General features: G+C 32.0%; 2 protein-coding genes across 2 annotated transcripts in view; both read right to left on the bottom strand.

Annotated features, from left to right (window-relative positions):
- The window catches only part of LOC127710443 (pre-mRNA-processing factor 19-like), a 17,393-nt gene extending 287 nt beyond the window's left edge, over window positions 1–17,106 (bottom strand). Inside the window, exons 1-17 of the mRNA XM_052216285.1 lie at window positions 17,080–17,106; window positions 15,516–15,665; window positions 14,500–14,576; window positions 14,065–14,122; window positions 13,427–13,510; window positions 13,010–13,077; window positions 12,382–12,459; window positions 11,077–11,118; window positions 10,234–10,308; window positions 9,186–9,261; window positions 8,337–8,446; window positions 6,350–6,505; window positions 5,181–5,250; window positions 4,657–4,812; window positions 4,258–4,358; window positions 3,450–3,511; window positions 1–2,778 (exon numbers count right to left, since the gene is read on the bottom strand). The exon at window positions 1–2,778 is cut by the window's left edge and continues 287 nt beyond it. Coding sequence (XP_052072245.1) covers window positions 2,634–2,778; window positions 3,450–3,511; window positions 4,258–4,358; window positions 4,657–4,812; window positions 5,181–5,250; window positions 6,350–6,505; window positions 8,337–8,446; window positions 9,186–9,261; window positions 10,234–10,308; window positions 11,077–11,118; window positions 12,382–12,459; window positions 13,010–13,077; window positions 13,427–13,510; window positions 14,065–14,122; window positions 14,500–14,576; window positions 15,516–15,665; window positions 17,080–17,098 — 1,527 coding nt within the window. The 5' untranslated portion in view covers window positions 17,099–17,106 and the 3' untranslated portion in view covers window positions 1–2,633. The remainder of the gene's footprint in view (window positions 2,779–3,449; window positions 3,512–4,257; window positions 4,359–4,656; window positions 4,813–5,180; window positions 5,251–6,349; window positions 6,506–8,336; window positions 8,447–9,185; window positions 9,262–10,233; window positions 10,309–11,076; window positions 11,119–12,381; window positions 12,460–13,009; window positions 13,078–13,426; window positions 13,511–14,064; window positions 14,123–14,499; window positions 14,577–15,515; window positions 15,666–17,079) is intronic.
- Window positions 17,107–39,164: 22,058 nt separating this feature from the next.
- On the bottom strand, window positions 39,165–52,406 carry LOC127710449 (nicotinate-nucleotide pyrophosphorylase [carboxylating]-like). Its single transcript, XM_052216304.1, has 4 exons — window positions 52,243–52,406; window positions 51,127–51,717; window positions 41,497–41,628; window positions 39,165–39,408 (listed from the first exon to the last, which is right to left on the bottom strand). Exons 2-4 carry the CDS (start codon window positions 51,703–51,705, stop codon window positions 39,175–39,177), a joined length of 945 nt encoding a protein of 314 aa, XP_052072264.1. The 5' UTR covers window positions 51,706–51,717; window positions 52,243–52,406; the 3' UTR covers window positions 39,165–39,174.
- Window positions 52,407–72,089: the final 19,683 nt, after the last annotated feature.

Here is a 72,089-nt window from a genome sequence, read left to right as displayed (position 1 = left end):
CCTGGATATATCTTTGTTCAGGTAAATAATTATATCATGTCCTAATCAAATTTCTTGTATGTGTTCAATTCTATTTTTCCATTATCTGAGAGCTGTTTAAAAATGTCTGCTAATCAAATTGCTCTTATGTAACAAAAGTTAATCTAACATAGAGTCAACTGATTCAAGCCTTATGCTCTGAGCAATATTGATTTTAATAATGATTTATAAAATACATCTTGATAAATAAAGCTTATTGAATTTACCAACTGCAATAAATGCTGGTTAACACTTGAATATTTATGCTGTAATATTCACATGAAAAAGTAATTTCTAGGCAAACATCCATCCATTAAAAACAACCATCACAGTACATGGGTTTATCTTGATTACAAAGCTGTCTATAACAGAATTACATATTAAAATGGATTCTTCCTTCTTTACATAGTACAACTGTTATATATCATGAAAATATTTGGTGATATTAGACATATTTCTTCTGTAGCAACTACAAGACACAAGTATACAAAATAAACATACAATAAAGTCTATCTCATCATACATATTTTTACCACTTCCATTCACACAAATGATGTTGATAACAAAGGTCAAACAAAATTAAAGATCAAATGCTCTAACGCCCATCTATGTGTATGAAAAAATTATGACCAAGTGGGACAATAATACTCTATTTCAATTTTGCCTGGCCTCATGAAGAATGAAATGATTACTACATGTAATGTATTACACCAAAAATGTTGCCATTAATGTATATATTACATGAATAAACCAAAAGGCTTGTTTACATGTGAAAAATAAAATATGACCATCTTAAACAATTTTCTGTAGGTTTTTCTGTTTTACAGATATATTTTTATGTGTACATTAAACACATTGAGAACACTTCGAGAGTTGACTATAGTCAACTCTTTTCTCAATTCAATATGAACAAAAGGAGATTAGGATGAAATATCTACAAAATAACAACCTGATATTACAATTAAACCAAATAAGACAATGAGGCTACCTTATGATCTCTTATGATAAGACAAGCATACAGACTATTCCAATAAATGATTGTGGGAGGGCAAGAAGGGACTTCCAAGCTCCCCAAACGACCAACATAATGTGGATTCAATATTATTCATTAGATACCAATTTTCATTGATTGTGTGGGTGAAGGTTTACCATGAATTTAAATGTTCAACAAAGTACAAACTTTCTATAGACTTGTATGCAGACTTTTGTAAAACTATGAAATAAAATACCCACGAAAGTGCCTTTTTTTGGCTTAATCCACGAAAATGGGTACCCACAAAAATATGTGAATCCTTAGTCTTTTCTTTGTGTAATTTTACATACATTGAATGGACATACAACTAAAGATTACCTAGGAAACAAATTTCCTTCCTACCCTCTCATATCTATTTTAATGGAGTAGTCCCGAGTGTGTAGTATTGAATGATCTTTTTATGACTTTGATTATTAAATGACACATTTATTAATCAACTATTTGTAAGTCCTCATCCATTAAAGAAGCTTGAAAGCAGAAATTCAAACTATTTTTTATGTTTTTTTTTCAATAAAAAAGCTTTACAGCAAAAATTATCATAACAATGAGGGCTTTTCAAGAATTAATTGAATTTAGGTGTCGGAAAGCACTTTAATTAAAATTTGATAGAGGGTGGTTATTTTAGACAGATAGCCTTAACAATTATATGAATAATCAATTAAAATTTTATGCATGGCGGGGTTAAAATAAAAATGCCTTCCGACCCCCATACATTTATTTCTGAAATAGCTCTTAATAAAATTCCCTAGTTCAAAAGTAAAATTTATCATTTAAGTGATCATATGAATGAGTTATTGGAACACTTGATTTGATTGTGCTTTGCTGTTTGCTCTGTTTAGGAAACTTTGTTGCAATAACCGTAGCAAATTAGTAACTTTTAGTGTAACTAAACTATGTTTCCTATAAACGGTTATAACAGCTATTACAGGACTGACTACATGAGAAAATCAAGTCATTAACCTTCAATAATAAAGGACTAAAAAATTGTTCCATCAAACTCTTAGTCTCCCCTCTGCTATCAGTGTAAAAGTGTAATATTGATTTCAAAATGTCAAATTGTCAGTAAAATATCAACAACAATAAAATTATTTCCAAAATTTTGTCTTTTGATCATGAAAAACGTTCTGTCCAAGTCTCATAAAATGCAGTGATGGTTTGACAATGTTACTGATGTCTAAACAAAATCTTTAACCAAAGACATCCCTGTGGAATGTAGGATCGCTTTGTCTTACTTCCACAACAATATGTCACCGGCTCAACAAAAATGATAAGTCACATATCATGAAATGCATCATTGCTGAAAATTACTATCAATTACTGTACAACTGTTTAAAATTTGCAAAAATATTTTACTTTTGAATGTAAAATAAACATAAGCATCTAAATGGACATACTAAATATGTCATCTATATAAAAAAAAAAGTTAAACAAAACAGTAAATTAGACTGCAGGATATTTGTTCACATTATGCAATCATGACGTTCTAGAGAACTAAGTTCAACCTCTACCTTATATAAACCAAATTATATGTGATGATGATAATAACAAACATTATGATTTCATTCAGAGATTGTTCCTGGTTTTAGCTCATCCCAAAGAATTTGACAGATCTATCCATACTGACTGAAGAAACGAATGTTGAGTTGTGACCAAATCTGACACCGGTTGCCATGGCAGTGTGATCGTTGAATACTCCTAATTCCTGCCACTGTTTACATAAATACACTCTGTAAATATACAAAAATAAAATATAAAACAGCCATAATGATTCTGAGCTTTAAAGGTTTCTGTCTTCACATTTTTTATGTTTTATTTTACTTCATATCAAACATCCATTAATTATCAGATTTTGTTGAACTTTACTGGTATTTTGAATAAACATTTTTTTTATTTAACCTTATTTTCCTTTATTCAAAGGTGCGCTTGCCCTCTTGGTCATACAAACACAATCTTATATAGTATTAAGATGTATTAATATACCTGTATGTGCATTCTTTCTTCTCTTATATTCCACAAGAGAGAAAAGATAAAAAAAAAAAAATTTATAGAATTGATTGCCTTTGGTATGTTTAAGAGGTATAAAGGTGATTCGGAGTTTCTTTCGAATTATAAACCTCATAATCATTTTCACCATCAACATTGATAAATAGACTTATCATAGATACCAGGCTTAACATTTTGTATGCCAAACACGTGTTTTGTCTATAAATGACTCATTAGTGATGCTCAAATCAAATGAGTTAAAAAGGCCAAATAGATTACATATTGGACTCGCCAAAAAATGGACCTATAATTTAATGTATTAATACATAAAAATAAACAAGAGTATTATTTTGCTTATTAACAATATTGAATGATTAACGACTATGAAGAAGTTATCCAACTATAAAGTGTTTACCTAATGTCTGATCCTGCTACAGCCAGGTAAGTTCCACTTTGATCAAAACATAACGACCTCACCTGTAAAATAATGTAAAGATAAGTATCTACCGTAATATGAGTGACTAACTTCAACTAATACATAAACTTTATAACTTCTACCACCTAGGGGTTTTCATGGTCACCTCAAGTGATGGGGGTCACAGGTTCAAACCAAAGACTTGGAAATTTGTTTTTGCTGCTTCCCTGCTTAGCATTTTTGCTGTCATCACTAAGACAAAATTTCTATTTGAAGTGGTAAGGATGGGGTATGCAGATATAGGAGGGTGTGGAGGGTATACAGATATACAGGAACATTTAGCAGATTTAACACATTTTTTTGAGATCTCATTGTATTGTTCATATGAGGAATCAATATCATTTTTTTCTCTCCAAATTATTTATTACCATAAAGTGCACTTTTAAAATTCAATCAGATGCTAAAGTGCCCTTTTCCAAACTTTGTTCACATGCTTTGGTGTCCTTTTTTCAATTTCAGTTCACATGCTGGAGTGCCATATTAGCAACCTGTCGTTTTCCTGACTGCAACACCAATACAGTTCTTTCATTTTCTATTAATGTAATGTCTGTTTAACATTTAAATACAACTAATCTATTTGAGTGTATAAGAAATGAGCTGTCAAATTGACAGCAAACCAGGTTTACTGTATTTGGAAGGTAACCATTTTGAACTTGAGAGGGCAGCTAGTAACAAAATACTTTAAGTGCTTGTACACACAGCTATTACAGATCTTAATAAATGTTTTATCCATTTTGGAATAACCTACTTCATATTTATCATCCAATGTTAATGTCTTGAAATTCTTCAGTTTTCTTAAATCCCACAGTTTGACAACAGAATCTTCAGCAGATGTGGCCAAATAGTAACCTGTGGAAAAAAATTACTTGTTAAGAACTAAGAATTTTATAAACCATTTCAATTATTATTGAGTTAGTTTGTATGATAATATTACAACGCTTTAAGAATTATCACTTGAAAACTTTAAGATGTGAACATAATGTCAGAAAACATAAATATCTCAGTACATATTCCATTTGTATTGACTGTGAAATTTCTGCAACTACATATCCTTTAAAAACATTTAATTTTGCTTCATGCTGGATAAAAAAAAAGTTTTCCATAAACACAATACTAAATAAGAAAAAAGACAGAATTGAAAACTTACCATTTTCAGAGAATGCTATACTTGTAATTGGACCTTGATGGCCAGGGAAGTTAGCCACATTAGCTCGTTCTTTTAAATCCCAAATTTTGATCATTGAGTCCTCTGTTCCAGTTCCAAAAATCAAACCATCAGGATGGAACTGTGCACATGTCAAAGCTATCAATAAAAGTATTCAAGTAAATATAAATCAAAACGATTTAAAATAATGCAGAAACTGAGCAGATGTCAAAGCTACAGAAGTAATATAAAGCAAAACAATATAAAATAATGCAGAACAATTGGAAAAAATCCAATAAAAAAATCAATCTTATAATCAGCATACAAATGGACAAAGTAAACTACAATTAAACTTGACAACATTGTATATCAGAACAAAACTGTGCATACAATTTCACAAATGGCTATCATGGTGAAATGAAATCAATATTTTTAACAATAATTTAACCTCCAAACTAAAGCTAAAAGCTGCAGAATTATTATATTTTCTTACAATGTACTTAAACTTCTAAATAAGGATAACATACCATGCTGAGATTGTGGATCATTCACCTTTGTCAACACTCTACCAGTTCTCAAATCAGAAAATGCCCAGTGCTGAAATTATTATATAAATATTACTCAATAAATATACAAACAACTAAACTACAACTGTGAGAGAACTCACAATAGAATGCTTCTGCCCCACAATTGGATTAGTTTATTGAAGTAAAATAAGATTATCTCCCCTTTAATATGGTCCACAGGGATTATTTTCCTCTAAGCACATCCTTGTGTTGTGTTCTACAACTCTGTTAAGTTTCATCAATACCTATTTGGCCAATTAGGAGGAAGTGCGCTTTTAAGACACATAGACAGACAGATGGACCAACATCCAGAATGATTCCTATATATTCTCTACCCCTAAAAAGATATTATCAGCGGGATATGTAGACCTAATTTAAGTTCACAGATACTTTCAAATCATTTAACAGACAAGTTTTTAGAAATTAATTTATGAAAAGTTTGTTTTCCAATTCTTTCTCAAATAATTACTTCAAAAATTGAAGATGATTGTATAAAGAGTGAAGATAGATTGTAGGATGTTTAAAAATAAAGCCTTTTTTATTTTTGCCACTACCAGGACAAATAAACATAATTTGATTTGTGTGTTGTTTTTGTTGTTTTTATTGTTTTCATGTAACTGTGTAAAAAATGTGCTGATTATTTAGTGGTGTGATAGCCTTTCTTCAACATTTCTACAAAAATCTACTTTCAGCAGTATAAATGGTAGTAATTTTAGTATGTAGTTAACCAATGGTTCAACTTTTATTCTTTTTCTTGAATTTAGCATGTTGTAGTTTTATAATAACTAATACTCAAATGTTCATAAAGCACAATAAATGTAAATCTAAAATACAGATGCATACCCAGGCTTCAAGGGAAAATATTGTGAATATGAAACCTTGAAATAGCTAAAATTATGAAAAAAAAGAAAATTTATGTGAACACAGTTTAAATATGACAGCTATTCAAGCAAGTTACTTGATTATTGTTGTTATCATCTGAAAATTCTGGAGTGTCTAAATTTGATCATTATCCTTAAAATTGACCGAAAAAACAAGGGTGCACATACATATTTATGAGTGGGACATATAATTCAAAATGATTCAGAAATATATAAGAGCTGAAATAGCCTCCATATATATGTACTTACTGTATCTGTAGATGAACTGAGAAGATAATCTCCTGTAGCGTGTAAACTGATTCCTGTGACTGGGGCATCATGGGCTCTGATAATCTGAGCACATTGAGCTGTCTGTACTCCCCATACTCTGATTGTACAATCTGGTGAGGCTGTAAATACTAACTCCTACAAAATATTAACAAATTAAAGGTTATTAAGGGCGAGGTAAAAAGTAGTGACCATCAATTTAAAATAATAAATAGTTCATCTAACATCTGAATATAATGTTCTTTACTTGTCTGGTTTTGTTTCTTTTGTGCAATGAAATAACCTATACACAAACTCACTGAGTATGTCTATTGAAAGGAATCTTTAATTAGAAATAAGAAGATGTGGTATGAGTGCCAATGAGACAACTCTCCATCCAAGTCACAATGTTTAATAGGTCAAAGTAAGGCCTTCAACACAGAGCCTTGGCTCACACCGAACAGCAAGCTATAAAGGGCCCCAAAATGACTAGTGTAAAACAATTCAAACAGGAAAACCAACGGTCTAATCTATATAAAAAACGAGAAACACTTATGCACCACATCAACAAACAACAACCACTGAACAACAGGCTCCTGACTTAGGACAGGTGCATATAAATGCAGCAGGTTAAGTCTACTCTCAACAATGTGTGTTTTTCCTGTTACTGTAGACTTACAAAGCACATAATTTCATAAAACCAATTTTCATATGCTGCCTTTGAATAATGAAGTCCTAGGTTTTCAGTCATAAAACTATACTCAGTACTCCGAAAAACAAAATTTGTGCTGGAAACACCAAATCCAGTATTTTAAATGGTCTATTGCCGAATCTGATTATCAATGGTACTAAAGTTTTATGACTGTAAGCCCTGAACTCATTATATACTGCTATAAAATTCATGCAGATATTTTTGTTTCCTTGAAAGTCTATATAAAGACAATTAGATACAGTAGCAAAATAAATATCACACTATTTTTTTCTAGTTCTCATTACAAAGGGGTGATAAAGAGTTATATACCGTTAAAAGGCTTGTATAGTCCGCCTTTTTATTCTCCAAAATTGAACCTGCCAGACAGGGGTGCAGACTATAGAGTACAAAAAGCAAGAAATAAGAGAAAAAATTCGATTTCGCTAGGTAGTTTGTTTACCTTCTGCCATGTTTGTTATTGATATTGTAGAGGGCGCTCTTATCATTTTCAAAACTAATAATTTTACCTAATCAATATTAATAAGTTATTTTTATTCAATATCATATTAATACTGATAAATTTAAAAATTAAATGCTTCATTACAAATTTCTCATTTCTTTTCACTGCATTGCTTAAAATAAACTGGAGTCTGCTTGAATGAAACAGAACTAAAAGTATAAAAGTCTACCGTAAACCAGCTTACGATGTATAAACTACAAAATGTAATCGGTTATTATTTGTTCGGTTTTGGTGTTTCATACCAACAGTTATGTGTTGTATTAGCTTAAGACCCTTCAAACATTAATGTAATAGATATATTAAACATTTTTTTACACAATGATAGAACTGTTTTACTTTCAAAGTCCTATTATAGTGATATCTATTAAGAACGGATTTCGACTCTCACAGTTTTAATTTTCTTTTACACGTGCTATTCAAACTTCCGGTTTAAACATACACAAGTTTCTAAATTGTTTTTTTTGTGTGATTTTGACTTATTTTAACAATTGTGAAGTGTTCTAGAATCATTTACAAGCAGTTACAACTTCTGTTTGATGATGGAAAACAGGTTTTTCCATGAAAATACCGCAAACTACCACACACGATTTGAAATGACCGGAGTTTCATTAGACATTTTCTAACAGTTACAAAAAGTTTTTTTACCTGAAATATCGTGGGGAGAAGGGGATGTGGACAATGTACCAGTGCGAACTATACAAGCTCGATTATGGTATATCCCAAACCCTTTTCCTGAAACTGTGATAGTAAATATATAAGAATGATTTTTCTGCACCTACCTCATCAGGGTGATATATAACACTGGTGACCTTTTTAGAATGACCTTTCAATATGGCCATGACTTGTTCTGTATCTTTGTTAAACACTACTGCATTCTTATCATTACCACCTAAAATTATATATTTAAACAAACTAAAATTTTTAAGCCCTACATCCTTTTCCTCTACAAAAGACTCACCAGTGGTCTTGAATCAAAAAGTTAAAAAGGCCAAATAAAATATGAAGTTGAAGTAATCACAGTGCTGTATATCAAGAACAATAGTGTTATTAATCTGCAAAAAACTGAAATCAACATAAACACGTATCCAAAATAATATCTGATTGTATCAAAATATGTATTTAATAATCTGGTCTCCTGATTTTATATTGATTCATTTTTTAGACAAATGTACATAAATTAACATAATATGTATTATAAAGAAAACATGATTTTAAGGCAAGTAAATGAAAGCTTTTATTGCATATGTGAAAATCTTTTGTTAAATGTCAGTATTTTTATCTAACTTCTACAAATAAATCTAAAAAAATACCATGAGACATCAATTTTGTTGTCCTTAAAGAAAAAAATTAGTAAGGGGTTCTGCAGTACCCTGTGTCTCGTCTGTGATTGCTGCTGTCAGTGTTGAAGAGTAATGTTGACTTAAAAAGTGAGCCCAATTATCAGTTAAATACAGAATTTAAAAAAAATATCAAACTAAGTCCATTTATCAGTAAAATACGGAAAAATGAAAATAAATATTTTCATGATTTTGCTCCGACAGAATCTACGATCGCTATGTCTCACTTTCGTGAAATAAACAAAAATGTGGTGATATGATGAGAGATACAAATAAAATGGCAGTCCTTACCAGTAACAATCTTTGCTGTATCTTTAAGACAAATGTCTAATGATAATATTCCTGGAACACTGGCACTGTGTAAACCCTATAATTATAATTATTTCATTACTTTTTTCATAAAGTTTGTGTATATTTTAACTAAATTTCATTCTTTCAGGATTAAACTTCTACTTACGAATTATCAATATGATCTATCAATGTTTTGTATTCTTGTATAGAATGAAAAGTTAACCTTTCTAAAAAGAAGTCTCACAACTAACTTACAGCACTAAGGTTTGTATCACATTACAGTCACTTGATTTTCATTGTTTTTGTAACAATGACTTGCATCCCAATTTTTAGATCTAAATTGAACTTGTTAAATAATGCTCTGGTAGATGGTCAATAGTCCTCCGTTTCACATTTTTTCTTTCATTGACTTATTGCAATGAGTTCAACAGTAGAGACAAAAATTCCCTTGATTTTTCAATCATTATCTAAGGGGTTGCATTGAAACATGCATGGGACCTAGGAAGGCAATTTGAAAAATGGCACTTTTACTATGAAGTTTCGTAAAATATTATGTCCTAGAATGGTAAGTTTATATGCACTACTATTTTTTCAAAGGTCAAAACATAGGGCTGTGTGGCATATTTTCGATATTTATATGCCTCAAACTTCTAACAGTTTAAACTTATACTAAAATTCTGTACTACCCCACCCTTCACTTTGGGTCTTCCTCAGAACTCAATTTGGCAACTATCCATGTGTTAACATTCTCAAATGGTGTCTCTACGAGATAAAGCATAAAGATCATATCTGGGAACAAGTAGGTAAACAAAACAAAATATCTATAAATATTAAATGTCTTCCCAAAAGAGGCGTGGTTTTTGAAACAGCTGTATTTACAAAGGGCTATAGGTAGTTTCTCTATTTTCAAAGTGCCTTCCCTGATTATCTTTTATATTTTAATGGAACAGCCATAAAGAAATACTAATGGATAAAATTTTATGAATGTATCCATTTACTGTCTGAAGTTGTATAACTATGATTATATAAAACATGTACATATACATACTGTATGTGATGCTAGTTGTCTGTACTGTTTTATATCTTCTACTGTAGCTAATCCTTCTGGTACTGTTTTACCTCTCTGTAAAAAGAACATTTAACAATATCCTTTTGTTTCTTAGTTCTAATTTCTTTGTAAATTGTTATGGAGCAAGCAAGTGCTTTGTTTTATACATACTTACAAATATTTCTTAATTTTCTAAACAAGCTCTGGATGTATTTTTCAATCACTGAATTATATAGCATACTTGAAAATACTGTAATATTTAGATAATGATTTACAGTGGAGAATTAAAAGTGTTGAGGTTTCATGGTTGTACTTGAGGCTCATTTCCAGATGTGTAACTTCAGTTGACAAAGAATAAATTGTTTTCAATATACTAGGAATCTCTAACAACAAATCTCTCTCCTGTTTAACTGCCTCATTTTTTAGAAGACGGACTACTAATAGACTACTTTCGATTTATGTCCTTCACCGGAAAAGTTCGTCAATTATGCGTGTCTTTGTAAAGTCATTTACCAGATAGAGGGGATCGCCTGTATCCCTGCACTATCAAAGTTCATCAAGCCTCTTCGTGATCGTCATTATGCAGGATGAACTAGAAATATTGTTTGTTCCGTAGGTACTTAATTACAATTCCCTAATGACAGCAGTGCTGATTATCAATAATAAGAATTTAATTTGCAGAATAATTCGTGCAATACAGCATTATATTTTTCAACCACTCGCTCAACATGGGAAGGAAGTGACGATGCCCCTAAACGCACGAATGATGTTCACTAAAACCAAAGTTTTTGACGAAAATGCAACAAACTCGAAAGTTGTCTATTGAGTGTTATCATCATTTACCTTCTTTCTTTCAGCTGTCAGTAAAGTGGCTTTGTCTTGTAACTGAAAAAAAATACATTTTTCGTTACAATTTTATACATTTGGTACATAAACCTAACAATGAAAATCATAATTATCAAAGATTTCCTGATAAACGTTAAGTATATACTACAGGCCTGGAAATAAAGGTTACTCATAAGATGTTTTGTTTACCAGATTGAATCACAGTGAAAAATGTATTGAACTCCTGTCATTCCATTGTACGGGTTATTCCAGTTAAATGGATGTGGGAGGGTACAAAAGGAAGTATTATTTTTTAACCTGGGTCATGTATGTTTGTAACATGAAACTGAATTATCTTTAGACAGACAAGGTGGTAAACTATATGCAAAAAACAACTTTATTTGTACAATTTCTCTTTTCTCTCTCATTTTATTTTTATTCTTTTAATCATGTTAATGAGCTTCAATTTCTAGTCACTTTTTATTTTTTGCAGTTGCACCCAACAACAGTGGGCTGTCAAAACCTGTCCTCCCAAATATGAATATTTGTTTATTGCATTTAAAACCTTTAAGGGGCATTAGCTGTTAGATATAAAAAAAATTAAATATGATTTTTTTGTTCAATCATTAATGAAAGTGAAATAGCAAAATAATAATTGGCTTTTAGCAGCCAGTTTAGTTCAATTTTGTCAAAATAAGCTGAGAAACATCGCTAATGAATTATTCACTTGCATTGAATCAGTATTCATGTGACCTTCAATTTAGCCCATTAGCTAGAGATTGGTTATGCATGTATTAGCTGTCTTCAGCCATTAAAAGGAAAAGAATGTCAACATTGAAAGTGTAACAAAGGTGAACCATTTCGTTGACTAATTCGATCCACAAAAAAATCATTCTTCAACAGGTAAAAACGATGATTAACTTATTCTTTTAACCTATAACATGAAATCAAACAGACCTAGAAAAGTCCAATTGCATGAGGTCGCTATCTATTTATATGACCATCAAATTTTCGGAGGTCATCTCGATGGTGAAAAAGATGGCGTCTAGACTAAAATTCACATGAAATGCTGATATATATTATCAAGTCTATGCATTGTTAATGGTTTATTTCAGACTTATTGTCATTTGGATATACGTTTTAGTTAGTTATAAATCAAATATGAGAATTTTAGTTATATCAGTGAACATGAATTTGACAGCTAATGCCCCTTTAATCACTTTTTCAAGGAATATTTTTTTGTCTGCAAGCTTAATGATAAAAGAAAGAAATATGCCATGTCCAACCTAAAGAGGGTAGTAAACATAACAGAATAATAAATACCTTCTGTAAAACTTCATCACTCATGCCTGCTTCCTCCATAGGCTCTGCTGCTTCTGGTCCAGCTTCGGCACCAATAGACTGAAAAATAGCAACTAACGTCTAAATTTGAAAAATATCGACAACTTTGAAAGAAGTTCTGTTGTCTCTATCTAATACAATAGCTAAATCGTATCTATTTCATATTTATTAAATAAATTCATCAGTGCATTACAATTTATTATTTTTTTATGACAGCTGTTGAAGGAATATTGCACAAATGGAACAGCTTGACTCATATAGTTCTACCTGAGGTTAGTAATTACTTTAAAAAGATAAAAAAAAAAAAAAGAATAATTTACAAGAAAACAGGTATATACTTGTGTATGTAATAATATTGATTTTTAATTATTACCTACAATTCTAAAGACAGATTTTCATAAATGCTCATTTAAGTACAAGGTCCATATTCTTGCTTCCCATATATTAATTTTTAGGGAAAACTACTGCTTTTAGATATCTTTTATAAATTGTATTTATATGTTTTTTTAACATACATTAAGAAAAAAAAAATAAAAAGCAAATTAATGCTTTTAAAATATCAAGAACAGATTCCAATTTGTTGAATTTCTCTCTCTCTATATATACATACAGGTTGGGGTGCTGGTGCTGCATAACTTCCAGGGGTAATGCCTGCCTGGGGTTTCAGTGTGGCCAAAGCTGAAAATACAATTATTTAGTTTAAAGATCTTGTAGGGATCTAAATTAGAGGTATAAAAAATAAGATGTGGTATGATTGCCAATGAGACACCTCTCCACAAGAGGTAGTATAGTTGTCAGTAGTCTAACAAATTACTAATTACCTATCACTTTTCTAATGGTCTTTATTTTGCTATAGCAGTTAATTTAATTCCACATCGATCGTCAAGTTAGCTGCCTTTGTAATTAAAAATAAACCATCTAAATTAGAAATATTTCATGCAACTACATATAAACATTTTTTATCAATACTTTTAAATATAATTTCAACCATTAAATCTTTTCTTAATATAAACTTGCACCAATTTACCTTCTCTGGCAGCTGTTACTTCCTTGGTTAGACGAGCAATCACACGACATGCAGCATCGTGTTGATACAAAGCATGAGATAATTCTGAAATCAAAATATTCAAAGAAATTAAATGTCTTAAATCTTGTTTTTTCTTTCAATTATTAAATTAAGGAGCTGTGTTATGATTGCCACTGAGACAACTACCCAACAGAGACCAAAGGACGAGGATGTAATTAAACAACTACAGGTCTATAGCCTTTTACAATGAGCAAAACCATTCTGCATAATAAGCAATAAAAGGCCCCAACATGACAAAATGTGAAACAATTCGAAAGACTCTAAAATATATACAAATAAAATCTTGATTCTCATTTTCTATCGTAATGCTTTAAATTTAGACATGGTCTGAACTTGTATTGTTCGTGCAGATCTAGATCTGTGAATTAATTTTTCTGAACACATTTTCACTCCCTGATGTGTAAATTATAAGCAGTGGAACAAGTTTAAACTCTACTTTTTGCATGCTGCAGAGTATATAATTTTTAAAGAGGATCCTGTAATTGAAATTGTAATTTAATATTGGAAAGTTGGAAAATTGTGGTTTTAAATCAAGATTTTGCCATAAACCTTTAATTTGAGATAACCAAGATATATACCTTGTCGTGCAGTCTGTAGCTGCTGTCTGAGTGTAAAACTATGTAACATTTGAGCATCCTACAATAAAATTACAAATAATTATATAATAATAATAATATTCTGTAGATATTCCATTTGTACAATGAATTATCTCCATACATTCCCTATTAAAAATAAAAGACATTACTTTTCATTCAAAAATAAATATTTAACAGGCTTTATATCTCAAAACCATTCAAACAGACCTATTATTAATTCCCTTTAAACTGGTGTATTGTAAATAGCCTCGTGATTTTTTTTTAAATCTAGACATTGCTATTTTGAATATCTGCAGCAAAATGTCCTTAAATTCACTACAAAGCTTCAGAAAGTTATTAAAGCCATATACATGTATAACCAGACTAAATATCTGAATGTGCGATAATATATGCAATTTAAACAGATAAACTTCATACCCATTCATCTTGTAAAACCTTCAATATGGCTGGGATACTAGTGGCAGAAGCAGGTCTTGGTTTTACTAGAGGGTTGGCTAAAAGTAACAAAATACACATGCAATCTATTTAACTTTTATTAACATTATAATCACAAAAACTTACACTTTATTATAAACTTATAAACATGATACATGTACATTGTAAATATGATTATTCTATGTAATTGACAATACTGTTAATTTTTAAAGAGAACCTAAAACTTCCAATGTAATTTACTCATTTATGAAATACAATTCTACAGAGGTCAGCAAATAAACATTCTTTGTGAGGCAAAAAAAAAAATATATGTCTGTTTAAGGTTACATCATCAAAAAAATAGGGTAGGTAGGTCGGCAATTCCATTTCATTTTGTCTTTTGCAACATGATTTTGAGTCGTATGGTCCATCTTGCTGTTGTCTGAGTTCACCTATATGTTAAATGATTAGATTATTTCCGTTGGTTATTGGTAGGGGAAAATGGCAGCAAAGTGTTTATTTCATCCCACAAGTAGTGATTTTCCTTTAAACAGCAGTGATATTCACGATTGTGAACATTGGGATGTATCAGGCAATTGCTTAAATTAATTGGCAACTCTAACTTTGCTTTTGACACGAGTTCAGTTAATTTTTCACTTCATGACGAAGTGGACACTTATTCCCTTGACTAATACAAATGACTTGCATGAAATTTTCTAAATATTACATGTAAACTGTCACTGCTGTACATGTATGAAGTTTTCAAGTGTTAATATTTTAAGAATTAAGAACTGCTTGTCCTTGGAAGCTGTTGACTTCTGTTCAAAGGGTTTGTGCACCTTAATAGTTATGTTTTAACTATATTATGTTTTTTGGGGCTTTTAATAATCTTTTCCCGCCATGTGTTACATGTATGTCTTTTTTTATGCCCTCATTTTTGTACCAAAGTAATGAGTACACACATGAATCTTGTAAGTGTATTTTCCTAACTAAATGTGCTACTTAATTACAAAATGTACCTTTAATTTCTATTAGGGTTTCTACAGCTACAGATTCTCCATTCATTGGATCAACCCCATTCTCTTTTATATATTTCTCTATCAGTCGTTTCTCATAGACATGTCCTGATACAGGGGAGATAACTGGTTGTTCAGGAACTTCATTACTGACTAAAAGAAAATTTTTACTTACATTAACATTAAGCAAACAAGTTGATCAGGATTCTCAATGATATATACTAATCTATTTTAAAACGTAATGCTATTCTACCGGTGTTTTTTGTTTGTTTGGGTCTACAAAAATTCTACTACATGTTTGTTTGGGTCTACAAAAATTCTACTACATGTACATGTAGGTCAGAAAAAACTTTTTCACATGGATTTCAGTAAGAGTTATGAATATTTTGCAGCTTGGCATTTGATCATTACTTGTAACATTGAATATATTTCCTTTTGATTACAAGAAATTGAATTGGTTGGAAGAAGAGAGTTGAAAATCTAGATGAAAAATTACAGGTTAAAAACATTGTCATAAAATCAAATGAAATCTATTCACTTCTAAAGTGAGCTAGGTGAAAAACAGGAATTTTAATGTCTGTTTGACAGGTCTACCTTTGGTTAAAGGAATGTTTATAACAACTTGACCTGTTTTGAGGCATATTATTGAGGCACAGAAAATTTCCACAAGTTAATGTATTAAAGCACTCAAATAAAGTTTACTACATGTAGGCTTAACCCATTTTCTAACATGTTTTGCATTTATTTTGTTTTAACATATATTTTTTCAATTACCAATATAATTATATACTTAGAAATTATTTATCGCATTCCTGCCATGCCTTCAAACTTTTCTAGATCCACATGTTTTCTGTACACCAGTAAATTTTCCAGTGTCTCAATATTGAGTAAATTTTGGGGTGTAACACATGACCATAGTTTATATGGTAAATATACACACTGACACATCAAGATCTTTTTTCTTTAATCAGTTTATATATTTTTCCATGAATCCAGAAATCATGGTAGATTACTTAATTATCAATTGTTTATCAATAAAGACTAAAGTATCAGAGGTGAATGACATTGTTTTCTTTTAAGACATGCCTATAAGAACGAAAATGTAAACCTTTATTTTCAATGCAAAAGATTACATTTTCGTTCTTATCAGCATGGCATTATGAAACAATATCATTCAATAATGACAATATTTCAATTGTCATGTTTATTTATGCAGCCGAACTAGAAAAACTAAAGCAATACACTATTTTGTATTCAAGTTGACATTTGTTGTTCAACAAATTCCTTAGAGCCCTAATAATTGCTGTTATCACATCAGCAAAATGCTCAAACAGCTCATAAACGATTTGAATTATTTTTGTATATTATCCTTCAATTCTCATGCCTGTTTAGCCGGCATGGCATGCATGTTGTTGTAACGTGTGTATTTTGAAAAGAAATGAAATTAAACTTCATTGTCGACATTAATTGGGATTGAGTTAACTTGTACGGGTTACTGAAATGCAGTGGACGGAAAAGGGATTAGAAATATATGAGAAAACATTAGATTTTTCTTTTTCTTTCTTACTTGCACAGCAAAGCGCCATTTTGAATCTGTCACGTGATGAAATTATAAAATCAGATCTATAGTCGGAAATTATTTCGGATAATTTTGGTCAGTCAGGTGTGTCCTTAATACTAAGCAACCGTAAAGGTAGTTTCTTAATGTGAAAAATACATAAATCTGACTTAAATTCAAATACACACATACAAATTTTAATTCCTTGATTTAGAATCTTTTTGTTCTAATTTCTGATAATCTAGAGATATATCATCTTACCCTCTAAGCACAGGGACTCGGTTACTGAGCGGCAGATTAAGAAAATAATAATCAATGCCAAAGAAATTAGAATTACATTTCAATTACATTGATTTTCAAATGTAATTAATAACATCACAATTACATTGATTTTTCAAATGTAATTAAGTACATTACAATTACATTGCCAATGTAATTTTAAAATTACATTTCAATTACTTTTATCCAAAGACATGTAAAGGTCATATCATAAAGAATAAAATCATAAAAATGACAACAGGCTAGAATAGAATGAAACTTATATATATATATATACGTGCACTTTTTAACAGTGAAAACATTTGAACAAGATTTGTTTAAAAAAAATAGTTTTTAAATTTCTTACGTCATTGTTACATTTTTTTTAAAATGTCCTGTACCAAGTCAGGAATATGGCAGCTGTTATCAAATAGTTCGTTTCTATGTGTGTTGGCGTTTGTTTTTGTAGTATTTCGGTGTTCCTGTTGTTCATTTGTTTTCCTCTCATAGTTGATGTGTTTCCCTCGGTTTTGGTTTGTAACCCGGATTTAATTGTTTTCTCTCAGTCGATTTATGACTTTTGAACACCGGTATACTACTGGTGCCTTTATTTACATTTAATCACCATTAGATTTTCAATGCTGATTATTTGATTGCGTTTCTTATTTTTTATAGGAAAACAATTTATAAAGATGTATATATATACATATAGATCCAGATTTATATATTCTTAAAAAAAAATTCTGAAAATTTCAAGTTTCTACTCAAAATGTTGTTTTGAATTTTAAAGGTTTTCTATGTACCTCATGTTAAATTTGAAGTAACTTTAAAGCTTCCATTTATTACAGAAGAGTAATGGTAGCATTTTCCAGACTTGTCTTTTGACTTTTTTAAATTCAAATACACCCATACAAATTTTAATTCCTTGATTTAGAATCTTTTTTGTTCTAGTTTCTGATAATCTAGAGATATATCATCTTATCCTCTAAGCACAGGGACTCGGTTAGCAGATTAAAAAAAATAGTAATCAATGTTTTTTATTTTTTTATTTTTTTTTGGTATTTCCTGTTTATTTGGATTTTTTTGTTTTTTGTTTTTTTTTTGTTATACAAATAGACAGGAAATACTAAAAAAAAATAGGAAAAAAACATTGATTATATTTTTTTTTAATCTGCTAATCTAGTCCCTGTGCCTCTAAGGTATCAGATCCATGTAGAACGGTATACATGGTTTATGTCAGATCCGAAAAAATATTCAAAGAAGTATTCTCATTCTGCCTTACTTATGAAGAAGTGAAATGATTTATTCCCCAAAATACAACGCAATGATTGAACAACAAAAGTATTATTACTGACCAGTACGACCGTTAGCAATATGTCTGAGTATTAAGCCCAAAAGATTTACTTGAAGGACAATTCCTATGTTTACAATTGTTACATTAGTAGATAATGGCGTGTTAACGTAAAAAGCTCCGTATAAAATGGGACTATTATTGTTAGTATAACCAGGTTTAGTCCCAGGTATAAAATACAATTTTTTTGATAAATTCCTGTCATACTTCCACAATAAATAAGGTATGAGTGATCTAATTAAGAGGAGAGTTTACATAGTAGACAGGGTATAGAAAACAAAACTGTCAACGGAGACAAACTAACTTTCAAAGGAACGTCATAGACTGTCTAATACCTACATAACAAAGAAATAGTTAATATTTTACAATATTTGGAACCAATTAACGGTTGAAAGTTCACTAGTCAGAAGAACCGAAACATGTATAATGGATGCAGATATAAAACAAAATCTAAAAGATTTCTGGAGTAATTTAGGAAAGCAATTTATAGATGGCTTTCTTTCGATGTTCAGTAGCAGCTTTCCTTTTATTTCAAACGTTGTTAAACGCGTTAAGTATACAATTTTTGACAGAAGAAGTAGATATATGAACTTACTACAATTTTCTAGTATTTATTATTTCAGTATAGTACCTATATGTAAAACACCGCCTCGGTTGTCTCTTGAGAGCGTGCTTGCCTCGAGTGCGGGAAGGTCGTTGGTTCAATCCCCGGCCGGGTCAAACCAGACTTGAAAGTTGGTATTTGCTGCTGCTTAAGCACGCGGAATTGAGAAGTAAGAGCAAAGACTAGTCTGCTCGGAGTCAGAATAATGTATCTGGGTAGGGTGACATGTATTCCTGTGGACTGTTACTTTGTGAACTAGCACGTCAAAAATCTGGCTCAGCATGTTACTTTTGAAATGTTAAATGCAATTATAAATCAGATTCATATTTTGAAGAAAGCATCCAATTATTTTTTTTAATCAGCTTTCCGAGTTCTCTCTGTGCTAAGATTTGCAACTAGGAGTAAGTGAGTCGCTGATGACTTTACGACAATTTACTCCGTTAATTTTAGAAAGTGAGCGATATTCTAGATCCCGTTTTAAAAAGAATTTGGATAAACTCCAAGTATTGAACAATGATAAGGTTTCCTGTAACAACTGATCATATCTCGAATTTTCAGTCTCAAAAAACTTAGTGTGTTGGTACAACCATGATCAATGTCTGAAGTAGTACTTAGATGCATAAATATAGTTGAAAAATATATTTCTGGTAGATTTTGTTGTAAGTGTTTGATAAGTAATTCATAGTATTGAGATACGTTTTCAAACATTGCAGTCATTGAATATACTAGGCAAGTTGATAAAACCAAGTCCCTTTCTAAGATTTTAAGTTAAAACAAATGAGTTTACAATATTACAATTTGATGAGATGAATTTTAATGTGAACAATGAACGAAACTGAATCTACGAAGTGATCGAATTACTCTGGAGATATTTAGAAGATCTTTATAGAGCCTCTATAGAGGCGTATTGAAAGGGGGCAGGAGGCCCTAGCCCCCGTTTTGGAGTTACATTTATGGTTACTGCATAGAGTTTTTTATAGTTCCACTATTAACCTAGCCTAGTTTGGGGACCCCCCCTTTTTTTCAAAATCATGGATCCGTTTAAAATGATTTTAAATACGTATACCAGGTCCATAATATAAATAGACGAGGTTTAAGATAGTTTTGCAAGTCCCTTGATGTTATCACTTTGGCGAGGGATATACACTTTAAGCGTTTTTCTAATCCGGGAAAGTCCCCGTAATTTTCGAAACATTCCAAACTGTCATTTTTTATCCATTTTCCTTGTGAACAATTTCTAAGTGAACTTGCATTATACTTTCATTATAAGTTTTCTTTAATTCAAGTCTGTAGAAATTGACGAAAATAATTTCCCGAAATATCTGCTTGAGCAAAATTACATTCATTTCTCATCACCAGAAATTATCTATTTTTTGTTTTCTTTGTCACGATGTACTATGACGAATATGTGACAGGGATATTATTCCCACAAACAATCATTACATCTGTTGATTTGACATGTTTTCGTCGATTTCCCCGTTTCTTAATAATTGTATGATGTCATTGGGATTGTCTTATATGTATTTTTATTCATAAGTTTTTGCTTTTACTTCTTTCAAAAATGACTTTCCTTAAAAATCGACAGCAGCATTCTGTCTTCATTTCTGTATTTTGTAAATTTTGATTACATTTTTCTATATTCTTTCTTGTTTGTTTTCTCATTAGATACTATTTATTGCTATAAAATTGAATGATAAATTATCTATTTTATTATCAAGACTATATAAGGATTCAATTGGAAATAAGCTTTTTTGCTTTCATGGGTCATCCTTGGGTTAAGGCATTAGACGTATCTATAGTCACAACCATTACTATATCTATAGGTTGTATTAAGCTAAGTTTCTTAATCTTATTATGTACTTGTATATATTGGCTTTACCTGACTAACACAATTATTATTATTATTATTATTATTATTATTATTATTATTATTATTATTATTTTCCACCATTTTCTCTATTCTGTAAACCGTCACCCAGATGCGCTTAATTACAAATATTTACCATTTCGTTTATTTTGACATGTTTATTTCTATTTCCGATTTGATTCTCTGGTGGCTCGCTCTTAAACTTCTTAATGTTATCCTAAATAGAAAAGGTTGTTTAATTCTGTTATGATATGACACTTTTTGTTTTCTTCTATCTTTCTTTCTGTGATTGTTAATTATTTCCTATTTTTAATTAGTCGTTGCAATTTATTAATTTCTATACTATAACATTGTTCATTTCTTGAAGTTTCCTCCCATATGTGTCATTAGCATTCAATTTTTATTTATATATACTACGTATCATATTTAATGGTCAAACTAGAAATTTGACCACGACGATGATACAGTCATTATACGTGGTCTATGTAGATCATAGAAAAACATAAGTTATGTGTTGTACAAGTACCTTTTTCCTAATGTCGTAACTACAATCCCGTCCCCTTTTCCAGAATGTGACCTACCGAATTAGACTAATTACCGAGTTTGTATTAACATGAGCAACACGACGAGTGCTTCATGTGCCACATGTGGAGCAGGATCTGCTTTCCCTTCCGGAGCACCTGAGATCGCCCCCATTTTTTTGGTGGGGTTCGTGTTGCTCAGTCTTTAGTTTTCTATGTTGTGTTTTGTGTACTATTGTTTGTCTGTTGGTCTTTTATTTTTCAGCCATGGCGTTGACAGTTTATGTTCGACTTATGAGTTTGAATGTCCCTTTGGTATCTTTCGCCTCTCTTTTAAAAAATTCTCTGATTCGCATCACATTGATCATTTCTTTACCTGTATGTAAGCAGTCTTTCCAGAAAAACCGTTGTCAAATCATATCTTTTAAAATATCTCGTATTTGTTTAACTCTAATGAAATCTTAAAACATTTTTTCTCTACAACCGCATTCCAGTTACTGGATATAAAACGGAAATGGATTTGTGTTACTATTGTAATGTAGTAAATCAAGTCTATATGAAAGCTAATTAAACAAAAGGTGCGGGTTCCATTATAAAAAAAATCAATCCAAGCAATATTAAAATTATTTTTTAGCTTATGTAACTTCTAAACATGTAAATCAAATGAACGTATCGACAAACGATGTGCTCTGTTATATAGATACAATGGATAAGCGTGGATTCTTGAAAAAGAAACCATGAGCCCGGAGGGCGAATGGTTTGTTTTTCATGAATCTACGCTTATCCATTGTATCTATAACTTAAACTATTGTGTTAATTTCTTTTCAAAATTAAAGCCTTTTCTTAATTAGAAGGTATTGTAAGTGAGTTTAAATAACCATGTTATCGTGTCCAACGATGCATTGATAAATCTCAGATCACAATTAATTGGTTAACAAAATACAAATATAACACTTCTACCTTTAAAGATCTTTATATTACCAGGCATATGAATATTATCTTTTTATACAAAATAAGACATATTCGAAATTATTTCTAATAAAATTGAAAATGGAAATGGGGAACGTGTCAAAGAGACAACAACCCGACCAAAAAGCATATATAAAGTATATATAATAAGTATGTTATCGAAACTTTTCTAACACTCTAGGCACATCACGATTTTCTCGCATAGGAATTTGCTAACAAACCTTTGTAAAATTATGTAGTAAAACAGATGAAATCATACTATATTTATAAAACAAAAATTGACAAATAGAATGTAATCATTTTTGTTTCAAACATGTGAAATAGCCGATAATAATATATAAAAAATCGGTAAAACTCGCTATTATTACAAAAATATCCGCTATAACTTTCAAAATTAGAAAAAAACAAGGATAGCTTAAGAATTGGAACAACAGAGAGAATACAGGGATTCGAACCTAAACCGAAAAATCCCGATCTTTAACGCATTGATTTTAACCATGCTAACCTCGCGGCTACCAACTCATACTATACGACTGCCTATTGTGTTTATATAAAGGTACAAGCCCTGTGTGTCCTATGAACCGATGTATATCAGATGTTCATTTAAATATATAAAATAAACATCTATAGTGTAACCCATTGGTAGCCGAGAGGTTTCGTCGGTGTGTTGATGTCAGTCACACATAACAGATTTTAAGGAAGGGTTCGATTCCCAGTGAAGGCATATAAAAATTACAAAAATTAAAGGTAAGTTTTTAAATTAATTCCATTAGTGAACAGAAATCAGTAAATTAGCCAATTCAAACTTAATGAAATTAGGCACACAAAGGAAACAATTGAATATAATTTGGTGAGTCAATTTCAGCGGCAGATTTAGGAAGCGTTGATTCTAGAAAAAGAATCCACGGTAAATGAATAGGCTGACGTCACCACAATGGTTTAACAACTGTATAATTCAGACAGAGGCTGACCGAAGAAATAATGTGAATGTAAAAAGAAATACTCTAAATTATAACAAATGGATCTAGGAAAAATCAAAGTTTTTATACTTTTGAAAGAAAATACAATATAAAAAAAAATTATCTAAATTATAACTAAAGGGAAAATGAAAATATATTTCTAAAAAATACCTAGCCGAAAAATATTTGGAATATATCAAGAGCTATTTCTTTCAAAAATGACTCTCCTTAAAAATCGACAGCTGCTGCAGCATTCTGTATTCATTTCTGTATTATATAAATTTTGATTACATTTTCTATATTCTCTCTTGTTTGTTTACCCATTATGCCCTATTCTATATATTTTAGCACCCCATTATTCTGTATTATTTCCCATGTTTTATATTCTGTAAACAGTTACCACACCTTCATATCAGATGCGCTTAATTACCAATAATTGATAATTTCTATTATTTTGACATAATTCCTTCTTATTACGAATCGAAACTGTATGACATGATAGGAATTGTTTCAAACTCTTCGTTCTTTAACTTCTTAATGTCCTCCTAAATAGAAGAAGTTGTTTCTTTTATGAAAATTAATAATACTTTTTGTTTCTACTTTTTCGTGCTTGTTATTTCCTTTTTTAATTAGTCGTTGTAATTTCTTTCTATACTTTCTCCTTTTAAACTGTATACCTAACAACAAAATTATTTTCATTTACCTGTGTATAATATTATTGTAAACGGCGGATTTTTGTTTAAGGTTATTGTTGTTTTTCTGAAATTGTTTAACATTTCACAGCGGTATAATACTGTTACTTTAATTATTCATCCCTTATTTTATTGATTTTGTATTTACATTGTATCATAGATCAAATTTATTCGTTCAGTGTATGTTCACTTGTGTTAATATGTCTTTTGATTGAGTTAAGCCATTTCAATTGATATTTTATAGTGTGTCTTTCTATGTTGTGATGTTACACTATTGTTTCAGATAAGGGTGAAGGTTTGGTACCACTAAAACGTTTAAACCCGCTGCAATTGTTTGCACCTGTCTTAAGTCAGGAATCTGATGTTCAGAAGTTGTCGTTTGTTGATGTGGTTTCATAAGTGTTTCTCGTTTCTCGTTTTTTTTATATAGATTAGATCGTTGGTTTTCCCGTTTGAATGGTTTTACACTAGTAATTTTTGGAGCCCTTTATAGCTTGCTGTGCGATGTGAGCCAAGGCTCCGTGTTGAAGACCGTACTTTGACCTATAATGGTTTACTTTTATAAATTGTGACTTGGATGGAGAGTTGTCTCACTCATACCACATCTTCTTATATCTATCTAACATTGTTAGTTTCTTGAAGTTTCCTATCATTTGTGTCATTAACATTCATTTATTAAAATTTATTTATACTCTCAAGTTTTTCATATTTAATGGTCAAACTAGAAATTTTGCCACAACGATTATGTAATCATCATATGCAGACCTACGCAATTAACATTAAATTGATCACCTTTTTATCATGCAAAATATGAAGCATTTTTTCCAAAACATCGCTGTCAAATCATATTTCTTGAAATATCTCGTTTTGTTTAACTCTAATTTAGTCTTAAAATAGTTTTCTTAACAACTGCATTCCAGTTATTATATATGTAACGGAAATGGGTTTTATTTTCTATTGTAATGAAGTAAATCAAGTCTACAGAAAAGCTTACTAAACAAAAGGTGTGGATTCCATTATAAAAGGAATAAATAAAATGCTTGGAAGAAAAATCGATCAGATAAATACAAAGTGATCCAATGTATTAGGATTATTTTTAGCTAAAATATAACTTTTATACAAAGTCATGTAAATCAAATGAACTTATAAACAAACGATGAGCTCTTATCTGGTCTCAAATGTATAATTCAGGCAGAGACAGTCCGATGAACAAATTGGAATATAACAAGAAATACTTAAAATTATGACACACGGAAAAAAGTCATTGTTTCTATGCTTTTCAGAGAAAAGAAAATACAATACCAACTTTGTTTTAAATCAAGACTAAAGGAAAAATGAAAGTACAATTTCTTAAAAATATTTTTTCCGAGAAATATTTAGAGTTATTATCTTTTTTGCAGAATATCTATGTATGTACCTATGCATTGATTGCTTGCTGGCAGCTTTTAAAGTTCACTGGCAAATATTTCATGCATGTTCAGGACAAATTAACAATACATACAATAGGGTAAGTCCTGTAATAGAGGCTTTCCGGGATAGGTCAGGGAAATTTTGACTGCCACTGGAAAAAATGAAGGTATATTGGAAAGGGACAAAATTTTTGCCAAACAAGAGGTCACCTACAGACCCTTCAAAGAGTTGTTGCGAAGGTTCTCAGCGTGCAGAGAGTGCAGCACTCTCTCAACTCGAGGCATCGGATTTAACGTCCCCATTCTGACCGGACCGTGCAAGACTGCGTACTTGTACATCTCTCAGAGCCTAACGGACACCCCACTTTGGCAAGGGTTTTACTGTCTGCAGGTCGGAAGAAGATATAAGTGACAATATTTCTATTCTCCAGTCACCTTTGGTTGTGTATGTATACAATTATACTCGATAATCAATAAACACACGGCCACTTCAGTAAAACAAAGGGATGGTGCCACATCCAGTCTTATGATATCTCGAAAACGATATATGTAATAATACCAGACGTGTAAAAATGGTGCGTGCAGGTTTTCGTAACAATGCAAAAGAAAATTTGCATCCAAAATCTGATAACAAAAGTTTAACATCAAATGTGTAGTTTTCAGAAACGACAAGTACAGAAAACTCAATGAGTAACTCTTGTCATGATGAACTACAAGTTAAATTTCAAAGATTGCTTTTAGAGAGAAGAATCGTTATTCCTTCAGTAAACAAAATACAAAAAAATGACGATTAACTGAATTTACTAGGAAATATTCATACTTTAATACGGTTGCTAAGGGGATTTGATTATATGAACATTTGACATTAACAATTTTTGTCCCGCCTGCGACAAATACTTTTATCTTACCTCCTATACATTTCTAGGAATATGATTGGTTAAAAGCAACCGCGTGGATACCGTGTATATTCCATATTGGGTTAGTAGGCGGGGCTTATTTAAATACACGGTTAGTAGTGGTGTTACGTCCCTTTATAAAAACAACACGGTGTTGAGGACAAATCTTCAAGGTTTCAACAGACGAAGACATTGATGATGAATTCATAAAACACTGTTAAAGCTAATAAGTTGTCATTGTTGGAATTTGTTTTTGGATAGACCAATGGAAGTATGCTCTTAATACTAACGGTATTGACGACTTGATCACTTTGACAGGCCACTGGTCTAAATACCACATGTTAAGATAGTCGGTAAGATAAATTCGTTACATAGTGTGCTAGTGACCTAAAAGGATATATCTGTGGTCAGTAAATTCGCTCTCACCCCATATGGAATTTACTGACCCCATATATATCGTATTAGGTCACTATCACATTATGTAACTAATAATGCGCGCTGTGGGTGCCGGAATCCGGCTGCGTCGTAAATACTTGTTAAAATGTGTAATTACGTTTCAGGTTCAGTTTAAGAATAACTACTTTAAAATATGGTGAGTCAATCGAACATTTGGCATTGTTGCAGTAGTATACTAATCAACAAAAGTAACGGTACACAAATTTGAACTCCAATTTATCATAAAATATTATAAATAGGAAAAACTGTTAAATTATCCAATGAAAAAGATTAAAAGAATCTGACCAAATAGGAAAGTAAGAAAATACCGTGTTATTGAACACAGGGGTCAAATTTATTTTGCGGAAAATGATGACAAAAGTCGGCACTTAATTTCGAAGATGAGAATTAAGTATTCAAATATCTGCAAAGGCATTCAAATTTTTAAGCAGACCATGTTCAAGTTTAAAGTTATAAGTTCTAATATTGATTTTTGAATTTTTGGGTGAAAATAAGATTTTTGAAATAACATAAATTGCAAAAATAATCAATCGCGTATTTGCCTTAAATCAATGGTTTTTGATAAGAAAATAACACTCTGTAAATATTAGACCAATTGGGCAATTATTAACCTTGGTACAGTGTATCCAATTTCATTATATATGGAAAATACATTGCCTTGTATCATTTCTTTTGTTGACTAGTATATTTTTGGTACAGCTCATTTCATTTTTTGCTCCACCATCTGTCATGTTCCATTAAATTTGAAACTTTTGAATAGCTTCCATGTTCATGTTTGTGATTAGGTTGAGGGGAACCATAATAGTATCGCCATGCTTTTTGGCTTAAATTTGTGTAAGCATTGACACGAATCATTTCTGTGCAGAAATTTTTATCCCGCTTCTCGTTTATGTATCATTGACTTTGAATCTTTTGCATAGTTTACATGGTAAAGTTTGTGGTGAAGACAATAAATACACGAATATATCAAGAGTCACGATTGTTCCAAATTAAAGTACTATATATAACCTGGCCTTCAGAGTGCACGAGGAGGTTAATTGTTGTCTTCTGTCTTTCATTCACTGCTTTCATTGTACTTAACTTTTCCACTAGGCTGCTGTATTCCAAATGCCAATCCCTTTTTTCAAGTGTACATATTGTCATACCGTTTTTCCATCTAAATTTCAACCTTTGGATTTTTTTGCCTTCAATGTTTTCAACTTTGACCTTTATTTTTTTAGGCCATTCAACCTTTTTCATTCGAGCGTCACTGATTGGATATTTTGTAGATGAAACGCGCGTCTGACGTACAAAATTATAAACCTGGTGTCTTTGGTGAGTTTTTTGTTTGTCATAATATTGATATAACATACAGGCGAGACATATCTCTGTATCAACAGTATATTATTTTAGATACACGCAGTAAGAAAATTACACAAACCGAAGTAGAAAAAATATACATACCGAAAATGACATTTAAAGCGCTTCACGGGATAAACCATGTAAACGGTCATTACCAACACTTATATTAAATCTGTGTCACAGATGAACATACATGCATGGATATGTTCAAATTTTCATAGCCGCTAATTCTTCCTCTTTCCTCAATTTGGACACCGAATGCGCTTTATCGCCAAAATCTATTTTCACTTGCAAAGAGATCAGAATATGCTTACCATTCAAAAGCAACTATTGTCACATCCAGTTTTTTGTGGGGTTCGTGTTGTTCAGTCCTTAGTTTTATAAATGTGTGATGTTTTAGAGAATGGTGTTTGTGTCTCTTTGTCGTGTTGTTCAGTCCGTAGTATTATAAATCAGTGATATTTTAGAGACGGTGTTTGTCTCTTGGTCGTTTGTCTTTTTGGTCATTGTAGATTTCTGTTTTTCTTCATCTTTTAATTTTTTTTAGTATCCCTTGGACTTATAAAAGCCAAGAACTAGAAAAGCTAGTTCAGAAATTATGTAGATCAGTAGAAAATTATTTTTTTCTGAAAACAGCTAATGTATTTTGGTGCAAAATGCTACATTTTCACTCCAAACCAGAAACCGATAAAAAACTAGAAAAAACATTAAAACATTATAAAATAAAACCATATTTAAATTCTAATGTATTTGAAAATAGACGTAACATCACCAAGTTAAGATTAAGTGATCATAATTTACTGTTTGAAAAAGGGAGACACCGAAAAATTCCCAGAGAAAACCGGTTGTGTCAGTCCTGCAATATAATTGAGGATGAGAAACATTTTCTCTTGTATTGCAGGAAAAACTCCACCTTATTAAAAAATTGATTGAGGCAAGTTTTATTGAAAATTTTGAATGACATAAATGATGATGCTAAAATGAAATTCACCCTCTACCCATCAACACAAAAACAAGTATAGAAAGCATAGGTTCCTTTATTAAGCAGTCATTAGTACTAAGGGTAGGGGACTCATAATTGAATTATTAACTGTTACACTATATAATAATATGTATTAAATATTTTGTTCATTATAATGATACATGCTTTCTTCTTGTCATTTATGTTATACTATGTTTTGTTTGTTTTAGTCACAAATTCTTTAAGTTGATTTATATGACAATAAAGTTTTGAATTAAACAGTACAGTATCTCAATCTCTATCTAATCTATACATTTAAGTCAAGATTGAAGTACATCATTTATACGTACACTCGATGTGGTATATGCTTAAAACACAGAATACTTATGCATTAATATGATTGTTTGTCCTTTGAAAGGTTTTTATATTATAGGGAATTCCTTTGATAATGGAATCCGCACCCCATTGACACATTTTTGTTTCATAGGCTTCTCCATTAGCCAGATTAACTGTTAAAAAATAGTAAAAAAATAATCAGCTTGATTTTACATGAGGATCGCTTGCTGACCTTTTGATTTCTTCTTGTTTGCCTGTTTGCTTGTTTGTTTCTTTGAGTTTTTTTTCGTTTCTATCTCGTTGACATGATATACACATCTCCTTTTATGCTCATTTCTCCGCTGGTTCGATATGTGCGTATACAGTTGCAGTGACGTTTCAGTTTTCGATGAATGCAATATTTTCATTACTGGTGCATGCAATATTTACAACAGTAATAGATATTTATATAAGAAAATTAGTCAACAGGATTTTATGTATAAGAACTGTAATAGGTAAAAACATCAAAAATTTCATCAAAATATTATTTATAAAGCAAATATGTTTCTTTTGTTACCTATTCTGACTTGACTTCAGATTCGGACTTCTTTTAAACTAAGTTTACTGTGCGTATTGCTGTGTGTTTGTTTATTCTACATTAGCTAGATGTATTGGGGGGGGGGGGGGGTTGAGATCTCACAAAACATGTTTAACCCCGCCGCATTTTGGCGCCTGTCCCAAGTCAGGAGCCTCTGGCCTTTGTTAGTCTTGTATGTTTTTAAATTTAGTTCATTTATATGTTTTGGAGTTTAGTGTGACGTCCATTTCCACTGAACTTGTACACATTTTTATTTAAGGGCCAGTTGAAGCCCGCCCCCGGGTGCGAGATTTTCTCGCTGTGCTTAAGACCCATTGGTGACCTTCGGCTGTTGTCCCTTTGACACATTCCCCATTTCCATTCTCAATTTTATGTATAAGACATAACAATTGTACAATTTTTTCTTTTCGGTTCAAAAGACTCGCCGATAATGGTGATAATTATATTGCTGTGAAATTGCGTCTTGTAATTCTGGGATAAATACCAATTCGTTTCAAGTATATACTAGTACGTTTTATACTAAAGTTATATCATTAATGGTACCAAATGTGCATGTAGACGATGTCTCTTGAGCATTGATGCTCGTGGCAAAAATATTTGAAATCCAAAAACCTAGCTCACACAAACGCTAAAGAACTGATAAAACTGGCCAAAAAGGATCAGCTTTAATTTATATTTTCTCTGCTATATTGAAATTCTGTTATAAACAATAATTTCGCATTATTCAAGATTGTATTCTACCTACACTGTTGATCACGTTGTTGTATAAACATGATAAAGTCTACTCGCCAAGTACGACAAGTTTGGGTTAGAAGGCATGCGTTCCACGCTAGCATATTATATTTTGAGCATGCTTTCAGTAGGTGCGTTCTTAAATAAGGAATTATTCAATATCGTTTGAAAGGTGTGTCCATGTATAGATTTAAAAGATTGATCTCATTTTTTGTTACATGTTTGTATGTTTAAAAAAATTCTTGTTGCAGGCAGATCACATTCAACAACATATTGAGTGAAAAACACAGAGTTATTAAAAGGCACTCCTTCAAACGAACCTAAACATGAGTTAAATTGACCTAATATATTCTAAAATCAAATCTTATGTCATGTTGTAAAAATGCGTGAAATTGTGAATTTTAGCATTTTCATCTTTTTATGTCATGTTTGGTATCAAAAGTAATTATTTCGCATAAGTAATTAAGTTTCAATATTTTTATTAAGCAAGAAGTGTATTTTGTTCGGGAAACAAGATTTTGAACTAATTTCAAATAATTTTATAAGAGACATTTATTAGTCGTGTTCGCGTTACTAGGAAATATTTATGGATTAAGATTAAGATTATGTCGTGAGAATACTTTTTGACAGCAATGGTCATCAATGTAATTTATTTGTCAACACACAAACTGTATATAGAGTGAATATATTTCATTGTTTGGAAACTATTTGTTTATAAGTACCTTTTTCTGTTTTCATTGGTCAAAACGTTTCTATGATCATGTTTTATAAAGGTTAATTTTGAAACGAAAAAAAGGGAGGTAGAGATAAGATAGAGAACCATGTGACGCATCGGTTCGCCCCGCTCTCGATCTGCGAGTAGCGACGGGTTAATGTATGTTGCCATGATTACTGTTTTGTAAATATGTTTTATGAACTGACTGTATATATGTTGGAATGAAAAATAAAGTATGTGAACGTTCATGTATCCAGTCTCCTGTATTGATATACAACAACGTCCCAGTATGGAACCTTTGTCATCTGAAATTGGACTAAGTTGTTGGATTGTAAAACACTGCTATTTACCTATGGTGGACTTGATTTACCAAAAACGAAACACACAAACGAAACAAACACCATTTTATAATCAACTATTTTAATTACGCCAAACAATGGATTTTCTAAACACGTCAAATGACAAGGACTTTTCTAATCACGTCACTTTCATCATTAAACTTTTGGTTACGAACGACCAATTATGATGCCAATGAAACTTTTGTTTCACGTAACATGCACGTTAGCAGTATTTATTTGCTGTCAATTTTTTGTTGTTCATTCATAAATCAAATTGATGAATATAACGTATATAGATATATTCAATTAAGCAGTAATTAGGTTCGTCTGGAATAAATGTATGAAGTTCTGAGGAATTTACAAAAAAACTGATTATGGTTTGCCATAAATAACAAGAACTGATGATTGTTTATCGTCATCTATTTTCTGCTTTATTATCATTCTAGTCTATAGGAATGTACTGGACAAGTCTGACTTCTTACAATTAATCATCAAAAGCAAGGTTTGGTTTAAATACATTTTATTTCAGAGAAAATACATAAAATACACCAAATAAATTAACGCGTTAGATTGAAAAAGGCCAACATAAACACACAACAAGTCGTGTACATGCTATTTAGTGATTTATCTTAAAGCCATAAATAATTGAATTCTAAAAGATTCATTCATTAGAATAATAATAATTTATGAAAATATTAATCAGATAGGGTTAAGAGATAGATTAAATGCAGAATCACGTGTAAAAAAGCGTAAGAACTGTAATTGAAAATGAAATGTAAATAAATCTTCTATTATATAAACTTCTTGACCGTTGAGAAAATGTGCGTGTTTTGTGAAACCTATTTTTCTGTCGTTTATAACAGAATAATTAATTATTAACAATAATAGCCGTTCATTTGGACCCCATACCTGTGTATTTTGTTTATTCCGTCAACCATGCAGGGGATGTTCAAATGGAAGTCTTTACGAACCCAGAAATTCTATGTTCGAAGTCAGTGCTCTAACCGTCTACACTGCTACTTTTACATAGGTACTATTTCTGTACTAAAAATCTGTAGTACTTGAAATTTGCTTTTAATATTAAGTACTTTTTCTTTACTTTAAAATTCTTGTAATATTTAGGTACCTGTATTTCACTCAGCTAAAGACGATTTTAACATATTTCTATTACATATAACAAAAATGATCAGACACAACATCTTCCCTAGATCAACCGATTACAGCTGGATAAGTATCTACTTCTCAAATGAATCAATCCCGCCACAAGACGAAGAAATGAAAAACGAGGTGCAAAAAGGTAAATAATGTGATTGAGATTCTGTAAGAGAGGAAGCCGGAGTACCCGGAGAGAACCACCGATCTGTGGCAGGAAAATTGGCAATCCCAGTCAATTAGAATCGGAGTCGAACGCACCTGTCACGGTTTTGCTATAGATTAACTACTTGTATTGGACCATTCTGCCACATATTAAAAGACAAGGCAATTCTTCTTATATTACACTGTTTTGGAGTTTTTCTAATGGCCTGATATGTTTTCAGTTACATCAGCATGATCAGGTGACAAAAATCAATCTGAATGGAAATTTATGCGAGGAGGTAATTTAAATATGTTTAATTGTGACTGTCGCAAGGTTTTAGATGGTCTGGTGTAAGTCAATTCTCAATTTTATCTTGTACAATTTAAGGGTAGCCATGGTGATATGCTCTAGTTGTCGATATCACTTTCCTTTTTTATTTTGTTTATTGCTTTCTTTCAAATTTCGACGAATACACTGATAGTTGTAATTGAAGATAGCCCCGTGTTCACCTAAATTTTAGGAACATTCGTGTACCACATCCTTAAACAAGTTTCGTGTAATCTTTTCTGTGTATTTACCTTTATATCGGTTTTCCGCTATACTTTGAAAAGCGCTACTAACAGTAACTAGGGGCACATTTAGTCTTATATATATATATATATATATATAGTTTTTAATGTTCTTTTGTTTTCTGCTTTTGATTGCTCTTTCTATTGATCTGTTTAGTTTGTAATGTTTCGAGATTGACTAATCGGTTTCTGATTATCCCTATCTAGTGTTCAAATTGATATTTCCTTTTTTTTTTTGCTTGTTTGTATGATTTAATAAATATATTTAGACGGACATTTTCGTTTATATGTAAAAACGATAATAATGTTATGTTAAGAAAAAGAAAAAATTATGAAGGAGGAGGAGGAAGAGGAACAACAACAACAACAACAACAATGAATAAGTGCAAATAAAGTCATTATTTACTACAAAAGAATATTTCATTAAAATCAATTCTGACCAATTAAATAATAACGAAACAAGAATGATATTAAATTGTTAAAAATATGTTTTAACCAATAATGTGTTTCCAAATCAGTATACACATCACTGCAAAATCAATATTTTCCACCTTTGTATCTTATTATTCTTTTAACAACATTTACAAGTTTCTTTCTCAACAATTGACCCATAACAAGGTATACGAAAAAATTCAAAGCAAATCCCAATATCCAGCTAATGTCTGCAACTTGAAATAGAACTTCTCTATTGTTGTAAAAATTGGACAATTTTGTTATATACGCTATCGTCTCGAGTATTGATATAAATTCAGATAATATAAAAATAACACAAACAATGACTACTACGACCGCAGACCGGTGTTGTTTCTTTTGAGATAATTCGCTTTCGGTACACGATATATTTTTGCTGTGGTATATCAACTTCCATGATAAATATACGGTACTTGTTATAATCAAAATGACTGCCACCAAATATGTAATGCCTATAACTGAATTAACAGTTGCGGCAATTTGTTCATGATTTTTATATATTTCACTCTGCAAATCTATGCAAGGAACACCGTTTATATCATAAGTTATATAAAAATTACTTGCAATCAAAGGCACATGTAACAACAGAGAGTAGATTGAAAATGCAATCGACAAACCAAAACATAACTTGTTGTTGACATGTGTTTTTGTCCATAGCGGGAACTGAAGTGATACGGATTTTAGTAAGCACAACAAAGTTGTAATTAAAACGGACACAATGTGGAATGTAAATGTCAAACTTTCAACTGTATGCACCACCAGAAATTTCCAGTAATCAAAAATGTACCAGTGCCAATATATTTCACCGAAATAAACTATGTGGTTATAGTCAAACATATGAGCAATGAAATCTGGTGATGTAATCATCACAGCTGTAAATGTGTCGGAAATAGCCAGAGCGGACAATAGAACTGTTAAAGGTGACCTGTGTTTTTTCTGTAGAAATGTGATGACAACAAATGCATTCACTGTGATAACTATTATGGTTAGCGCTATAGAAATGTATGTTATACTTTTGCGCGGTATCCCAAATTGTATAAGTTTATAAGGCGTACCATAGCAGGGTAATCGAACTTCTACACAACCATGCTTTTTAGTGAAATCATTCATCATTCTTAAGCTGATTAGGTGTTTCTCTCTTATTCCTGTAACCAAATGTCCATACGAATGGACGAAATCCAAAAACTTCAACATACAACTTTTGCTGTGAAACTCAAAGAGGACCTGATTATCTTCTGTAACCTCGTTTCCAATTTCTAAGAGACCATTTCCATGTTGTCGCTCGTAAGAATAAACATACTGGTCCAAAAATTTTATGTGACGCATACAACTGTTAAAGTCTTTCAGAAAATCAGCCATGTTTCTTTTCGGTATAGTGTGACGATTACGTTCTATAAATTTCCTGAACGAATCTGTACAATACTCATCACTGAAACTGACATTTATTCCGGAGAAGTACGGAAATTTTGCGTCGATAAAATGAACGTCATTAATATCAGAAGAGTCACATAATGCCCTTTTGAACAAAGTACTATTTTGACACTTAGTATTTTGAAGCGTATTCAACATACCACTTGAGTTTACAGAATTAAAACTTCTGGAACAATTTAAATCACTGAATTCAATATTCCAGATATCTGTCAATTTCCAACTCTCGTTTTGTTTATTGTAGATGTATAATACAAATGAAAGACCAAAACTGTCTAAAAGGTTTGCCTGTAAATGACTGGACGTCGTTACAACATTGTTGATATTTTTCATATCACATTGAATTTCCTGAGCACAAACTATCAGAAATGAATGCCTTCCAAATATAACGAAGAAAAGAAAAACGTTAGTTTTTGAGGCTATCAAAGTCATCGTGAGCGCAAAGTCTTGTTGACCGAAACAAATTGAAGTAAACACTATCGTTATCGAGGAGCACAAGTCTTCTTTAACTAACCAATACAATGCAAACATCATATTATAAATATTACTTGAGTTCGCTTTTGATTAACGTCAAAACCTCCTTCCTTACTTATTGATTACGTACAAATATATAACTACATGGTACGTATCTCCTTTCAACAATGTTCATGACAAAATACATTATTCTCTAATAAGAACGTTTCGAGAAAACAAAAATAGTCATTTTTTATAACTTTTGTTCCATCATTTATCATCATCTATAATGATGACTGTCAAAAAATTTGTTTCCATCTGAAGCGCATCGTCCCCTTGGGGAATAACAGAACGAAATAAAGTCTGAAAAAAAATAATAGAATTACTAAAGGATTTAACAGAATGAATGACATGACACTCCAACAGAGAATGTCTTTAACGCCAAACCAAGCGACAATTCCAGTCCATAACATTATGTAATTTAAGTTCCACTTCCCTCAGGCAAAATTTAACGTTTTTGGCTGTAATAGTAAATAGAGTCATGATTATGTTTCAGATACATTTAACACATAATTTGTTTGAAACACATTCTACTATACTCTCAATGCATACACATGACGTCAGTGAGACAGCAACCCAACTACATGAATCATCCACATGTTTGTTTATACAACATTATCTGAATCAAGAAGATGTGTGAGTTGTTAACAGAGACTATTGCAGATAGAATTCTCTAAAAACATCAAGATATGAACAAGAGACAACCACTGACGAGGTTCAGTACATTATATTGTTAGAACAAACAAGAACCTGACAAAAATTTACAACCAATTGAACAGCTTAGCTACAAATTTGAGGACTGAATTTAGTTTCACGGAATAGGAAATAATGGATAATTTATTTTAGAGAATAATGAGGTCTTAAAATATAAAAAATACTGTGTAAAAATAAATAATAAGTTAAAAAGAAATATTGCATACATAAATAAATTATGAACAGATAGACAAAATTGTACACTTTCTTTACATGAAACTTGATCATAGTAGGAAGTGTCAAAATGATCGTAAGGGGCGAACCTGTTTCATTTCATAGAATAATCGTTTTGAATGAATAGAGAAAATATATAGCCAAATAAAAGAACAGAGTTCCAATGTCCCCCCGCGTTGAACATACTTTATCTATCCAAGGTACAAGGGCAATAACTAAAAAAACTTTTTTTTTTGTTCTTTAAAACTTTTATAAATATCTTAGAAAAATGAAGGCTTCATAGCAAATACAATGCGATTTCGGTTATAATTAGTATTTCCAAGGACATAGCTCGTTAAAAATATTTGATCAGCACTGATTTTCAAAAGTGTCAAAGACATTGCTGATATAAACCTATGGTATGTGTTTCATAAAATTCTGGCAAGATTTGTACACATGAGAGCGCTAACAATGCAATTTTCCATATAATCAATATTTCCAAGGGGCATAACTCTTTTAAGAATAATTTATCGGCACTGATTTTCGAATTTGTCCGAGACATTTATGATATAAACCTATGGTATAAGTTTCATAAAAATCTGGCAAGAATTGTACACGTGAAATCGCTAACAAGGCCGAATGGACGGACTCCCGGCATTTCTATGTCTCCAGCAACGCGTTGCGCGAGGGACAAGAATACAGAAATGAAATACCCTCTTCAGACCCTCACAGAACATTTCTCCTTTTTTTTTTTACATATTACAAACCAATGTGGTTGTATTTATTACATTTCTTATCATGTCTATGTTGATTGGATTAATTGTATAATACCGAGGTTAATTGTTCCATATTATAGTGAATATTATATGCAAAGAAATGATTTTTAAAGCTTAAAATATGAACGGTCAATAACGCAAGTGTAAAAGGTTATTTGTACCAAAACATTTGCGGAAATGAAAAAATATAGAAAACAATTGCCGGGCTTTTTAAATAAGTTGAACCTTTTATGTTCATTTCAGTGTACAAACTTGTCAAAATCTGTATGTTATCATATGTAAAAATATCTTTCTTTGTACCATTAACTTGGTTTTATAAGAAATAAAGAATCTGAATCTGAATCTGACAGGTATGCATAGATTTGTATTTTTGCCTTACATATTTGCATTAAGGCTTTTTGAATTTAGTTCAAAACTGCAAAAATGGCCAAAATAAGTAGCCTCATTCTGAGATCTTGTCATTAATATTTAAATATGAACAATTATAGTCATTTACACAGAAAGATAATTTCCTACAAAATATATTTTACAAACAAGTTAATGTGGGTAAAATATCTTTTTGGTTAAAGTCTTTGCTCATATCTATTTTGTCCAAAACATGTGTTAAATTTTCACTTTTGGTCAAATATGTCAATTTCAACATGTTTATGATGACATAGTGACATCATTAGTAACCTTTCTGCACCAATGTGTCCAGATTTTATTAACCTTATCATTTCTAAAATTGAAATAATTTCGAAAATTTTTAAATAATTTTAATATTTTTGCAATTTTAAGGGTCGAAATAATACTCTTATCCCTTAGTTGTCATAAAATGTAAAGAAACTTTTGTTTTATCCTGAGAGGCAAGACACGTGTGGCTGAGTAAACTATAATTTGCGAGAGTAAAAAAGCGACGTTTTACTTAAGCAAAGGTTAAATACAAATAAACTATTTCATAAGTGTTGAAAACTATCATTTCCGATCGCCACATTTGATATCTACCAGATGTCATGGAATTGACAATGTTTAACATCTTTAATTTATTTACGTAACAGACTTGAGCCAATATATAAATGCTCTACCCTGAATATAAAGATCCTCGAAATTAAAATGAAACAGAGGATAAAGAACTTCGAATTTAAATAAAATAGAGGATAAAGAACTTCGAACTTTAAATGAACTATTTTTTATTCAGTATTTGTTCAACTGGTTTGTTCGTAGGGTCGATTCCATCTTTCTGAATTTTCAATGAAAAGTCCACAGTGTCGTATCCTTGTGTGAGGCGACTAAGGGAAACTACATCTACTTCCGGTAATAAATATTGGGATAATGTCTCTTCAGTTACTCCTCCACTGGCCTCTATCAATGTATTTTCAAACTTTGATTTTAAGACTGCAGCTGCCTTCTTTAAAGCCTTAAACAAAAAAGATATGATTATATTTCACTTGATTAAGAATTTTCCCTTTATGGAGGACAGATAAATAAAAATAAACAAGATACGCTTATAAATACCACCCATCTCCAGATTACTTCATTTAAAATTGTAAGTTGCACGTTATATATATTTATTCCTATAGTTGGAACTATACTGCCTTTATTTATGATGTTCAACAATATATAAGCTGTATGTTTTTATATGCAATGCATATTTTGTACCCTGTGACGATTGTATAAATATGCTATCGTATTGACTTGAATAAAAGATGCAAACACAATATTCGTACAACGACTAGCCTACAAGATGAAGAACTCGTGTACCAAGTACACAGAGGTGTGTATAGTTTGTTGTCTGCTTTTATGCAGCATTGGTTTGCAATATCAATCAAAATACATTTTTTTACTCCGCCTTACCATACTGACAACCTACCAAAAGATAAAGGTTCTCAGAATTTGTAGTTACTATTTTTCAGTGGATGATAAGTTATGTCAGTACCGAAACACTGTCTTTACTGGTTAGTTGGTACCCTCGAGAACTGACGTACCACCATTAGCGACCCTAAACCAGAAGCAGTACTAGTAGTACAAGTAATATCAATTATAGTGCGCACAACATGTCCTTATATATATTTATTAAAGTTATGTACACCGGTATGTAAACGTACATTACCACGTGTATTTGTTTATAACTATACACGTGTTGAAAGTATATAATAGGTTAAATGTTTTTCATTGGTCGAGTTAGAACTGATCACAATATTTGAATAAGGTCAATTCAAATATTTCGTGCTATACTTTTGGCGTTTTTGTGAATTTAAGATATTGTCATTCGAGGTTCGCTTTTGGTGAAGTAAAGTTTCCCAACCTCCTACCCGACTTAATGTATTTTTCTTGTGTTATTTTTGAATATTGTGAATAATAATGTGTGTAAGAACAGAATCTTTAATTTGATTCATAATATGTATTTGCGTACATAATGATTTTTTTTTTATTTTTGTAGATTGTTTTTTTTTGTGTTTGTTACCTGCAGCGGCCTAGGCAGACAGTAACAGATGAACATTTAGTATTTTGCATTTGTCTTTAATAAAATTAAAGCTTTTCTGCACACTGTCAGGCGAGCTGATCCCATACAAAGGTGTTGAGTTTATTTTGTAAATAATTTATGTTCGCTTGAAGTTATGAATTAGAACATAATTAATGTGTTATTGCCACACACTCTTTTTTGTATGAAGACCGACTTTTGAGTGAAAACTCATCTGCTTTATTTATATTAATTCTCTTTCAAAGTCACTTTATGATCAAAGTATATACTCATGTTACCCGTATGTAAATAATATTAGGTCCGACATTAATATTACCAAACCGACAGATGAATCTAAAAACAAACACAGAGCCTGTAAGAATCTCTTAGTAAAAAATACTATAAAGATTAACTTGAGCGAAGTCATAAAGAAATATATGACAATAAGATATACCTCTTGATCAAAATAGTAAACTCATTTATAAAAACTAAATATAAACAAGAATTTAATTTGACACACCCTAATCTTGATACAAGAAAAACTTTAGAATTCGTGATTTCGCTATTGAAACTGGAAGATATGAAAATATTCCACGCCCTCAAGGACTGTGTATTAAGTGCAAAGTTCTGGATTATGAATCCCATTTCTTTTCATTATTTAAATAAATTGTGATTTAAAACATGTCTTTCTTAACGATTTAAAAACCCAATCCAAGATTTTCTGATAATAAAATGAAATATATTCTAAAATCCAACTAGTAGCCAGCAAGAGCAATCTTGAGGCTCCTTTATTAAACAGTCAATGTAAATAAGGACAGGGGGAAATTGAGGTCATTTGTTGTATTGTGTGTCCAATATTTTATTTTATTCTTATGTAAATGTCATGATTATATTGTTGTTACATGTAATTGTAATTGTTATTATGCCTTTGGCCCTCTTATGAGTGTAATTTGTGCACACAAAAGTTACAATACCATTTATCATTTGTTACTTATAATTCATTTATTTGTTGTTAACATATCAGTGTATTTTTTTTGGTCATACCTCGGGTTTAAAATTGTCCAACATAACTACGTCACTACCGGCACGTGCTGCCTCTTCTGCATCTTCCACACTCCGACATTCTACCTCCACTTTTGTAGAAAATCCACCAATTGTTTTGACATCTTTTACTGCCTGAAATGTCATTCGTTTTCATATATTATGTTTTGAGAACCCGTACATAATTGCTTTATAATAAATCTGTCGCCTCACCCGGACATATTTATTACTTTTGAAATTCAGATTCGTAAAATGTTTTCATTAACTGAATCCGACATTATATATGTCCATGCAAAATGCAAGAAAAAATATTGAACAAGAGTTATTTAAGGTAAAAAATTGGCACCAAGCTGTATGCGTGTTTAGTCTAATATATGAGTATTTCTGTTTTATCCTGGCTGGGTGGCTGGATTGAAGGTTTTAAATCTTGACTCGACACAAAACAAATCCAAAAACAGACCCGACCTAATGCTGAGATTTCTATGGTTGAAAATAAAACAATCTGAGGTCTTATTCTGATGTACCAAAATTGATTTACGAGTTTCGAACATCTTACAGATGCCTCTTACTCATAATTGACATTCGTTTTAAGAATAGTGTAAATCGAAGTCAAATGTTTCTTTTCATAAGAAAAATATAACTATTCCCTTATTTCGTATCACATAAAAAACGCAATCGTGGATCGCAATCATCTGATAGGCAGATATAAACTTACAACATAGTTAACTTAAACTATAGACAATAACATTTTAAGCTCCTTAAAATCTACAGATAAAATATAGCAAACAGACAAAATCCGCAATACTTCTCAAACCCAAGCTCAACAGACAAAAGGAATCGAGAGAAATGTTGACGAGGTACTACTCAAAAAACCAGTTCGGCTTCCTTATATGTTCACACAAACCAGTAATAACTCAAAAAGATACAAGGCGGGAATAACCAGCCCTTTCGAGGTGAAAACAGAATACCCTCCCTATCTAGTAACAGAGACGACACCTCTTCCCCAAGGACAGAAAAAACTGTCCCCACCAGAAAATTAAGTTAACTATAATTCTAATGGCAATACTACAGTTAAGGTTGACAGGCTTGCATATTGATTAAAAGAATATAATATTAAAATGTACAATTACTTAGTTAAGGGGTTCAAATATGGGTTCGACGTGGGATTCAGAGGTTCTGTTCATCATAATACAGTTGATAACTTATCAGCAAAGACTAAACCCGATATTGTTAGACAAAAAATTCAAAATGAAATTAGTGCAAATAGATTTATTGGCCCTTTTGATTCAAAACCTTTTACAGAAATGCAATTATCCCCTCTTGGCATAGCAGAAAAGAAACTGCCTTGGACATATAGAATGATCCACCACTTATCTTTCCCTGAAGGATCATCAACTAATGACAACATAACACAAGACAAATGCAGCGTACAGTATGCTTCCATTCAAGATGTAATAGAACTGATTAAGACCGTAGGAAGAAAAAGTTTATGGGCAAAAACTGACATATCCAGTGCATTTTGAATCATAAACATAAAAGAATCACAATATAAACTGTTTGGTTTCATGTGGGATGGAAAATACTATTACGATAAAAATCTGCACATGGGTTGTAGTTCAAGTCGTAAAATGTTTGAGAATTTTAGCACACCACTTGAATGGATCGCCAAAAATAAAATACTGATTCCAAACATTGTGCATATTTTAGATGATTTCATGATAGTTGACAAAAGATGGATGTAAGAAAAAAATAGAACGTTTTCTTGCAATTTGTAATGATATGGGTATACCAATTTCAAAGGAAAAAAACGTTCCAGCCATCGCAGGTCATGAGTTTTGTTGGTTACGAAACAGACACTAGGTTGATGGAAGTTAGACTTCCCATCGATATGCTTGCAAAATGTCACGATCTTATAACCGTAGTGTTACAAAAAGAAATTTTTACATTGAGGGAACTCCAATCTATCATTGGTACACTCAACTTTGCTTGTGCAGTTGTCATACCAGGAAGGGCATTCCTGAGAAGACTAATAGACTTAACAATTAGGGTAAAAAAATCCTTTCATAGAATACGTATGACAACATCAGTTAGGCAAGATCTAAATACATGGCAACATTTTTTGAAGAATTTTAATGGGAAGTCATTGATTTTATCAGACCGTTGGTTAACATCTGATCAGCTACATTTGTTTACAGATGCCTCTGGTACATACGATTATGGTTATTTTTTTGTTTGTTTGGTTCACATTGGTTCTCAGGCGAATGGGACACAAAATGGCAAAAAACAAAATATTGCCTTAAGTTTTTAGAGCTATATCCCATAGTTTTGGCAGTTGAAATATGGGGCCACCAATTCGAAAACCAGTGCATAAATTTGCATACAGACAATATAGCTTTAGTGGCTGTAATTAATAAACAAACATCTAAAGATGCGTTAATTATGTTCCTAATAAGGAGACTAGTTCTACACTGCTTGAGAAGCAATGTGAACTTTAAGGCAAAACACATATATGGTTCAAAAAATGTATTGGCAGATGCACTTTCTCGTCAACAGGTACAGAAATTTCATCGGTTAGCATCATGGGCAGACACTGTTCCAAAACCAGTTCCCAATCTACCAGATTTGCCAAGATACAGAAACCCTTAAATCAAATTTTTAACAACATCTTATCTGACTGCCACTATAAGTGTTTTGCTGAAGAATATGGCATTAGATTTCAGTTACCACTTACTAGTTCAGATCTCATATTATTTATAGCACATTTGAAAAACAAAGATCTTGCATCAAGTTCTATCTCAACATACATATCAGCAATTGGTTTTACACACAAAGTTAATAATTGGCCTGATCCAACCGATTCATTCATTATTGATAAGGTGCTGAAATCAGTGCATAAGGGAAGAAATCAAGATATGACACTTCCAATCACTAGTACGATTTTGAGTCAATTAATAAATGCATTAAAACTGACAATATCTAATACCGTAGGTATGATCAAATTTTATTCAAAGCAATGTTCACCCTAGCATACCATGCTCTTTTAAGAATTGGGGAGATGACAGTCAACAACAAAAATTACAATCATGTTATTAGTTTTAGTCAAGCTGCTGTGTTACACGAAAAATTAGTTATCCATTTCATGGACTTCAAATATTCTAATGGAAAACAATTCCATTTAGAAATAGCTAAGAATAAAAATGACAATATTTGTGCAGTAACGACACTTACAAGTTACTTAACTTTGAGAACAAACAAAGGCGGTACACTATCACTCAACTCCAGTGGAGAAGCTGTTTTTAGACAATAATTTCAACATGCATTGAATGGTGTTTTGAACTTTTGTGGGCTCAGCAGAACATATTACAAACCTCATGGTTTCAGAATAGGCTTCGCTACCGATGCAAGTGCGAAAGGATTGTCCACCGAAACTATAAGAAATAAAGGCAACAGTAGTATACCGCTATTCGAAACTCATAAATCGATAGAGATAAAAACAAATCCGGGTTACAAACTAAAACTGAGGGAAACGCATAAAATATAAGAGGAGAACAACGACACAACAAAAACAAAACATTAAAAATGTAACACACACAGAAACGAATTATAATATAACAATTGCCATTTTCCTGACTTGGTACAGGACATTTTAAGAAAAAAATGGTGGGTTGAACCTGGTTTTGTGGCATGCCAGACCTCCCGCTTTAATGACAAAGTCAAACACAACACCAAAACGACAACATCACATGACAGGACCACAATACAAATAAATGGGAGGACATATAGGACAAAGAAACACACGAATAATAGCTAACAAAAGGTACTAGGCTTAAAATTCAATACGCCAGACGTGCGTCTCGTCCACACAAGACCATCGAGTGACGCCCAGATGAAAAAAAGCTTGAAAGCCAAAACAAGTACAAAGCCGAAGAGCACCGAGGACCAAAACTTCCAAAAAGTTGCGCCTAACACGGCCAGGGTTTTCTGCTGGGACAAGAACATCCTTATTATTTAGAATAATTTATAATTTTGCAAACAGTAAATTTTATAAAATGACTATATAATAGATATACATGATAAAACCGGAGTGGGGACTAACTACAGAATAAGAACATTTATGTAGATAGAAATCTGATGCATTCAAATTGTATATTAGACAATCAGGTCAAATTTCTAACCTTTAGTCATGTTTATCTGTCTTAATTACAACTGATCATGATATGATATATTTTGTGAATAGATTACTGCCGGTTATTATTCTATATTTTGTACACGGCTTGTGGGTCACAGCTCGTTGCATATCGCATACAGATAACAGTTCATGTTTAATGGAAACAATGGACAATTGGGAAACGCTCATTTAAGCTGATACAAGGACAACCTAAAACCCAGATTTCATCCGTTTACAATTGAATTGACCAAATATTACTGAAGAGAAATTCGCAGAAACCAGCTTGCTAGGACTGGAATCTTAAAATCTCCCATTTGCATTTAGTAATATTAAGCAGTAAACTAATAACAATATATAAGGAAATACAGTTATTTGACGGGAAAAATAGGTGTTAATACAATTATTGAATGTATGTCGTTGTTGTAAGAATTCAGTCGTTAGTAAACATATTTGGTCTGTTATTGCATCAAGTAAAAACATTTGGTTGACACAATGTCTGTAAATTGTGTCTTTTTAGTATATGATTGGTTCGTATCAAGTAGATACATTGGTAGGACACAATGTCTGTAAATTGTGTCTTTTTAGTATAGGATTTGTTTGCATCAAGAGATACATATGGGGACACAATGTCTATAAATTGTGTCTTTTAGTATATGATTGGTTTGTATCAAGTAGATACATTGGTAGGACACAATGTCTGTAAATTGTGTCATTTTAGTATAAGATTTATTTGCATCAAGAGATACATATGGGGACACAATGTCGGTAAATTGTTTCTTTTAGGATAAAGGGCATGTGTGGGACTCAATATCCGTACATTTTGTCATCATTTCATCTATTTCAGTTAAATCAATAAGAAACAGTTGTTGAACACTATGTCTGTAAATCGTGTATCTTAAGTATATACATTTGTTGTATAACTTTTCAATTTTTTATTAACGGTTCGTACAATTGTAAGTTTTATCATTTGCATTTGTAGGATGATGGTTGGTGCAGGTTTACTTTAGGGCAGCGTTTCCAGCTCCAAAAGAGCTTTTTGCGTCATGGCGGTATCTGCTCCCAAAAGTTGAGATGTTACACTATTATTAACAAATTTATAGTCAAGGGGAGATAGCTCGAAATTGATTGACTTTTCAAGAATTTTAATTTTAATAATTGATGACATTTGTCTTTTCACTTATTACATAATATGCTTATTGGTTCAGATTGTAATGAAAGTATTGTATATTTAAATTCACAATTGGTAATTATAATTGTAGTGTATGCAAATTTTATACATGTATCTTTTGATATGTTTGATTTTGAAACATAAACTGTCACATCTGTGGCCTTCATCATCATAACATGTGTTAGTTCTTATTTGACTTCAGCGGACCATTAATATCGTTACAATACCGAAAAGAAACCATGATCAGTTATACATAACTGTATATATGATACATTGACCTTTCGAGCAACTGATGTTTTCATTTATGGACTGGTTTTGTAGGTTTCTTCTCTCTCTTTGTAAGTCAACAAAAAGATGATTAACATGGACCTTTAAATCATAGTAAAGATCGTACTCTTTAAGTACACGGAGAAGCCGAAAAGTATGTAAGAATAAGGTCAGTGACTTGAACTGATACTGTTAGGATTGGATCAAATGACCCCTAAATTCATCCTAGCGGAAATATATGGGTATTATCGTATACAATTTTTTGCAAGATTTTATTATATATGATTAAATGAAAGAAGATGTGTGATATATGTCAAAAAGACAGCAATCCAACGACACAATAAAACAATGCAAAATTTACTCTTATCTAAAGATCTCATGTCCAAATGACGTTGCTTTGATATTTAGATCATCACTAAATGTAGATAGTAGAGTAAGTTTCAGGATAAAAAAAATATCTCATGTACATTCTACCTAAACTAGTCGTGAAAGGTTTTAGAATACAATTTGTTATTGGTTGGCCAGTTATTAGCGTATACGTATGAATAAAAAACATGCGTGGTATATATGTTAATGAGACAACAGCCCAACGACAAAAAAAACAAAACAGAATTAAAAGACACGACGGCAACATGCGGTCTTCAACAAAAGAAAAGTTGTATTTTTAACAGACTATTAAACATCAACCTTTAACAACAAATTCCTTAAAGGACTAGTAAACACATTACGATTTGTTACCAATGTCCAAAAATAAGCAGCCACAATTTCTTGGGATTCATGTTTTAAGTTCTTTTTTTATTACAGCTCTAGATGAAATTATTTTTAGCTGTTTTACTCCAATTTGTAATTGAATTCGTTAATGAAAAAGTTGATAGCTTCTTTACACAGCAAGCATATTTTACTATACGGTATGGGTTTTGCTTATTGTTGAAGGCCGTACGGTGACCAATAGTTTTTTTTACAGCTACGTCATTTGGTCTCTGGGGGATAGTTGTCTCATTGGCAAACATATCACATCTTTTTATTTTTCTATTTCTATACTTATTAATCAACGGAAAGCTAAAAATCGAAGCAACAACTTTTTATACGGAAGACACAATATGTACACTTTACATTTACCCATCATTTGCTTCGGAAAATGCCTGTACCAAGTCTGGAATATGACATTTGTTTTCCAGTTGGTTGATAACGTTTGATTTTGTAAGTTATTATGGACTTCCCCTCTTTAAATTTACCTTGGAGTTCAGTACTGCTGTTATACTTTATTACAAAGAATTGAGGAGAAACACAAATTTAAATGCGATCGAGGTGGAATATTAAGTCACGTTTTTCTCAAAAGTACGCAGCAATGGTACCTAGGTTAAACCAGTATAAATAACCTTGCCGAGAGAGCGCTCGTGTATACATGTATAAGGATGAATAAATACAGACACACGTTCAGTCTGATAGGGGTGTAAATCTAAGGTTCGTGTTGAGAATAACTACTTGTCTACTACACGTTACCAGTGACAAGAATATATAAGTTGTTGTGATATTAAATGCTACATTTCTTATTCTACCAGGTGTTTAGAAGAATTAGAAAATCCTTAAACAAAAAACAAAAAAATAAAAAAAATATGCCACAATCTATGTTAAATTGACCTTATTTTTTCATATTTAACAAACGCACAAAATGTTCCAATCAGTATTTGAAGTGGTACTTTATGGACCGTCCATTTTTCCAGATGGTATCAGAAATGTTTAACTATAAGACAACAACCCAACAATCAGTACTTGAAGAATGTTTTTAATTTGACCTCACGTAGTCTGATCAATATACACGTAGTCTGATCATTATATCCAAACGTATTTCAATAAAGCTATATTTAATATTCCCGAAAGTCAATAAATTGTTACAGAAAATGTGCACGTTAAGAATGAAACGGGACACATACGTGAAAATTTATAATGAACTTTCGCCATATATCATTTTAAATTAACTTTTAACCACTTTATAATTCACTATTAACTGAAAACCAATATTGACAATGTGAAAGAAATTAAATGGATAATTTCAAATCTATTATATTTAAAGTGTTTCTGTACTAGTAAATTGTGTTGATTGCGGTTCAAATATGAATGGAATTTTTCGATTACAAATACAAATAAATTAATATTTAGGCTAACCAAAGACTCAATCCTCTGCTTTTAAACTTGTTTTGCCTTTCGATTAAGAAGGGTATTTTATCATAAAGTGCTACTTGCATTTTTGCGCCTATCCCAAGTCAGGAGCCTCTAGCCTTTGTTAGTCTTGTATTATTTTTAATTTTAGTTTCTTGTGTACAATTTGGAGTTCAGTATGGCGTTCATTATCACTGAAATAGTATATATATTTGTTTAGGGGCCAGCTGAAGGACGCCTCCGGGTGCGGGAATTTCTCGCTGCATTGAAGACCTGTTAGTGACCTTCTGCTGTTGTCTGTTCTATGGTCGGGTTGTTGTCTCTTTGACACATTCCCCATTTCCATTCTCAATTTTACTAATGGTATCGGACCGGGATGGAGTTTTGTGTCCCAAAAACTATTAAATGCATTCATTTTTTGAAATTAAGTGACCGATATACACAGTTAATAAACATAAAAATAAGATGTGGTATGCTTGCTCTCCACCAAGAACAAAAATGATGTAGCAGTTAACAACTATAGGTCACCATACCGCCTTCAAAATGAGAAAAACTAATACCGCATAGCAAGCTATAAAAGGCACCGAAATGACCAATGTAAAACGATTCAAACGAGAAAACTAACGGCCTGGTACAAAACAATAAACGAAAAACAAATATGATATACAGCAACAAACAACAACCACTGAATTACAGGCTCCTGACTTGGGACAGACACAGACAGAATGGTACGGGGTTAAACATGTTTGCTGGTGCCAAACCCTCTCCCTAACCTGGGTCAGTGGTGTAACAGTACAACATAAGAACAAACTATGAAAATCAGTTGAAGATGGCCGAACTCATCAGATCGATACAACGCAAAAAAAAACTTAACAAAGACACAGAAGACACAAAGTTGCTGAAAGCTAGTTCAAAGCCATTAACAACTGATAAAAAAATGCGCTCCGCCTGAAGCAGCTGGATACGACCGCAGAGGTCGAACTCTGAACAGTTGGGGCAAGTATGGACACAATATTCAAGCTTGATACAGCTCTGAATTTGGATAGTGATTAAATATTTGACACATTATAGATTTCTGACACAGAATAAATGTGGTCAGATAACTTAAAAATTTGAAATGGGACATTTAATCTACTTAATGGTCCAATATCCAAAATCTAATTCCATGGTTAGATTCAGCATATAAAAAAAACCATGTATTCAAACAAAGTTTAATTTTGGACCCTTTGGACCTTAATATGGACTAATTTGAAAACAGGGCCCAAAATTTAAAATCTGAACGCACAGTTAGATTCAGCATATCATAGAACCACGAGAATTCAGTTTTTGATGAAATTAAACAAAGTCTAATTTTGGACCCTTTGGACCTCAATGTAGACCTATTTAAAAATATAAAATATAGTAATACATGGTAAAATCCTCAAACATTTCAAGACTTTAAATTAATCCTCATTGAAATTTGTTAAAAAGTTTGTATTTATTTCCCTTGAAGATTTCTTGCTGTTGTGCAATACTTAGTAAATCTGTATACAAACTAAATATAATAATTTACACACCCTGTTTGGTGTGTATCTCCTGCCATATCAGTATTTGTTGTTTCTTTATATAGTTCAGAAATAATTTATGATATAACCAGCTTAGCCAGTATTAGAAAAGTCTTGTTTTTTGGCCCCTATTTGGCCTCTAGTTTCTTAACGATTATTGCCACAACCCACAAAATCGACCCAAACCTTTTGTGTGTGGTATGGAACCTTGTGGTACAATTTCACAGAGATCCATTGACTAATACTTAAGTATTTGACCGGAAACCAGAAAACCTTCTTCCTACTAAAATAATTAAAAGGTATTTTGTTTTATAAACAATACATACTTTACTAATACTGCCAGCAGTCCATATATGGTTGTCTTTAAGCATTATCATGGAGGAAAGGTCGTATCTATGTGTGGAGACTCCTCCCACTAAAAGAGCATATTTTTCTACAAGTCTAAATCCAGGGGTGGTCTTCCTTGTCCCTGCAATCTGACCTTTCCAACCAGCATTATCTGCTACGTTATGTAATCTTCTAGCTAATGTGGCAATACCACTTGCTCTTGAAAGACAATTCAATGCTACTCTCTCACCGAGCAAAAGTTGACGGACTTTGCCGAACACAGTAGCAACACATTTAATTGGTTCAATAAAGTTTCCTTCTTCTTCGTTCCATGTAACTGTACATTCCAACTCCTTAAAGACGGAATTAAAAAACGGTACTCCTGCCAAAACCCCCTCGCCCTTCATCAATAATAATGCTGTTTCTTCCTTTTCTCCAACCACAAACCCACCATAATCAAAGTTAGGGGTGTCTTCCTTCAGCCATTCTCTCGCCATATGCTGAAGAGTAACAGGATGTAGCACATGGGCAAGATTCGGATTATAAATTCTGTTTAATATTTCTGTACCGTCCGACATGTTTTATAATATCTACAAGTAAAAGATTGATTGATTGATTGACTGATTGGTTTGTGTTTAACGCAACTTTAAAGTCTTTCAGCACTGTTGGCTATCTCAGAGCGGCCAGTTTTTTATTGGTGGAGCCTGAAGCCGGAGTGCCCGGAGAGAAGTACATGTAAAAGAAAACCGTATGTAAAATTGTCCTATATTTATTCTATTTTTCAATAATAAATGTTGTTTAAATTAAAAGATACCGAATGTTATAGCAATCGCCTGTATATTAATGTAAATATTTACTTTACGTAAGCGCAACCTATTATGAAACAGTGTAGCTAAATAACCACAAAATATCAATATCATTATTGTAGAACGGATAATGTTTTAAAATGTTGAATCTCGTAAAATTATATCAAGATCTTTGAAATCTTTAAAAAGCTGTTTAGGAAATAATTGTTACATCACCATCATCATCATCAAGTTATCTTGAGTGTGACCTTTCAATAGTCATATGTGCGCATATTCTTTACATATAAACTTACTTTAAATACTACTCACCTGAATTCTGTATCTCACTTCGATTGGCGTTAATATTCCAAGGTTAATTATCTAAACAATTTTCATCCAAGAATTCTAAACAACATGCTTCTAGTATTGATAAAAACTCTGACTTATTTAACATACACAGGTATTGATGAACCAAAAACAACACATCTACATTTTTGTTAATATTTTAAAATCGGATTATACATGTACATACGGACAGTAGACGTCTAGATTGCTGTTTATACATGTATATTTACAGATGACACTTGTTGTAAATCCGTTTAAACTGTCAAATACCCAGTGATAGTTATGTATTCAAACAATCGATTTTTACGTTATAACAAATTTAAATGGAGGGTATAAACGAGAAAACCACAATTTTAAATATTTCACAAGTAATCATGCATGAAATTTTATCTTTTTTGATTGTTAGGATGTATTGAAGCATTTTGCATTGAACTTTGAATTTATTCTTATAAAGCCACTGCCGAGAAATTTTGTTAGTATATACTAGTATAGATAATTAAAAACATAAATATAAACATGAGGATACTTCTAATTCAAATACAAGGGTCACATTAAGAACGTGTTTGTTTCACTGTACGGGTCAGCGGAAATTGAAAGGGGGAGGGGTGAGATCTTAAAAAACTAGTTTAACCCCGCCACATATTCATGTGTCTGTCAAAAGTCAGAAACTTCCCAAGTATATTGGTTGTCTAATGTCATGTCTTATCTTATAACGTATTTTCTATTTTGACAATTTTGACAGATTTGATAGTTTCTATCTGTTTTTTTCTTAAATAAAATTAGTTTTAAACAACTTTTTATAGAATGTCCAATGTATCACTATCAGGAATCGCAATGTGTCAAAATATTTAACGAATTCAGACAAACTTCTACAGCCGATTAAACAGTAACTTTTATTGTCTCTATCCAATTCAGCTTAACACTTTTAAAGTACCTGTCTTTGTACGAATCATGCAGGTATCTGTTGATAGACGATTCATGACCCCTCTTCAAATATCTTTATAATTTTGTTTGTGTAGAAGGTATGGTATGAAAATAAGTTTCACGTATTTTCCTTTTTTTCTTTTGAACCTTGGTTGCCATGGAAACCATCCTAACAACATTTTGCCTGAATACGTGCAAAAGTAGCCTTTGAAAATTGAAAAATAAGGGATTTTAAAGTACCATTGAAATAAAGTTAATCGATACAAACAATAAGCATTTTACATTGTTAAACAAAACCCCAAACCATTCAAAAACGTTAAAATTTTGAATTTACTTAATAGTTTGTTTCCATAGCAACCATTTAAAAATATGTTAAAATTCGAAAATAAAAAATTTTAAAAATCGCTAAATTTTAATTCTGTCTATCTCCCAAGACCAACAATACCATAATATGTCACTGACAAATTTTGAAAGACAACATTTCATATATTCATGAAATAAAAAAAAAGTCGTGTGTTTTTTTTTTGTCTGTAAAAAAATATTTTTATTCAAAATTGTCCATTTTTCACAAAAATCCAGATTGCCATACAGATGAACAATCAAACATCTAGAACTTAATAAGCCAAAATCTTCCATTTGTATGTGCAATTATGACACACATTTCTTAATTTTAAACGACAATATATGATTAATGAAGATATGTTTGTATAAAATGGAAACTGATCACTCTGGGTATGGTGTAAAATTTGTTGAAAAAAAATGTGCGGTATTTAATTGTGCTTTTTTGTATACATTTTTAGCATTTATGCATAACATTGTTTCAATGGTTGAGGGCAGTAAATGTACCCCTCCCCTTAACCTTAGATATAAGATTTCTCAGAAATATGATAAAAATGTTAATGGTTACGCATAACCCGTTGTCTTGCCTTTGACTAATGCTGTCAGTGAAAAAGAATAATGTTGAACAAAAAACATTTAAGTCTATATATAAAAATAAGAAGATGTGCTATAACTGCCAATGAGACAACTCTCCACCAGAGAACAAATGACATAAAAATTAATAACTACAGGTCACCGTACGGCTATCAACAATGAGCATAACATGTTTATCAGTAAAACAAAACATATAAAGTAAACAAATTAGAAATAATATTTGCTCAGGATACTATTACTTTCAAAATGGCTATGAAGAAGTAACAGTAACCGTTTCATGAAACTCATTGTTGGTTTGTAACGGACTATTGATGCTTTAAAAACTTTGACCCTAGACTGTAAGGTCTGCTAATTAATAATGCACACCCTGAAATGTCTCGTCGGTTTTATTTATCATTCAATTACCGTTGAAACTCTGTATTATAAAGATTTCAATACAAGTATCATATTAACTTAACATTATCAATGTTTTAAGAAAATGAGGTCACGGTCAGATGAACCATGTCAGACAGACATGTACACCTTGAAATTATCCCATACAACAAATATAGTAGTCCTATCGCTTATAGTATCGATAAACTGACATAATTAAGAAAACTGATCATTGGCCAATGAACTATGAAATTAAGATCAAGGTTAGATGAAACCTGCCAGAAAGACATGTACACCTTTCAAATTTTCCATACACAAAATAGAAGGACCCCATTGCTTAAAGTATCCGAGAAATAGACCAAACCAGAAAAAACAATGAAATTTAGGCCAAGGTCAGATGAAACATGCCAGTCTGATATTCCATACATAAAAAAAAAATGACCTATTACTTATAGTATCTGAGATACAGACTTGGCCACGTAACTTTAACCTTGATCATTAACTGACGGAATGAGGTCGAGGTCAGTTGAACCTTACCTGACGGAATTGTAGACGTTGAAAGGACCCCAGATACCAATATATAAATAACACATAGCTGAGAGGGTGGTAGAGCAGATTGTTACCCCGAGAAAACATTGTCAACTGAGGCGAAGCCAGAGTTGACAATGTCTTTTCAAGGGGTAACAATCTGCTCTATCACCCTCTCAGATATGTGTTATTTAATTTATTATACTGAATGTTCTGTTATTACTGTCGATTAAATTTCAAATTCAAAGTAATAAACTATGACGTCTTGTACATAACAACCATCCGTATTTAATAAAGCGCACACTTGATCAAGCGTCTCCGTGAAGGGTAATAGAGTATTTGCCATAGGATAGAGTCGTATTTAATAAAGCACACACTTGATCAAGCGTCTCCGTGAAGGGTAATAGAGTATTTGCCATAGGATAGAGTCGTATTTAATAAAGCGCACACTTGATCAAGCGTCTCCATGAAGGGTAATAGAGTAAATTAACACCCTCGTATTAGCCAATCAAAATATGGCGTTTTAACGTGAAGTATAATAAATAAAATTATCCTATGACTCATAATAATTAAGAAATGTGATTGTAATTTTATCAAGCAGCAATAAAAACCATGAAAATGAGATCTAGGACAATGGACATATAACAGGCGGAATCTTTGTAACATAAGATATCTGCACAGAAGGTACGAAGCACCAAGGGGGCGTGGGGGCCTCGGTGGCCGAGTGGTCTAAATTGTTACTACTGTAATCACTAGCCAGTCAACACTGAGGTTGTGAGTTCGAACCCCGCTCGTGCGGGTGCACTCGACTCCAATCTTAATTGACTAGGATTGTCAGTTTTCCTATCGAAGGTCGGTGGTTTTCTCCGGGCACCCGGGCTTCCTCCTCCAATAAATGCTGGCCGCCAAGAAATAGCCCAAAAGCGGTGCTTAAAAGTGGCGTTAAAACACAGAAAATCAAATCAAATAAATTCAAAGGGGTGTGTTTTATTGGTCTCTTATGTACATCTCTGGAATGTCTTTTGTTGAAGAGTAAAAAAAAATTAAACTGGACCTCGTCTGGAGATATTCTATAGAAGAAGCAATAAAACAAAAGTTCAATTTGCTGTCGAATGTAGCAGATTTAAAAAAAAATTGGATGACAAATGAAATTTACGATGATTTATTACAGAAAATAAGATACGTCAATACTGATTCAGTTGACACGACTGTAATAGTGTGCTCTGTTTTGACATTGATATAATTATACAATAAGTGTAAACACAAAGAAAATTGGTTGGAAGAAATCGCTGTAATCGTTACATTTTTTATACGACCGCAAAAATTTTTTTTGAGTCGTATATTGGTATAAAGTCGTCGTCGTCGTCGTCGTCGTCGGGTCGTCGGCGTCGGCGTCGTCCGAAGACACATTTGGTTTCAAGACAATAACTTTAGTTTAAGTGAATGGATCTCTATGAAATTTTACCGGAAGGTTAAATACAACAAAAGAAAGCTTGGGATTGATTTTGGGGGTTATAGTACCAACAGTTTAGAAATTAAGGGCCAAAAAGGGGCCAAAAACAATAATTTTTGTTGTTTCCGGACAATAACTTGTGTAAATGTGTGGATCTTTCTGATATTGTACCACAAGGTTCCATATCGCAAAGGGAAGGCTGGGTTTGAGTCGGGGCTAATTGCCCTAAACCTTCAGGAATTAGGGGCCAAAAAGGAGGGGCCAAAAACAAGCATTTTTCTAGTTTCCAGACAATAACTTGTGTTTAAGTGTATGGATCTCTCTGAAACTGTAATGCAAGGTACCATACCACAAAAACAAGGCTGGATTTGAATTATAGGGGTAATTGCACAACAAATGGAAGTTTTTAACGACATTGACTGGCTATACAGCCCTTGCGGTCGTATCAGGCTGCGCTCGGCGAAGCATTTTATTTCTTTATGCTTTCCGAACATAATTTTTCTAAACAAATCCGACTTAATGCTCCGACCGTTTGATTTTCAGGAATAATCTTAAACTGTACACAATAATTTGTCAATGTTTGTCTGTTATATAATCGAAAAGGACATGTTGTGTACCAAATTTTTTTAGTAACCAAACTGATTTATTTTGTATAAGGCAGAGTTATCGCAAAGTTCTCAAAATATTTTCCCTGGTGGTCCTTGATGAAATTTTCTGGTCCTAACTATTATGTACTATTGCAAAATTTTGATGCTCAAAACCTAAGGACCACCATGTGCAAAGATCATTCATGGAATTTCGCGAAATTTTATTATTATTTTTATTTACACATTTTTTCAAGCTCTTTTTCATAAGTTCGATTTGTTATATATTAGAATATAGATAACGGTCCTGTAGTTCTTCAATTTTAATTTGAACACAGCGAAATCGACATAGTGACAAATAAGTGTGTGCATAAAGTTTTCGATACATGTCGATTTACATGGGAGGTAAATAGTAACAGCAACTATGTGTACATAATCTTACTCTGCACCTAGTATATACATATCGAGAAGTATATCACAAGAAAAGAAGCATTTCATTTTAGAATAGTTGATATAATTATAGATTATCGTTGGTTATTTCAACGAGATTGATTTTCTCGCTTGAGCCGGTACGGCGAAAGTGAGAAAAGCAATCGAGTTGAGATGACCAATGATATATAGATTATAACATGGCATTTTTCATATCAGACCCCTTATCAGCCCTAGGTCATGTTATCAGCCCGAGAGCCGACAGGCTCGAGGGATGATTTTGACCATGGGCTGATAAGGGGTCTGATATGCCAGCTTTAGCTGGCACTTATGGTAGAAGCATCGAATTGGAATAAAGAACGATAACTCTCTCTACATGATCAATCTAAAAAGTTTCGTCAATCTCGTTAAATCTCGTACGATTATTTTTTTTTATTTTTCAAGTTGATCAGGTCAAGTTTTCTAACTCTTAAAAATATTTTTTTTATTTTTTTTTATTATATTTATTAAAAAAATATTGTATTTTTGCTTGGTTCCAAATATAAAGTAAATTCTTCCAATGATGAAAACGAAATTATCATTGGAATATCCGTCAGGACATTGTCAGGACATTAGTTTAACCCTTATATTTTTAATGGCTGCCAGATTCTCGTTTAATCGCGATCTTGAAAAAACGGGACAGAACGGAACAAATTCGTTGTTAAAAACGACATGAATTTTTATTTGTTTACACAAACAAGAATTAACAAATTTTGGTAACTTGTGTAGTTTATTTAAATTTTATTGTACCACGGAAATAACCGAAGTTTGGACAACAAAATCTTACGCCATGTTTAATCGTCTGCTTCATCTTTCCATTGTCAATGACAGCAAATTTACAGAATAATCACAGGTACTTCCTTAAAAAGTCACACTATCATAATTAATGATCACATTTATAGTGTAAAAGTTCCGTCCAGCCATGGGAACACAGAAAACCCTCCTGCAAGCTAGTCCAAATAATTATGATGTCTTGAAAGGCTATTATATTTTTTTCTTTGACGCCTAAGAAAAAAATATAATAGCCTTTCAAGACGTCATAATTATTTGGACTACCTACAAGCAATAAATTTCGGGAGAAACGTAGCCGGAGGTAGTAAAATCCGGTGCTCTGGATGACCATGACTACCATTATTCGTCTGCTACATAGTTCCCCATATCAAATAACACTTTAACAGACAGTGATAATGACGTTGGTTAAACTGTTGTATGTGATCACGGTTATTCCTGTAGCTCACAGACAAATTCATGAGAAATTCCCAATAACATTTCCATTCAGTACAACAGTAGCAGTCTCCAACTTCACAGAAGCTTTCAAAATTTAACAAAACAAAAAAATGCTTTGGCAAACTATCAACAAATCTTGTCATTGATTATGACACATATCTACCCAGGAGATGGAAACTGTTTTGGTTTTTTCACTCTAAGTTTAATATTCATAAATGGAGACTTGAGTCTGAGTGATTCATTTTGGTTATAATGTATGCTCCCATATTGTCCAAATTGGATTTTATGGGAAGATGGAGTTATGATAACCCATGATATAAATACCATGACTTTTGATAGGTATATACAGGGCATGTTACTTGGAAGTATGTGGGCTACATCCTTTGAAATTCAAGCTGCCGACACATTATTTGGATGCAATATAAATATTTGCCTCCCGCAGTCGCCTGCATATTTTATGCGTCAGATTGAACCTGATCAAAACATTTTCACTCTACCGAATACTTTTATCAGGCGAACATTTCAACCTATTTAAGAAATAGACACTTATGGAAAAAAAAAGTACCAACCAAAGAGCAATAAAATGCTTCGCCGAGCGCAGCCTGATACGGCCGCAGATGTAGATTTAGCATATAAAAAACACCAAAAATTGTCTGTTGAAATCAAACATATTTTAATTTTGGACCCTTCAAACTTAAATAATGATATGGACTAATTTGAAAACAGGTATCAGGATAGCTCGAACATTTCTATTCAGCAGCAGTCTCCAACTACATATTTCCTTAATTTTATATGATAGTCCTACAAAAATGTTGAAAATGTGTACATTGATTTTTTTTTCTAGCTTCTCTCATGAGAAAGCAGTACCTTTTTGGTCACTTTTTATGTGTTGCGTCTAAATATGAATTGTAACACTTTATAGTGACTGAACAGGTTAAACAAATACTTCTCAAGAAACAGAAAAAGAATACATCTTGGAACAGTACCAGCCATGCCAGACTATGTATGAATAAAAACTCAGATCGGAAAAGCATGGACGATATGTTAGTTATATGTCCTTGTGAAAAGTAAGGAAAGCTATCAATAGTTCTGCATATAATGCAATTTTATCACGTTTTTCGTACATTTTCTGTTCAAATTTTCACACAATCAGTGAATCGTTCAAAAAGGCTGAACTAAATTTCAATTACTGAAAGTTTCAAACAATGACAAGTGTTTCATTCACCAAATAACTTGTGCGTTTCTGCCGTAGATCCTTTTGGGGTGCAATCGCGCATGTCAATTGCGAACTGACCCAATTATTTTTGTTTATCATGACCAGTCCACTGATACTTACATTATCAGGGAGTACACATCAAAGGAAAAATGCACAAATTACCGATGCAATAAATTACACACCCTGTTTGTTGTGTATCTCCTGCCATATCAGTATTTGTTGCATTTATATATACAAATGAGAAATAATCAATGTAAAAATTTGAAATTTTTGGAGAAAAACACCAAAAATTATGAAAAAAAAAAGCCAAAAAAATGTTTGAAAAAATTTGAAATTTTGAAAAATCTTGAAGAAAAACAGAATGAACATGATGAACCCCTCCATAAAAAAAATGAAAAAAAATTCCCCTCCCCCATAACAAAAATTTCAAAAAACATTTTTGGCAATTACCCCCAAACGCAGTCTCAGCCTTACCTTTCTGATATGGAACCTTGTGGTACAATTTCAGAAAGATCCATACACTTACAAACAAGTTATTGTCTAGAAACTACAAAAGTGCTTGTTTTTGGCCACTGACTCCTAAACTGTTGGTACCATATATAACCCCCAAAATCAATTCTAACCTTCCTTTTGAGTATTGAACCTTCTGGTATCTGGTACAATTTCATAGAGATCCATTCACTTAAACTAAAGTTATTGTCCGGAAACCAAATGTGTCTTGGACAACAATGACGACATGATAGCATTATATGAAAGCACATTTTTGACATATTCCCCATTTCCATTCTCAATTTTATTTTGCCATTGTATATAAACTTAAAAAGCATGAAAAGTAAATGGACCACAAAAAAATCATCTAAAAAAACAAAATGCAAGAAATGACATAAAACTGACTCTGAAAGTTACATGAAATTGATGTAAAAACCCACAAACAGAAGATGATCAGGAATACATTTATACTGCTAAGCAGTTTCTCCCCTCAAATTTTAAATAGCATCCCAGAAAATAGCAAAATCTTTAGATTATCAACTTGCAATCCTACTTATGGTTCCTTAGGCTTAGATGAAAATGAAAACATGATCAAAACAATATACTAAACAGGCTCACTGTAAATTCAAACTCATTTTAAACAATCAGTATGATCCTCTTGCTGATCACATACATATGAGATGCAGGAAACTGGAAATACAATATGAACATCCAGCTAATTTAGAAAGTAAAAATAATTCAACTTTTAAATATTGATGAAAACGATATTCCAAATCCTCCACCTCTTCATGAAAATCAACAAAAAATCAATTTAATAAAGTTATGGATTGTTTATACATGTATATACAGTATTCATAGTTTTGAAATTAAACAAATGTCTTGTTTAAAATTTTGTAAAATTTGTAAAGAAAGAAAAATAGATATGAAAATGGCACAAGATAATGAATGTAAGCATTCACAGTCATTTATAAAAATCAATAATAAATTCATTTTCAGCAGAAAATAATATGGACCATAAGGGAGCAACCATTTAGCTTCAACACATGTTCAAAGGGGGAGGTACAAATAATGTATGTTTTTTTGTTTGAGTCAGATTTTTTTTCACGTGAAGCGCTTCAAGTTCAACGCTATCAAACAAAATTATTTGGTCAAAATTTAACACTGCATGGGACGGTATGGGGAAAATCTGGATTCAGAATAAATTTTTTTCATCAACTTCAGGATTCAGAATATTTTTTTAAGAAAAAAACCATACCCCCTCCCGCCTTTTGAAGTTCAATATGATCGTTCCCTAAACATTTTCTATCTGAACTTATTATTTTATTTGAGACAAAAACTATATGTCGGACATTCGTCCTGCACATGCATGAAATATTTGCCACTGGACGTTAAGCAAACCAACAATCAATTAATATGAAGGACATGTACATAGTCTTGGTAAGCGGGCATTTAAGGTAGCGCCTTCCTCATATTATGAAAAACGACATGTTATGTTCTTTTTATCATATACTTCAGCAGAAGACATACAGACAAAACTATTTTTAAAACTTTGAAACAATGCATTTGTTGTAATATTTGTTTTGTATTTTCTAATAACATATTTTTCTGATTATTAATATATTCTTTTTCTCCAACTTTGTTATGTTTTACTAAAAAAACATGTACCATTTAGGTACATTTTCCGGAATTTGCCGAATGACGTCGAACTGTCACGCGATAACGTTACAGAAAAGCATGCAATAATAACCGGAAGCAGTTGATATGAAACGGAAGCAGTTGATATAAACCGGAAGCAGTTGATAACAAAAGTCATATCACACGGCTAAGGCAATTCTTCAAATTTAATGAATAAATATATGTACCAATAAGTTTTATCATGGGGTACAATTATACCATTATTTTCTATAAGTATATGATAAAATCTGTTTATCGCTATTTTACCTATGAAGACGTTGTTAATTTCCTTGACAACGACACGTGTTCCCTTAGTTTCTAGCGATAATTTTCATATCACTCGACTCCGCTGAGAACGGAAATTATCATTCAGCAAGATCAAATGAAAAATTCGTAAAATAGCGATAACATGTAAATATCATTTATTTTTGTCCCACGGCAACACGTTGCGGGGGACATGGAAATACAGGGCGTCCATCCTTCTGTCCGCCCGTGTGTGTCTTGTTAGCGATCTCACAGGTACAATTCGTGCCAAATTTTTCTGAAATTCATACTATAGATTAATATCAGCAATATCTCGGACAAGTTTTATAATGGTGGCCGATCGAATTTTTTAAAAGAGTTATGACTCTTGGAAATATTACTGCCCATAAAATGTAAAGTAGTTATAAGATTATAGACCTTTTCTTTAAAGACAAAGGAGTCTTGATTGTCAGAGCCGCTAATATTGGTGAGGGCTATTTGATATGAAAGATCACTCCCCCCCCCCCCCCCCAAATAAAATCAGGAAACAACAAACTAACAATTACTATGAGGTTTAATTAGAGCAATTTTTTGTGTTTGCAATAGTTATAGGTTATTTCATGAAGATTTAACACAACATTAGGATTGATAGAACAAAACTCCCTTTTGACTTTTAAAATTTATGGTTGTGTGGTGCCAGCGCTTCTGGACTTCAATAGTCAGATTTAAGGGAATGATAAAATAAAAGCTTCCTTTTAATTCATTTTCTGGTAAATGTAAGGCATCATTTGATTCGAAAATTATTCAAATTTGTCATTCCAGATTCTAACTGTCAGATAAATAAAAGGTCGTCTTTATGCTTTATCTCTAGTATGCTTATATCAAATTGCTACAAATTGTGAAGAGTTGTTATGATTGTTGACTGTAGACTTGCTTTGGATTTTGAAAATTTACCGGGATGTTATGAGACTTTAAACAGCAATATTTGAAGCAATATTGATAAGTTTAATAATGAATGTCTGTTTTTACTTTGAGGATTTATGTTTTTGTCGAGGTTGCGACATTAATGGCTCGGAAGCAGGACACAGCTATCCTAGATTTGACGGTGTCGACATTTAGGTTCAGTCTGTGGTTAAGGTTTTTTTAGACATTAAAAACTTTGTCAAACCTCATTATAATGTTAGGAAATTTGGACAGAAGCTTGTTCATGTCCAAGATACACTACTTAGAGCAAAATTTAGAAAATATTTATTTTCATTTTTCAGTATTTTACTGATAAATGGACTTTTGAAAAAGTCTTTTATTTTTCGTTTTCAGTATATTTCTGATAGAACAGACGTAGTTTTTTACAGTTAAAATTTAAAGACAGTCTGGGATTAAACTTCTTTTGACATGGATTGATATGAAACTTGGACAGAAGTTAATCTTCAAGACCATGAAATTGCATCTAAAGAATTTTTTTTTTATATCAATTTGCACAAAACGGGTGTAATAAGAGCCGCAGCAATCCTACATTCAGTCATCATTGTCAACAGTTATGTTTAGTCTGTGATCAAAATCTTGCTAAGACCTCATTCAATAAGGCCTGAATAATAATACCTTTTTTTCCAATAATTCTTCCTACCTTCACTAGATTTTAGTGCCAACCCTAAAATTAATTTTCATTTATAAACAAGCACGAATTTATTCAAAAAAAGTTTTGAAAATACAATTCTTTGCATAACTAATGACCTTATTATTTCAGCATCATCATGTTAGTAGAAACACAGGTATTATTTTTCATGCCCAGCTTCGTCAATTATTTATAGAATTCTATGAAACTTAAACAGAAGTTTTTTCATCATCAAGAAAAAGGATCTAAAGAATTTTCTTTGACTTTCCCCATATCTTACATGTTTTACTGGAAAATGGACTTTTAAAATTATTTTATGTTAACAATTAAACATTTAGAAACAGATCAAACAGTCTAGGGTTTCAATAGTCTGTTTCAAACTGTCATCTAGTTTCATGAAACTTATACTGAAGCTTCTTCGTAGTCATGTAGATTAAAAACAAAAACCATGATAAATATACTAAGTTGTTTTTTGTACTCAGCGTTGACATGTAGGGACAGTCTGGTCTGTGATTAAAGATTTTAAAATTTAGATCACTTTTTCAAACCTTCTCGAAATTTTACTAAGCTTGGACAGAAGCTGCTTGAAAGTGATAGTCTTTGAGCAAATATTTCTTTTAATGGGTTCATTATCATGATTATGTTTTACTTTACTGCATGATAAACATTTTATGCTCATTGTTGAAGGCCGTACAGTGATCTATTGTTGTTTAACATTTCTATGTTATTTGGTCTCTGGTGCAGAGTTGTCTCATTGGAAATTAAAACACATCTCCTTATTTTTATATATAGACTTGATTGTTTTTCCCTTTTTACGATGACAGCACCAGTATCAGGCAAGACAAAAAGTTGTGCGTAACCATTAACATTTTTTTCATATTTTTGAGAAATATAATATCTAAAAATAGGGTACATTTTATTGCCCTGAACCAATGGAAAAAAATTATGCTTAAATGCTCAAAATATTTACAATTAAATACCATCTTTTTTATTTTCGATAAATTTTATAATTTAAAAAAAAAAAAAAAAGGAGGGGTGCACCATACCCAGAGTGATTAGTTTTCATTCTGTACCAATATATCTCCATCAATCATATATTCTAATTTATAATTAACAAATGTGTGTCAGAAATGCACATATAAATGGAAGATTTTGGCTTTTTAAGTTGAAGATGTTTGATTATTGAACTGTTTGGCAATCTAGATTTTTATGAAAATGGGCAATTTTTGAATAGAAATATTTTTTCAAAGAAAAAAAAACACACGACTTCTTTTTATTTCATGAATATATAATATGTTGTCTTTCAAAATTTGTCGGTGACATGTTATGGTATTGTTGGTCTTGGGAGATAAACATAATTAAAATTTAGCGATTTTTGAAATTTTTTATTTTCGAATTTTATCATATTTTCAAATGGTTGCTATGGAAACAAACTATTAAGTAAATTCAAAATTTTAACGTTTTTAAAAGTTTGGGATTTTGTTTATCAACAATGTAAAAATGCTTATTGTTTGTACTGATTAACTTTACTTCAATGGTACTTTAAAATCCCTAATTTTTCAATTTTCAAAGGCTACTTTTTTCACTTTTTCAGGCAAAATGTTGTTTTGACTGTTACCATGGCAACGCACATTATACGTGGAAAATAAAGACAGAATTTTAGTCATCTACCTAAGTTCTTATAATAAAGGACAATAAAAAATACTTTTGTGACATGTCATGAATCACCCTCTACATGATTCTTACAAAGAGAGGTACTTAACATGACTTCAATGGATATGAAAATAAGAAAACTGCAGCTAATTAAGAAATTGAAGACAGTACACTTCGCAAGTATGTAAACCTTATATGGATATTTACTTCACTGTGTAAAAAAATGCCAGGGCAAATGTCTTTAGATTTAAAAGAAACACCTGCTGACCCAGTGGCGGATCCAGGGGGGGAGGGGGGGGGGTCCGGGGGTTGGAACCCCCTTTTCTTTTGACGATCAATGCATTTGAATGGGGACATATAGTTGGAACCCCCCTTTATCCTGGGTTGGGACCCCCCACCCTTTTAAAAATGGCTGGATCCGCCCCTGTGAACAATCGCTTTTCTTCTAACTTAATAAAAAGAAATGTATCTATATAATTATCTGGCTGCGTATGCCATTTACTTTTAAGAAACTAACCATGTCATTCTACTTCACGACATGTATCCATGACAACTGACAAGTAGGGGGTCATAAAATGTGAACACAAACCCGAAATGATAATTGTTATACGTTCTTTGATTTAAATAACAAACGACACACCCACTCATCCACACAAAACAAAACAAAACAAAACAAAACAAACAAAAAACAAAACAAAAAACAAAACAAAACAAAACAAAAAAAATACCATATATGTACTCTTTTCATTAACCTTTTTAATTTTGATCACAGATAGTACAAATAAAAGTAATGCAAAAGACCAACGACCTTCCTTCTAAGATAAGAGCTACACAACAGCCTTACCTGTAACGGATGAAACTAGGCTGGCAGTATAACGTATTACCGATATAGAAATGACAAGTACAAATAGTAATAAAACAAGAGTTGAGCTAATACTTGTCAAAACATGTATCTAAACCATACGACATGCTCTACATCTTTCCTAGTATAGACAAGCGTCTATACCGTATGACAAACTCTTAACTTTCCGAGTCTAGACAATTGTCTTTACCGTATGCCAAGCTCTACATCTTTCCGAGTCTAAACAATTGTCCTTACCGTATTCCAAGTTCTACATCTTTCCGATTCTAGACAAGTACCTTTACTGTATGCCAAGCTCTACATCTTTCCGAGTCTAGACAAGTGTCTATACCGTATGCCAACCTCTAAATCTTTCTGAGTCTAGACAAGTGTCTATACCGTATGCCAAGCTCTACATCTTTCTGAATCTAGACAAGTGTCTATACCATATGCCAAGCTCTACATCTTTCCGAGTCTACACGAGTGTCTATTCCGTATGCCAAGCTCTACATCTTTCTGAGTCTAGATAAGTGTCTATACCGTATGGGAAGCTCTTTAACTTTCCGAGTCTAGACAAGTGTATATACCGTATGCCATGCTCTACATCTTTCTAGGTCTAGAAAAGTATCTTTATCGTTTGGGAAGCACTACATCTTTCCGAGTCCAGACAAGTGTAAATATCGTATGGGAAGCTCTACATCTTTCTGAGTCTAGACACATATAAATACCGTATGGGAAGCTCTACATCTTTCCGAGTCCGGACAAGTATAAATACCGTATGGGAAGCTCTACGTCTTTCCGAGTTCACACAAGTATAAATACCGTATGGGAAGCTCTTCATCTTTCCGAGTCCAGGCAAGTATAAATACCCTATGGGAAGCTCTAGATCTTTTCGAGTCAAGACAAGTATAAATACCGTATGGGAAGCTCTACATCTTTCTCAGTCCAGACAAGTATAAATACCGTATGGGAAGCTCTATATCGTTCCGTGTCTATACAAGTTGTGAATAAAACCAGACACAACCAAAGATTTCAAACAACACTAAGTTCGTTTACGTACGTAACAAAAAGAATTAAAAAAAACACTATGATATAAATTGACAACCACTGACGATGTTCCTGACTTGGTACAGGCAATTTGAGTGTGGTGGTGTTTTCTTCAACTAAAAAATCCACCAATTAACCCTTATTAGTAGAATGTTAAAAAATATAAAAAAAAAAAACAATTTTAAAAATTAAGAAAATATAACTATACCTATTTTTAAAGTATCGGTTTATATATAATACGGACGACAAATACATATGAAAGTATACAAAGAAAGACCTTCAAAAAAAATGCTGATTTACGGAACGTAATTCAGAGTAACTGTATTATTACTGCTGATATAACAATCATCCTTTTTATACATGTAAATATCATATCTTTTCCAAAAGAATTTTAAGGCATTACATTTAAAAAAATAAGAAAAACACGGTAAAAAATAAAAAGGAACCATCAAAAGTGTCCAAAACTATGCTGCTCTACCTAAATATAAAACGTGTAGTAACGTGAAGGTACCCAAATTGCACCTATTTTGACAGTTTTTTTCACCTACGTTCATTTATGATCCAGACACAAGTTTCTAGTATGTGTTTATTTTGTAGATATATCTTTATATACTATATAGTTCCACCAATTTAATTTTGAATCCATATTGAATCATAGAAAAATGGGTTTGAACCGACCTCCAAACGATCCATGATTCTGTAATGAGGAGTACTCAAATTGCATCCATGCTTAAATTCACATCCGTAAAAAACGAATAACTGATCTCCAAATATTTAGAACAATTCAACAATAGTCCATGCTTACTATTCATTTTTTACGAAATGGATGCCTGTAACATATTTTAATTGCTAATTTTTTAAAGCTGACTTTTTGTGGACGTCGCATGGCGACCTTTCCATAGCTATTACTTTTTCCTGTGAATACTTCATCTGTTGATATAATATGTGAACGTTTTGTGTATATTTGAATATATTTAGCTATTTTGAAAGACATGCATAATGTCAAATCATAAAAATACAAATTGTTTAGCCTCTAAGAAAATATGTAAGATTTTCGCTGCTGTTTTTGCTAAATGGGTACAATTTGGGTATTTTGACGTTATGTGTTGAATTAGAAAATAAAGAAGAAACAAGGGGACAATAAAAAATTATAAGTCAAAGAAAAAACGGACAACACCATGGCCAAAAAGAAAAACGATGAAAAGACAAACAATATGCTAAATTAAAATGCCCCGCTGGGCCCAGCTTGATACGACCTCAGAGGTCAAAGGAAAGTATGGACACTACATTCAAGCTTGATACAGCTCTGAAATTGGATTTTGATTAAATATTTGACACAGCATAGGTTTCTGACACAGAAAGGATGTGATCAAAGAACTGAAAAAATGGACTTTTACCGATTATGGTCTTATATCCAAAATCTAAATACAGTTAGATTCAGCATATCCAAGTACACCAATAATTTAATTTATTTATTTATTAATGGCCAATGTTAGCTAAAGTAATTTATACAGAATAACAAACAAACCTACCACGAAGGTATACAAAAAATTTCCCCAAAAAAATATGAAAAAAACCCAATTTTTAAAATATCATTCATCATTGCCTTTAAAAAATCTATAAAATTTACCTTTAATTATTTTTCAAAATATCTGATAATGAACAGTAAATTTCAAACTATATATGTACATAATTTTTTCTTTAAAATTAGAATTTGATGCTGTATATCTAGTTTTTACCATGAATCTACTTACGAGTTCTATTAATTGTGCAATACAGCTCTGAGTTTGGATTGTGATTAAATATTTGACATAGCATAGGTTTCTGACACAGAATAAATGTGGTATAAGAACTTAAAAATTTGAAATTGGGCATTTACCTATTATGGTCCAATATCCAAAATCTAAAAACTTTGTTAGATTCAGCATATCAAAGAACCCCCAGAATTCATTTTTTGTTGAAATCAAAATTAAAATTCTGGACCCTTTGGACCTTCATGTTGCTTACTTACTGACTGCCTTGTATGCCATTGGTGTGTAGGGCAGTTGATACTTAATGTAAAATAGTGAGATAATCCTAGTTTATCTGAGATAATCCTAGTTTATCTGAGATAATCTAGGATTATCTATAAAAGTGGTTCAGGCGTGCCATATATACATGTACATACTTTTTTCTTAAAAATTAGAATTTGATGCTGACTTGTATCTATTTTTAACCATGAATCTACTTACGAGTTCTATTAATTGTGCAATACAGCTCTGAATTTGGATTGTGATTAAATATTTGACATAGCACAGGTTTCTGACACAGAATAAATGTGGTATAAGAACTTAAAAATTTGAAATTGGACATTTACCTATTATGGTCCAATATCCAAAATCTAAAAACTTTGTTAGATTCAGCATATCAAAGAACCCCAAGAATTCATTTTTTGTTGAAATCAAACAAAGTAAAATTCTGGACCCTTTGGACCTTCATGTTGCTTACTTACTGACTGCCTTGTACGCCATTGGTGTGTAGGGCAGTTGATACGTGTGGACCAACTAAAATCGGGGCCCAAAATCCAAAATCTAAATACACTGTTAAACTGAGCATATTAAAGAACCCCAAGAATTTAATACATTGAATTAACCCCAATTGAAATTGGTCAAGAAATAAGCAATGTTTTACAATATATAAGAAAAGTTGGTTTTTTTTTTCCTCTCTCGTAAACGGTTAGGGCCACAACACCCAAAATCAGTCCCAACCTTCCTTTTGAGGTATGAAACCTTGTGGTACAATTTCATAGAGATCCATACACTTATACTCAAGTTATTGTCTGGAAACCAAATGTCTTCGGATGACGACGACGACAACGTCATACCATTATTTTGCGATCGTATATAAACTGCACAGACTACTATAAAGACTGAACAACACGAACTCCTACAAAAAAAACTGGGGACGATCTTAGGTGCTCCGCAAGGGACGATATATTCTGCTCCACTAGTGACATCTGCTGTAGACGTCTGTAAATCCAGTACATCGTTAATTCCCTTTCATTACGGTATGGGATTTGGTCATTGTTGAAAGCCGTGCGGTGCGCTTTAATTGTTTACATCCCCGTCTTTTTGGTCTCTTGTGTCAAATAGTTGTCTCATCGACAATCATACCACAGCTCCTGTTTTGGTGGGGTTCGTGTTGCTCATTCTTTAGATTTTAATGTTGTGTTTTGTGTACTGTTGTTTGTCTATTCGTCTTTTTCTTTTTTAGCCATGGCGTTGTCTGCTTGTTTTCGACTCCTGAGTTTGAATATCCCTTTGGTATCTTTCGCCTCTCTTTTATATTTATAAGTTTTAACTCAGATTTTTTTTAATGCAAAATCAAAACATGACAAACCAATAGTTATTTAACAACTCCTGTGTCGATATGTTTATACATCAGTCAACATGATTAATGGTTACTTTATTGATAATATAGATTAATAATCATAGAGAAAAATAATTAATTTAAACGACGTTTTTAAACATTTTAATTGCATGAACGATCCTACATTTCGACTTGATGATGCATGATGTTCTATTTTATAACGAACATAAAGCAGGACCAGAGACATATATATGTCTCTGGCAGGATTAGCACAAAATCTTCTAAACGAAAAGAATAAAACCATAAAGCAAAATTTCACTTTCAGATACATTATCATGCACATGTAAACAAAGCAAACAACAACATGTCACAGTACTGCCCTCATTAACGATGAAATATTTCAGTGCACGTGAATGCACTCGCATCCGATTTATTTCCGTGACCTTTACTTCAAGAATTTAACAGAGTTCAGTTTATTCGATATGCGAAAACAAGCATCGAAATGTATTTCACTTCTACTTTGACGCTGCCATAATGTAGCATATATTATGAATTGTATGTTATATAACCAAACTTGTCTATCAATTTCGTCTTTTATGCACTATAACGTCCTTTTGACAGGCAAAAACATGAGAAAGTTTAAAATGTCAAATGACGAATCTTATTAGATATATGGGTCATTTAAAAAAAAAAGTCGAATTTTCAGTACACCTATGCAAAAATTTGTATTTCAAAAGGAAAATACAGTTGTAAGTGTTTAAATGAAAGTTTGTAGGATTTATGAGTCGGGACATCGAAAATAAACACAATTTAGACATATTTTGATAAGATAAAAATATATTTAAGTCCGATTTTTGCGTAATTTATGTGCGTACAGTGTCAGGGTAAAACATTTCAAATGATTTTTTTTCTATTTTCTGATTGCCTTGATATCTGCAAAAGGAACTATTTAAGAATGCTAATAACAACTCTAACGAAATATCACAGCTTCTTTATTATTCTATGTGACATTTTTTCTACAAACTAAATTCGATCGGCGTATACATGAAATGCATCATGTCTTTCCTGTTACCGCTACTAAATCAACCGTTAAACTGTTTCTCTCTATGAATATGGAACTATTCAGTGATGATTTCAAAAGCACAAAGCTTCCTAAAATTTTAACACAGCACGTTTCTTGCATATCTTGTAAATAAAAGAAAATTCAAGACATTTAGTGA

The sequence above is a fragment of the Mytilus californianus genome, unplaced genomic scaffold (genome assembly GCF_021869535.1).
Source record: "Mytilus californianus isolate M0D057914Y unplaced genomic scaffold, xbMytCali1.0.p SCAF_8, whole genome shotgun sequence".
Classification (NCBI taxonomy): Eukaryota; Metazoa; Mollusca; class Bivalvia; order Mytilida; family Mytilidae; genus Mytilus; species Mytilus californianus.
The sequence above is the reverse complement of the archived record's forward strand: the minus strand, read 5'-3'. Positions and strand labels throughout refer to the sequence as shown.

Bases quoted from the DNA above. Each gene is read 5' to 3' on its own strand.
- LOC127710449 (XM_052216304.1), bottom strand. From the start codon at position 51,705: ATGTCGGACGGTACAGAAATATTAAACAGAATTTATAATCCGAATCTT. The intron at 41,629-51,126 runs GTATGTATTGTT...ATGACATTTCAG, and splicing joins CTGCTGGCAGTATTAGTAAA to GCAGTAAAAGATGTCAAAAC. The intron at 39,409-41,496 runs GTATGACCAAAA...TTTTTGTTTAAG, and splicing joins TGGACAATTTTAAACCCGAG to GCTTTAAAGAAGGCAGCTGC.